At 38.0% G+C, this 72,089-nt stretch overlaps 2 protein-coding genes across 5 annotated transcripts; both read left to right on the forward strand.

Annotated features, from left to right (window-relative positions):
• Window positions 1-1,600: 1,600 nt before the first annotated feature.
• LOC112053268 (uncharacterized) lies at window positions 1,601-17,961 on the forward strand. The gene is made up of 5 exons (XM_024092641.2): window positions 1,601-1,908; window positions 3,158-3,982; window positions 8,065-8,203; window positions 15,914-16,119; window positions 17,045-17,961. Exons 1-5 carry the CDS (start codon window positions 1,789-1,791, stop codon window positions 17,300-17,302), a joined length of 1,548 nt encoding a protein of 515 aa, XP_023948409.2. The 5' UTR covers window positions 1,601-1,788; the 3' UTR covers window positions 17,303-17,961.
• Window positions 17,962-22,715: 4,754 nt separating this feature from the next.
• Window positions 22,716-41,499, forward strand: LOC112053264 (facilitated trehalose transporter Tret1-like). Of its 4 annotated transcripts, none has more exons than XM_052888916.1 (8): window positions 22,716-22,807; window positions 23,467-23,637; window positions 31,896-32,063; window positions 33,263-33,357; window positions 35,261-35,296; window positions 35,955-36,115; window positions 37,065-37,240; window positions 38,880-41,499. In XM_052888916.1, exons 2-8 carry the CDS (start codon window positions 23,571-23,573, stop codon window positions 39,830-39,832), a joined length of 1,656 nt encoding a protein of 551 aa, XP_052744876.1. In that variant the 5' UTR covers window positions 22,716-22,807; window positions 23,467-23,570; the 3' UTR covers window positions 39,833-41,499. The 4 variants fall into 4 exon arrangements, with proteins under 4 accessions (XP_052744876.1, XP_052744874.1, XP_052744875.1 ...); XM_052888914.1 differs by having other exon boundaries at window positions 22,717-22,920; XM_052888915.1 differs by having other exon boundaries at window positions 22,717-23,637.
• The last annotated feature ends 30,590 nt before the right edge of the window (window positions 41,500-72,089 follow it).

A 72,089-nucleotide genomic window follows, 5' to 3' on the forward strand; every position in this document is an offset into this window, starting at 1 on the left:
TAGTATAGACATAAAGTCCATCGGATAAGCAAATCTTATAAATTTAATAGCAATGTCTTGTAAAAATATAAAGATTTCTGTATTTTAATAGGCGTATATTTTTCGCAATTGCATCCTATGTGCTCAATTACTCAAGCAATGTTCATAGTTAACTATATAATACACTAGTGGACGCCCGTGACTTCGTCCGCGTGAAACTCGATGTAAACTTTCAACTACTACTATCCTACCCTACCTCTACCTACCCCTACCCTACCCTACATGTACCTTTCTGGTTGATTTTTTACACCTTTTGTTCGAAAAACCCAAATATCTTACGAAACCCTATTTTTTCCAAAATAAAATTAAGCCTATGTTACTCGTGGTTAATGTAGCTTTCGAATGGTGAAAAAATTTTTAAAATCGGTACAGTAGTTTTTGAGCCTATTAATTACAAAAAAACAAACATACAAACAAAGTTTTCCTCTTTATAATATTAGTATAAGTATAGAATTATAGATATAGATAATTGTAGGTTTATATGCGAGCCAATATAAACAACCGGCTCGGAGTTATTTGGTTTAGTTGTTTGCGCTTCTAAATATAGACATTTTGACATGGACATTGGAGTTAGCAGTCATTGGTAATGTTAGTCCTTAACTTATAATTTTCCATAAAGTATTTTTCATCATTAAAAGTAAATAAAGTTGAAATGTAATCAGTGATGACAAAATAATTGTGTTTTCTCCAGTGCAAGTATTAGTGTAATTTACACGATATTAATCATAGCCTTTTTAAATGTTTGTATGTCTGTCTGTATGTCTGAGCTAATCTTTGGAACGGCTGATCCGATTTTACTGGAAGATATAGGTTATTAAAAAAAAATCCCGGAAAAAATGGAATTTGTGCAAAACTTAATTTTCACGCGAATGAAGTCGCGGACGTCCGCTTGTTACTAAAATGATCACTTAAATAAATAAATTTAAAATTTCGTTTAGTGAGAAGACTTCTAAATAAAAATAAATAACTTAAAAGTGAGTTCGAAGGCGTTGAAAATTAATTTTTTTTGAAAGTTAAGTTCCGTGAAATAATAATTATAGTAAAATTAGAAAAAAAAATATTGATTTTTTTTCTTTTAGACAGTGAAACCAAATATTATAGTAGTTCTATCTGATATATATCACATAAAAATAAATAAATTTAAAAGTGCGTTAAATGAAAAGAGTTCTAAATAAAAATAAGTAACTTAAAAGTTCAAAGGCGTTGAAAATTAATTTTGTTTGAATGTTAAGTTCCGTGAAATAATAATTATAATAAAATTAGAAAAAAATATATTGAATTTTTTTAGACAATGAAACCAAATATAGTTCTAACTAAAATGATCACATAAAAAATAAATAAATTTAAAATTGCGTTTAGTGAGAAGACTTCTATATAAAAATAAGTAACATAAAAGTTCAAAGGCGATGAAAATTAATTTTTTTTGAAAGTTAAGTCCGTGAAATAATAATTATAGTAAAATTAGAAAAAAATATATTGTGTTTTTTTCTTTTAGACAGTGAAACCAAATATAGTAGTTCTATCTGATATATATCACATAAAAATAAATAAATTTAAAAGTGCGTCAAATGAAAAGATTTCTAAATAAAAATAAGTAACTTAAAAGTTCAAAGGCGTTGAAAATTAATTTTGTTTGAATGTTAAGTTCCGTGAAATAATAATTAGAGTAAAATTAGAAAAAAATATATTGAATTTTTTTTAGACAGTGAAATAAAATATTTAAGTAAGTAAAAATATTTTGTGTGCAAAATGACGTTAAAAGTGGAAAATTTGAAAAATAGTGATGTAGTGAAGTTGTTCGAGTTCTGGGAAATGGCAGAGTTTGTTGATTTTGTTAAGGAAAAGGAAATTAATGGCCGAAAATTATTGGTGAGTATTTAAATTTTCACTGCCTCGTGGGTCTAGTGGTTAGACTATGTAGTTTCGGATCGCGAGGTCCATGCTATGAGATGAAGTATGAAGGTAAATTATCATACGATTTTCGTTTTATCAAGTCGAGAAGGGGGAGGGGGGTGGTTAGGCCAATAGTTCACCACGCTGGCCCAATGCGGATTGGCAGACTTCACACACGCAGAGAATTAAGGAAATTCTCTGGTATGCAGGTAACTCACGATGTTTTCCTTCACCGTTTGAGACACGTGATATTTAATTTCTTAAAATGCACACAACTGAAAAGTTGGAGCATGCCCCGGACCGGATTTGGGTCCAAATCTTCCGGAAACAGATATGTCATATCCACTGGGCTATCACGTTCACGGCTCTCCATTACTGAGAGGAGACTCGAGTTCAGCAGTGAGCCGAATATGGGTTGACAACGAAGTATTATTGACCAATATAATTATAAAATAATAATTGTAAATTAAAAAAGATCCCCGAAGGTCATGAAATTATCAATTACACTCTCGATCAAGTAATAAATATTCTCTTTTAGTGCGCTTTCATTTGAGATCCAACTTGAAAATATTTGCAGACATTTGGTTATTCCTCCCCACTTTCAATCCCCACAACTTTAAACGGCTCAACCGATTTTCATCAAACATCAAACAAGAACACTCGCTCTAAGACACATTTAATAAAAAATAAATAATTAAATCGCTTCATCCGTTTGGGAGCTATGGTGCCTCAGACAGACAGACAGACAAATCAAACTTATAACACCCCTCTTATTGCGTCGGGGGTTAAAAATTAAATGAAGCACATAAGAATGTTGATTATTTTATGGACATTTTGTATTTTTTTATTTTTTTTTTGTAATTGTGACATTTGAATATATGTTTTTTGTTACAATGTATTTAAATAGATGTATTTTAATAAATAATGACATTTACACACCAGTTATGATACGAGTTCGACCTACATTTTTGTAAATCTATATAAATTGCTCGTTTCCAAGGCTATCATTCGCAATTCAGGTCTTTCATTTGTATCATTGGTTTCTTGAAAAGATTTTGTTTAATATTTAAATGTCCATTTCAGCTGTTACCGTCCGCCATATATCAGACATTCGTCTTTTGATAAAGCCAAAGTTAAGGCTTTATCAAAATACCCAAAAGTTACCCGAGCGAGTTAATTTTCCAAGTTTCTAAACTAGGTCATTTATCTGCGTTGTAATTTGCAGGAGATCTCTGAAGGGCTTGTGAATATATGGCGACCGAATGCCAACGCTAAGAAACTAGTGCTATTCATACAAGAAGTAAAGCGACATCCACAAAAATACCTGAATTGTATCAATAACAATGATGTGATTACTATAAAAGAAACGAACTTGTGTAGTGAAAGTCAGTATCAAACGATTAGTGTCAGAAAGATAAGTAATCAGGATAATAGTAACAGAGTTGAAGAAATTTTGAAAAAAATTACAGCACCCAAAAGCTTTTTGTATAGACATAATCCAAAAAGACAGCAAAGGTCCGTTACTTCATACGTACCAATGAACGCAAGTAAAGAGAAATCAAGGAGTTTCTTTCGACTAAGCTCATATGACTATCCTATATTCGATATAAGAAAGCATTTTTCAAAAACAGAAAACTTTACTGACAGAGGTTACTATCCTGTTAACAAAACTAAAGAAGTAAAACCTAAATACAAATCTATGAGTTCAACTGAAGAATTTAATGACAAACATTCAGAAGATCACTTATATGAAGACTTGTGCTATACAGATGTTAAAGAGGAAAGCAAACCAAAACCATTTACTCCAAATCAAACTAATCAAGTAAAACCTTGTATGGTAAAAATACAAGAGTTATTTAGTTCTTTCAAATTTCCATTTTTTAAAAAAGAAGAAGAAGTTAAAAATGTTCCAAAGAAATCTGAGTATAGAGTTGTAAAAGATGAAGAAAGTGTTAAAGATAGCAACATCTATGAGAACAGTTCTATGGATATGTATGATTCTGTTCATGTGGCAACTGAGCAAGATTTAAATAGGAAAGAAGATAATCATGTAAGTTTTTTTATAATAATCTAATTAGTGCTTTAAATTACAACTTATTGAATACAATGATCCTTTTTGAGAGGATATTAATTTATAGTTGACCAAGCAAATGATGGCAAGTGATGTGAGTCTGAGATAACATGAGACACACATCACACATCACAAGTCACAACACAAACTCTTCAAGGGTTATGTTAGCATAATGCTAGTAAATTCAATAAAATTAACTGGCATAATGCTAACTTAAAAACAATCACCTTAAAAACTATAGCTAGATATTAAAATAACGGAGTTAACATTATACTTGAAGTCATAGAAAATAGTATATAATAATAAACCTTTTTTGAAAAATATATAAATTGGTGAAAGATGGTATATAACGATTTTAATGAAAAGCATTCTTGTTTCATCACGTTACATGAATTAGTCCAAATGATTTATTTTGGGAACAAAGGGGACGAAAGTTCGGTTAATGTCTTAAGAATTTTAGCTTACCTAACAGTATCTTTGTTAGGCTACATTTGACTTTTAATTGAAACCCTTTTGACTTAAAAGTCTGGTCCAGGTCTCGATTCAAGGAACCCTGACCGTTAGAATGAGACTATTTTCATCAATAAGTAAAAAGTTTGAAGTCAGCAAAACTCTATTCAATAGCTATAACTTTTCATTCCCCTAGTTCTTACCTCAATGAAAAGGATACCAGGAATTCAAATTCCGCTGCGAAATGTTTGCAGCAAAGTTTCAAAGAGTTTAAAACTGACTTCGTACTATCTAGATCTTTCCGGATTTTAAACTAGGTTTTACTTAGGACTTGGTTTAATAGACAGATATTTATGCGTCGAATCGTTCAGTTTAAGTTAACCACGTTTGTGTTTTTCGAGTTTATTTAAACTTTCATAGTTTCTTGCTTTTTTTTCCTTGTGTTCCGTAGGCAACACTCTCTCTCCCCTAAGTTTTGCCGATTTCGCGATGTTCGTCTGTCCGTAGTTTATCTCAAAGTTAGTTTAGCTCGAAGACTATTTTAATAATAAATTCCTGTAATACATATAGATATATAAAAGCGAAACATCACGAACTCTTGGAAACTGCTCGATGTACAAAGTTGAAATCTGGCAGAGAGGTAGTTTATAGTTAAAAGATATCCGCTGAGAACGGATTTGGCGAATGGGCTAGGTGTGAGAGGTCTAAATACGGACAAAGTTGCAGATGTCCGCTTGTTTAGAATAAGTATGTACGAGATGAATTTAAACAATCTTTATTCAATCAATCTTTAATTCGAGAAAGTCGTAAGATTAAAGCAGATGGTCCAAATTTGCATGGAGCCCAGGATTGTACCCTGGCGGAAATAAAAGAAAATATTTATTTTAACTATTTTTGATTATACAAATTTACGAATTTACTTTCATTCTTTCGGAATAATATTCATTCTATCCTAAGAAATGCAACACTATTAAAAATAATAATGGCAGATTGATGACGTTTTCATTGCAGTAATCGATTTGACATTTGCTGTCAATTGTCATGTCATAGTTGTTTTAAGGGCGCCATCTTAATATAACTCAAAAACTTGGGTTTTCATTTTATTTATTTCTTTTTGTTTAGTTATATTTATTCACTTATTTAGATTTGAATAAAATCCTTGTATATTTGAAATTTTAATGATATATATATCATTAAATATACAAGAGTGGACCCGAAATGGACCATCTCCTTTCGAAAAATAATTTAGGTACCTATCTTTTATTGTAGGATATCCTTGGGTTGTTTTTACAGACATTGCACATTGAGTTAACAAGTTTAAGTTATCTAGCTGCTTGAGTGAATAGATAATATAGATATTTAACGCAATCTTTGGTGAGAGATTTCGCGTTCTGATGCTATACGAGTAGGTAGGTACATTTCTCGTTCGTGTAATTGGGTTCACAGGGAATTAAATTACTAGAAGTACTCGTAGGGGTCAGTTAAAGTTGATTCAATTATGTTTCGTGTTGTTGCATAATTGGATCTATCTAATTGATAATTCGCTACTTTTATAATATAATTATTGTACGATGTTTCGTAATTTGTTTGCTGTTTGTTTTATTTTTGGCAGTTTTCATAGTTAGACAGTTTTTATATTCAGGGTTCGTATATTCAGGGGATGCAAAAGATGAATTGCGATAATACGTATGCCATTGTAGACTTATTTTCTAAACCGAATAATATATTTAAATCATCGTTATCATCATTGTCAGCCGATGGCCGTCCACTGCTGGAAATAGGCTTCTTGCATGGACTTCCAAACAAAACGGTCTCGAGCCGCCAGCATCCAGCGGCTCCTTGCAACCCACTTGACGTCTTCGGTCTACTTAGTGGGGGGTCGACCAACACTGCACTTTCCGGTGCGGGGTCCCCATTCCAGCACCTAGGGAGTGTGATAAGTCTTATAAGTCTTCGAACAGTGCGTGTTGCCAGTCATGACCTACGGATACGAGACTTGATCGCTAACTATGGGCCTTATTATAAGGTTCAAAGTCACTCAGTGGGCGCTGGAGCGAGCTATGCTTAGAGTTTCTCTGCGTGATGGAATCAGAAATGAGGAGATCCGGAGACAAACCAAAGTCACTGAAAATAAAAAAAATAATAAACATAATAAGAATTCAAGAATTAGGACACTTTTTTTGTAAATTAATACTTTTAAAAACAATTTAAAAAGTGTTGTTTTTATTTATTTATTTATTTATTAAAAATAAATTACAAAACATAAAAAGGTAAATTAAACAGACAACCACAAAAATCACAAAGATTTGACCTTGGTGTCCATCTGCAACTAAGCTTACAAATAACTTTAACTAAAATAATATTTTCTTAGAAATAACTTTAAAATAATATAGCATTAAGACAATTTTGTTACATTTTAGACTAAATTAAATTAATGACTTAATAAAATTAAAAGTACTTAATGTTTTATGTGAAATTCATAGGTATATAACCTATAAATTTGACATGAAATACTGTTGTAATTTTTTTTTATATAATTTAACTTAATTAATCAAAATTCCTTTATTCCAAGTAGATACTATAATCCGAGTTTGGTTTTTAAAAAACTTAGTATTTGAACCCAGGTCCTCATGATCTGAAACCACATTTACACTAACCACTGTACCAAAGAGGCATTCTAATTCTACATAAATTCCTTGTCTCTTCCAGTTAGCCTCAGTTCCCTGTGATGCAGAGTTTCGAATTGAATCACGATATTTGTCGCTGCAGCGCTGCTAATTAATTGCACTAACTTTGCGCCGTCGCTTAATTGATTTATGAAATTTTAACGATTCTACTTCTTTAAGCTCTTAGGATCTGTTCACATATTAGGTGAAGTACTACCTTCAAGTTGGCTGCACATTGAACGGACTGAGGACATCAAGTGGGTTACAGAGAGCTTTTGTTTGGAACTCCTTAGAAAAATTTTAATAAAAAAATTCAACCGACTTCCAACTCAAAAATTAACCTAAACTAAAAAGCAAAAAATAACATCTTACTTATGTGCTACCTTCTGATCAGTTTGAGGGCGGTGCCAAGCCAGTGATGTTTAAATTCAAGCCGTTTAAATTACGAAATTTGTTCGTGTGTTCTTTGGTTCTTTCAGAAACGGCTTTAATTAAAACACGACACTGGATTGGCACCGCGAATCAAGCATCAAGCGAGTCGCAGGTATTTGCTAGGTGCAGGCGGCTCAGGATCGTGATGTTTAGCCTACAAAAGGCCCATGTCCTAGTTATTTAAATAGCAAATGATTTCTTTGAATATCTTGAAATTTGCTATCCCTGTAACCAATCTATATGTCACCGTTAAATTGTAAAATACGCGATATTGTAATCTGTCGATATATTGTGAACTGAACATACTGTTTATAATTTAACGTGACATTTTTTGGTATACTATAATCTATCGAAGTGACAGATCTTGATCACGTGACTTGTCGATAGCAAATGTCATTCCTATAAATTTTTCTATATAGTTCATTCGAAACGTTTGCGATCGTAAAAAGAGAATCGACGTGCCACTTGGCTACAGAGGCAGATCTATCGGTGTAGCCATATGACTGTTCCCAGGCAAGACTGGCAGTAGAAGACTACCTGGTGCCGGTGGAAGTGGAGAGAGAGTATTGCGACGTGTGTGTGAAGCAGAAGGACGACTCTCTTCTGGGCTACATCATGAACTACTTCGAGAGCCGGTTCGGCATGAGACGAGGTGAGCCATGCTTTTACAGGTACAATACGAGGTTTTGTGACCTCGTACTAAAACTTTCTGTAGTGCGGTCAATTGACCTCGTACAGCAGCGAATGTGTTAAACAGATGAAGGGAAAATGCTTCTCATTTGGTTTTTAAACAATGTTATCAGATTAAACAATGTTAGCAGTGGATCAAGAGCCTGTATAGACGAAAAAAAACTAGATAACTGAAATACGTCTTTGAAGTCGGTGCCATTTTTAATTAAAAAAGATTACACGAATATTGCATAGTGCTTACCCTGGTTAAAAACCTTATGCACACCACTAATGACGATAAATGAATAAGATCAATCACCACTATGTATTACATATTCTATTAGATTAACCTGAGATGCAGTTCAAGTGTCATGTGCCTGTAATTACACCGGCGACAGTACCCTTCACAGCAATGCTGGATAGCATGGGAAGTAAGAACCATGGTAGTACTTCCCCTTGGGGCTTTGTCATAAAAGCCCTACAACACTAATAATGTTTGTTTCTAATAGAAGCAAACTTTCACATTCTCATGCACTTTTATTTTTATTTTTAAACTTGCTGTCATATGGAGAACACGTGGCCTAGTGATGTGACTGAAAAGTATGTTTTATCGATACTTTAATAAATAATTATAGTATTTTTAATCCTGATGGTGTTAAGTTTATTTATGCGATATAATGAAAAATTTCATTTTAATTTCTTATATATTTTATACTTAATAAAATTACTTAGATAATTATAGTCATTTTCATTATGATACTGTTTAGTTTCATTAAGCGATATATTGAAAAGATTTAGTTTTTATTTCTATTCTACTTTCTGTATTTAATATTATCAAGCTGTAGAGTATCTTTGTTTTAGCGTGCTTAAATTCAGAAATAGTTAAAATTGATAAATTGTGGACGACACAAAATATTAATTTCAATGGCGGATTTTGTGTGTAGGTTTGTTATTCCTTCACGTGGCACTAAATCGATTTAGTTAAGATTTTAAATAAAAACAGATTCAACCCTGGGTTATAATAGTATATAGCTACTTTTATCAAGTAAAATCCATGGTTCATTCGGGATTTGTGAAAAACTGAATTACAAATTTAAAAAGAGTCTAGTCAAATAAAATAACTAAACTATATTTATCAATTTTATCGTATTTCAATATCGATAAAATTGACAGCAATTCACGTCACTATTAATTGAAAATCTTTTATTTGTGAAATAAACTAAAGTGCAATGAGAGTAAAAAAAAGACTAGTCCTCGTTACCGTGGCTTGCCTCACTCGATATCAGTATTGATTCAGTTATTCTCGTAGTGACAGTGAAGTGTTTGTTTGTGATACTTTAACTCTTAAAACTTTTGGGCTATGAATGTTTGTTTGCATCTTACGTTTGGACTCTGTGACTTCACAAGTACACTGTCGTTTACTTTATCACCGGGAGATTCGGATTTCTATTTATAACTAGCGGATGTCGCGTGGTTTCACCTGCGTAGTTCTCGTTCCTGTGGGAATATGGGGATAAAATAAAGTCAATGTTATCACACTAATATTATAAACGCGAAAGTTTGCGTGTAAGTGTGAAAGTGTGTAAGTGTGTAAGTTTGTGAGTATGTTTGTTCTCCTTTTACGCTGCGGCTATTGAAGCGATTTGGCTGTAATTTGGAATGGAAATAGATTTTACTTTGGATTAACACATAGGCTACTTTTAATCTCGGAAAAATGCATGGTTCCCGCGGGATTTGTGAAAAACTGAATTCCATGCGGACGAAGTCGCGAGCGTCCGCTAGTTGCTAATATTTTTGCTTTCTATTGGCGGGAATGTGGTTAAAATCAGTTCAGTAGTTTCGTTGCCTATTCCTTACAAACAAACGAAAAAATCGTTCATTATTAGTACTAGGGTGTTTACCGCGACTTTGCTAGCGTAGATATAAGTATCTTTTAGGTATTTTGTGAACACCCCACTGTTGTAGGTGGCTAGTTTCCGTTTCTGTGTGAATATTGGAATAAAATAAAGTCTATATAGCCCAGTGGATATTACCTCTGCCTTCGATTCCAGAGAGTGTTGGTTCGAATCCGGGGTATGCACCTCCAACTTTTCAGTTGTGAGCATTTTTAGATATTTAATATCACGTGTCTCGGTAACGGTGAAGGAAAAACGTAAGAAGACCTGCATACTAGAGAATTTTCTTAATTCTCTGCGTGTGTGAAGTCTGCCGATCCGCATTGTGCCAGCGTGGTGGACTATTGGTTTAACCCCTCTCATTATGAGAGGAGGCTCGAACTCAGCAGTGAACCGAATATGGGCTGATGATGAAGATGATGAGTGTGATGGGCTATATTGTATATTATAGTTCTTTCTATTGGCATATGAGTTTTCAAAATCGGTTCAGTGGATCCAGAGATTTTAAACGACCTCAGTGATATCACTGAGGTCGTTTAAAATCTCTGTGCGCGTTGGATTTACAAGACGGACGTCCTGGGTACGATCCCCGGCTGGATCAAATGAGGTTTTCTTAATTGGTCTGGCTGGTGGGAGGCTTCAGCCGTGGCTGGTTACCACCCTACCGACAGAAGATGTACCACCGAGCGATTTAGTGTTCCGGTACGATGTCGTGTAGAAACCGAACGTGGAGTGGATTTTCAACCTCCTCTTAACAAGTTAATCCGCTTCCATCTTAGATTGCATCATCACTTACCATCAGGTGAGATTATCAAGGGCTAATTTGTAAGAATAATAATAATAATGACGATAATCTGGTTAAAGCCGAAAAGGAAAAAGTATCAAAATACTTGGACCTTGCTCACGAGATTACCGCCATGTGGAATGTTGAGTCAGCTATTATTGTTTCGTTAGTTGTTTCAGTCAATGGTCTTATAGCGAAAAGCTTCGACCAACACCTTAAGAAGCTTTCGCTTAACTGTTGGATCAAGAGTCGGATACAAAAGGCAGTGATTCTTGAGACGGCGCGTATTGTGAGGAGGTTCCTCACTCTGGAGCCCTGACCACCGGTTGCTTGGGCACTCAAATGTCCAGCAGCGGGAGGGTGAATTTTTTTTTATAAATTTTTAATAATGTTTTGTATTTTATACTTATATTGTTAAAAATTAAAAAAAAAGAAGTAATAAATAAATGAGAGACCATAATAATAATAAAAAAAGAATACCCCTACAACGTCCTTAACTTTACATTATAATGGAAGTATAGAATAAGTATCTATTATAACTGTAATATCGCAGTTTTAGTTTACCATTAGTAGAAGTTCCTCGTAGTAGATTGTTGAAATGATAATTTAATGAGACTAGTACTTGGTCGGTATAAAGCCTTATTTGTTGGCAAACTTTTTAATAGCCACTCCACTCTGTTAAATTACAATGAATATAGTGGTTTTTGAAAATTTATAAACTAGTTTCAGACGTACAATACACAATGTTGTTGGGTTTGCAACAATCGCAACTTTGTTGTTGAAAAGTATATTCTTTTTGGGATTCCGTAGTCGACAAGAAACCCTTATAGTTTCCGTCTGTCCGCGGCGAGTATGTCTATTAACAATAAGTCAAGTGTCCCCACTCTCTACTGGCTAAACGTTATGAACCCATGTACGGCTCACTGCTGAGCTCGAGTCTCCTCTCAGAATGAGAAGGGTTAGGCCAATAGTACACCACGCTGGCCCAATGCGGATTGGCAGATTTCACACACGCAGAGAATTAAAAAATTCTCTGGTATGCAGGTTTCCTCACAATGTTTTACTTCACCGTTTGAGGGCCATTCGAGAGGGAGAAACCGTGACCTGAGTGAATCAGTCCGGATCCTCCCAAGATCGTGAGTTAGGAAACCCACGTCCGGGTGACGTTAGATATCGGGGACCTCGTCTTCGCCGGCGAAGACTTAGTAGCTTGTGATTGTGTTGCCTGGGAAGCATTGTCGATCGTCATGTCATCGTCTGGATCGTAAAGGACGTTTTTGGGACGCCTCTGCTTGAAGTTAGCGTTAATGTTGGAAGTTGCAGGCCTCAACTACTAGTTTTTTGGGAAGAATGGCAGCTCTGTCGAAATAGTTTCGAGAGAGCTGTTTCATGTATTTTTTGTAGTCTATCCCATGGTGTAGGGTATCGTTATCGGTATTTTTTGTGCATTACGGAACCAAACACTGCGCGTGGCCCATTTGGCCGGTTTTTTCATTTATTTAGGTAAATGATTTTTTCTAACATTGCGGGGTTTTTTTTGAGTGCCAAAGCAACCCGTGGTCAGGGCTCCAGAGGGAGTAACCTCACAATACGCACCGTTTCAAGTATCACTGCTTATTTTGGCTGGCGGGAGGCTTCGGCCGTGGCTAGTTGCCACCCTACCGACAAAGACGTACCGCCAAGTGATTTAGCGTTCCAGTATGATGTCGTGTAGAAACCGAAAGGGGTGTGGATTTTCATTCTCCTCCTAACAAGTTAGCCCGCTTCCATCTTAGATTAGATTGCATCATCACTTACCATCAGGTGAGATTGTAGTCAAGGACTAACTTGTAAAGAATAAAAAAAAGTCAAAGCTGTTCGTTATAAGACTGTTGACTGAAACGAATATCGGAACAATAATAGTTGACTCAACATTCCACATCACATGCGTTAGTGGGTACTTTAAGCCAACTTTGTAAACATTTTTCACGTCAAAAATATGACACCATTCGTTTGATAGTCTTGTTGAGTTGTAGACGTTGTAAATCTGAAATGAAGTCAGCACTCGATGGTGAGTCATCACTGAGTTGTGACTGAGTCAACGCTTGTGACCTCTTGGCTAATATTAATTAACGTTCGTTTAGATCATTTAGCAACAACTTTGGTGCCCTCTTTGGCGCCATTGTTTACTTGGAGGTCCTGGGTTCGATTCCCAGTTCATATTAAATTCAAATTATGAATTTTAATATTTATAATAGCTTAGTTTATGTGGCGCTCTACAATAATATACTGGTAGGTACTGGAACCGATTCAAAATTAAAACTAAAAATAATTTATTTCAAATAGGTTCATCATCATCATTCGGCTCACTGCTGAGCTCGAGTCTCCTCTCAGAATGAGAGGGGTTAGATCAATAGTCCACCACGCTGGCCCAATGCGGACTGGCAGACTTCACACACGTAGAAAATTAAGAAAATTCTCAAATAAGTAGGTTGGTTTCTTAAATTTTTTGCCTTCACTGTTTGAGACACGTGATATTTAATTTCTTAAAATGCACACAACTGAAAAGTTGGAGGTGCATGCCCCGGACCGGTTTCGAACCCACACCCTCCGCAGAGGCAGAGGTCATATCTACTGGGCTATCACGAACTATTTTTCGATAAGATAATACACTTGATAGATACAGGTATTTGATTTTGCTATAATTTTCAAGCAGGCGTTTCAATAATAATAATTTTGAACTTTGAACAACTTTTTGTTTTTTTTTTATTCTTTACAAGTTAGCCCTTGATTACAATCTCACCTGATGGTAAGTGATGAAGCAATCTTAGATGGAAGCAGGCTAACTTATTAGGAGGAGGATGAAAATCCACACCCCTATCGGTTTCTACACGACATCGTACCGGAACGCTCAATTCGCTTGGCGGTACGTCTTTGTCGGTAGGGTGGTAACTAGCCACGGCCAAAGCCTTCCACCAGTCAGACCTGGTACAATTAAGAAAATCCCAATCGGCCCACCCGGGGATCGAACCCAGGACCTCCGTCTTGTAAATCCACCGCGCATACCACTGCGCCACGGAGGCCTTTAAACAACTACCTAATACAATACGTCCTTCTACGATTACTTAGTTAACTTTACGCACAGTTAACACAATCTAAAGTTCTAAGTTAATTCTAAGTCGGGTTTAAATTTAGCTTCCTTTACCAACTACGGAAACTTTCCATTGTCACAACTTTGGCTAAACTCTTTGTAACTTCGTCACAATACTTGCGTACTTAAACAAGTCGGAAATTAATCAATCAAATTATTAATTTTGTAAATTATAAATATAAATTGAGTATTGTTCGTTTCCTGAAATTTGAATGAATAAAAATTTATAAAGAATGAATTTATAAGAATAGGTTTTCCAGATTAAATTTTTATTGTTTTTTATTGCTGAATTTTTTATTTAGTACAAAGTCATGGTGGACTTAGTACTAAATAAATATTTCAACACGGGTACAAAATTACATAAATAAATTTAGTGCGCTTAAGATATTGTAAAAAACGAATTTAATTTTATATTTATTTTGATTGTACCTAATGTTTTAAGAAATTTGCATACCAGTATATTATGGCGAATTGTATAATTTACCTACTTCAACATTTATTGTATACCAGCTAATGTACCTAACTATACAAATTGTAAATAAATAAATTGAATTGAATTGAAAAAAACGATGGTTAATTTTTTCATGTTTATGAATGTTTGTTACACTTTCTCGCATCGGCTACTGATCCGAATCACCTGAAATTTGAAGTAGAGATAGATTATAGTTTGGATTAACACATAGCCTACTTTTTATCCTAGAAAATTCCTTGGTTCCCGAGAGATTTGTGACAAGCTAGATTCCACGCGGACGAAATCGCGGGCGTCCACTTGTAGGTTATAAAAAGATAGTTCCGCAGGAACAGGATCCACGTAGGTGAAACCACAGGGCATAGCTAGCGAAGAATAAATGGAGAAGAATAATATCTAGATTTTTCGTAGTCATGTAGCACTTTTAAAAATATAATTTGTTAATATATTAGGCGTCTTTTACTTTTCTGCGTTTTGGGTATGTGTAAAAAATAGTATCTAAGTATGTAGTGTGCGTAATGACTAACTAACTGACTCTAAAGTTATGTGCTGGTGGATCAAAGTTAGTGTCCCTCTAGTGCACAACCTAGGCACTAGAGTGAAAGAGGGCGCACTCGATCTATTCTATCGGGTGTTTCACCGCCTTACCGACGTCGTCGCAGGTGAGAATGAAACAACAACTAGTATCTATTGTCTATTGCACCACAACTGACTCCCTCTTGTGTACAACCTAGGCACTAGAGTGAGAGGGCACGCTGTATGTGTTTTATTTATTTTTATTTATTTATTTATACTTTATTGCACAAAATAAAACAAAAACAATAACAAAGGAAAACATAGAAAACAAGTATGTGCAAAGGCGGTCTTATTGCTTATAGCAATATCTACCAGACAACCTTTGGATAAAGGAATTAATGTAATTAAATGCGGGATAGTGCAACAAAAAAAAAATATATATATAATAATTAAAATAGTATATTTATATATAATACATGTATAAATATAAAATATACATAATATATAATAAAATAAATAAATAAATATATAATAAAATAAATATATAAATACTCTTCGTGTTCTTACTCTGTCGGATGTATATAGAAGGTATATTATATATAAGGTTTATTATATAGAAAAATATTATCGATGTTTTTATTAAACATCACCAATATTACCTTTTCCTTTCCAACTAATTGCAAAAAGGTCTGTAAGAGCCGTATCCGTAGTATTGCAGATTCACCAACGTAAGACAGTAGTCTAATGAATGTAGATGGAACCCAATAACTCTGTTATTTGAGTCCAGCCCCACAAATGTAGCCATTGAAGCTTTACAGTTACAAAGAGATTCCGACGTTAATAAGAGTTTCTGACAAAGACGTACCGCCAAAAAAACTCAAAAATGTACCGCATTTCAGAAACGAACGATGCAACCCAGTCAGAGGAATCGGAAACGGAACCAGCGTGCGAGCGGGAATGGGAGCGGAAGGTCAACATGGCGGCGCGTCCACTTCCGGTTCCGGTGGAGAACGAGCCTTACTACATGGACGTGGACCGGACGGAGGCTGAACACTTGCTGACTGATCAGCCTGACGGGACTTATATATTGAGGCCTTCGAGTCAGGTTGGTGGAACAAGCGCTTATTTCGTCATTTTTGTTCGTTTAGATCGAGTTTTACATCTAAGGAAAGGTATGAATTTAATTCACTCAGCAATGAAATTTACAATTATATCATCATCATCATCATCATCATCATCATCATCATCATCATCATCATCATCATAATATTGATGGACATCCACTGCAGGACATAGGCCTTTTATAGGGACTTCCAAACATCACGATACTGTGCCACCTGCATCCAGCGAATCCCTGCGACTCGCTTGTTGTCGTCAGTCCACCTGGTGGGGGTCAGCCAATACTGCGCTAACTAGTGCGGGGTCGCCATTCTAGCACTTTGGGACTCCAACTATGTGCTACGGCTCTTCGAACTATGTGCCCCGCCCATTGCCACTTCAGCTTCGGAACTCGTTGAGCTATGTCGGTGACTTTGGTTCTTCTGCGGATCTCCTAATTTCTGATTCGATCACGCAGAGAAACTACTAACATAACTCGTTTCATCGCCTGCTGTGTGACTCTGAGCCTTCTTACAATAATAATTATTTACATTGACTAAATACAATAATATTGGAATAACTAGTAACTAACCTAACCTAAATTTATTATAAAAATAAAATAAAAGGACATATAAAATTATATTTACAGACTTAGGCGTCGTAAAATATAATTCGTCGTAGGAAAAGAAAAGTATCATTTTTATTAGAAGATTTGTATCATGACGTCTGAAGGCTAATTCGAAACCTCAACGGTAAAGTAGGAAGATTCATACCCACGAGGTCGAGGTTCGAACCCTACCCGCTAATAAAGACCAAGGCATTTGCAACTCCCACAAACTACTATCCTAAGCCACCTTATCTAGCTCCTGTAACTCGCTTGACCATCAGTCCACCTATTGAAGTAAAATATATATTTTTTTTAATTCTTCCAGCCCAACCATGCGTACACACTGAGCGTAGCCTGCTCCGGCGCGGTCCACAACGTGGGCGTCCGGCGCCGGAGTGATGGGCGCCTAGCACTGGGCTACGCGCGACGCGGCGAGCGCAGTTTCACCAGCGTGACGTCACTGTTACGTCACCACAAAAAGCGCCGCTTGCTGCTCGTGGCAGCGGGCGGGCTGCTCGGCGCTACTACGCTCAACGAGACCCCCCAGTATTATCAGACACCTAGCAATATACCCATTCTGTAATTGTTGATCAGTGTGACGTCACCACAAAAAGCGCCGCTTACTGCTCTTGGCAGCTCCACGAGACCCCCCAGTATTATCAGACGCCTAGCAATATACTCATTGTGTAATTGTTGACTAGTGTGACGTCACTGCTACGTCACCACAAAAGCGCCACTCAATCATAACAAACAGTTTGGATAACAGACTTTTTGACCAATAATTTGAACACAAATATTATATGACTTAAATTATTAACATATTTAAAGGATACTTTTTATTTTACTCTATATGTATGTAATATACGTTTATATTTTTATTAAATCCAGAAAGGTATTGAATAAAAACTATAATGAATATTTTGTGTAAATACAAATTCTATTATGCCAATGTACTTTTAAGTAAAAATTATTAAAAAAATATATACCTAAGTAATGATAAGTGTGTTTTTTCTGACAAATATATTTCCAAACAGGAAAAAACTTAATAAACGTAGTTTGAAGCCATTTGTAAATAACGAATTGCTCCGTTTAAAGTATGTACCTTAATTTTACCTAATTTGGAATGGAATATTTGAATATTACAGTAACATCTCACGTGTATGAGCCGTGATAACCCAGTAGAGTGGAGTGGGATAACCCTGTCTTCGATTCCAAAGGGCGTGGGTTCGAATCCGGTCCGGGGCATGCACCTCCAACTTTTCAGTTGTGTGCATTTTAAGAAATTAATCGGTGTCTTAAACGGTGAAGGAAAAACATCGTGAGGAAACCTCCATACCAGAGAATTTTCTTAATTCCCTGCGTATGTAAAGTCTGCCAATCAGCATTGGACCAGCGTGGTAGACTATTGGCCTAACCCTTTTCATTCCGAGAGAAAACTCAAGCTCAGCAGTGAGCTGAATATGGGTTGATAATTATGATCTCACGTGTAAAAAATCAAGATAAATAAAGTTAAGTTGTTTTTAAAAATATTAGGCGTTGACCAGATATAATTTTCCAACTTACCCGTAGATAGTAACGTCACCGGGCGAATGTTTTCCTTTGAGAAAAGCAATTTTCCAAATCCAAATAAGATTTCACAATAGGCGAGAGGTTAATCTTATTATATTTATGGAAGAAAAATTTCATCCGCCATTTTTGTTGTGTATACAAAGGGTGTTGTTTATTTAGGACCGCGATCTCCTTCAGCGTAGGAACACAAGGCTGTGCCTATAAATAACTTACAGAGGCCTGTAGGAGTCAGATTTTCCTCATTTTTTAAAAGCTTCAAAGCAGAGGAAGTTTGACGGAGCTGAGCTGAGCTGAGTGGATATGACCTCTGCTTTCTATGCAGAAGACGTAGGTTTCAATTTAGGTTTTTTTATTTATTATTTACAAGATAGCCCTTGACTACAATCTCACCTGATGGTAAGTAATGATGCAGTCTAAGATGGAAGCGGACTAACTTGTTAGGAGGAGGACGAAAATCCACACCCCTTTTCGGTTTCTACGCGACATCGTCAACATCGTACCGGAACGCTAAATCGCTTGGCGGTACGTCTTAGCAGAAGGCTTCAAAAATAGATTAAAAAAAATAAGAAAACCAATGTTGAACAAAGGTTTCACAATATTTGTCAGGACAACTTAATTAACAAATCAAACTGTAACCAAAATAAGACCTCAGAATGGCAGAGAATGCCTTGAGTGAAGTCACGCACTTGTGAACGCTGTGTGTAGGGTTAAAGACGTCTTTGACTGCTAGCTAACACTCCCCTTTCCACTCAAGTCATATTCAAAAGATATGGTAAATATTCTTTTTGAAATAAAAAAAAAATGTAACTTGTACATGTATTCGAATGTATTTGAATGGAAAAGCTTAAATAATATGTTTAAATGGAAAACGAAAACTATTTAGAAATGTATTTCACTCCATTGGACTTGATTGTGAGATTAGATAATTTTATATAAAAAAATGTCCGCCTAACATAATATAGTGTTTATCGGAACATGTTGAATAACCATGTTATATTGTTATGTTATCGTATCACCGGAATGGATGTGAAACAATGCAGCGATACATCACACAGAGTAGCGATACATCACACAGAGTAGCTACAAACCGCGTTATCGCATCCGCGCTATCATTCGATCGTCAATCACCTAAAAGCATTGCACGCATCCTACCCACACCTACCCTTACCTACTTAAACACCTATCTAAATTACAACAATCATTGTCAGCCTATTTAAATGGCTTTACACAGAGACTTACAACCTTGTGCGAAATCAAGCGAGTAGCAGGGATTCGCTGGATGCAGGCGGCTCAGTATCGTGATGTTTGGAAGTCCCTACAAAAGGCCTATGTCCTGCAGTGTACGTCCATTGGCTGATATGATGATGATGGTTATTTAGATGTTAATGAGAACTGACCAATGGCTGAGAGATCACTGAGAAGTCTCCGGTTACTTGGACACTCATATGTCCCGAGGTTGATATATTTTTTTTAATTTTTTAATAATGTATATGTGTATGTATTTGTTGTATTATTAACATTGTTACAATTAAAAATAAAATGACAAATAAATAAATAGATAGATAAATATATAGCTATACTTTATTTGCACGCCATAAAGACAAATACAAGTGAAATAAAAACATATTAAGAAGAGATCAGCATACAAAAGACGGCCCTATCGCTAAGTAGCGATTTCTTCTAGACAGCCTTCGGTTTAAGAAAACTTAAATGAGAGGAATTAAATCTTAGAAATGGGCCGATGGCTTAAATCAGCTAAATTCTGTTCATTTCCCAACAACTTTCCACTCCGGGCTGGGAGTTTTAGTGACTATTTCTTAGAAAAAGAAAAGCTTAGTATTTATTTACATATTTCAAACTATTATAGGTACATATAATGAATATTATTTGTTATTTTTGCCTAAAGACAGAAAATTAAGGTAATTACCGGTTAAAATCATTTTCAAATTTGAAAAGGTTTAACGGCGGATTTCATAGTTATTCATGAACCCATTGTCTTTCATAATTCGATCTTTTGAGATCATTGGACGCGATTGTTCAAATCTCGCTAATTATCCCTAATTTGGAGCTTTTAGCGTTTGCCGTTAGATGTTAAGAAGTGCCTAATTGTTAAGAAGTAGTTAATCTTAGTTAAAAGTCATTATTTTTAACCGTTCATCTATTTATCAGCAATATAATATTTATAGATTAAAAATGAAAATTTTGTTTGTTACATATCAGTTTTGAAAATATAGTATTTTTAATACTATATAACCTAACGTACCCAGATCCGACAGTTGTTATGAATTATCGCTTTTTCGCGGTTAATAGGAAATAAATAAATTAGTCACTATTTAGAAAGAAAAAGTCACTCTCCAACTGTAAAAGCCTACGTGTTACAAATAACATAGCTTACATAACCCTGTTGACACAGCCCAGCGCAAACATCGGAAATGCGTTGGAGATAGCGTGTTGTTCAGTCTCGGGTCAAGGCCCGCTGGCAGACTAAACATTGACTAATAGTCTCCAATTAATTCCTAATTATCGTTCATTATCTGTTCTATGATTGCATGTAAGCCATTCATTCAATATGGTCCGATTTGTGATAACGAGGGGCTATGCCAGAACTTTATCATTTTATACCTCAGACCAACTATTGTATAGGACCTGCCTTGCTATACGTTATTTTTTTTTTATTCTTTACAAGTTATCCCTTGACTACAATCTCACCTGATGGTAAGTGATGATGCAGTCTATGAAAATCCACACCCCTTTCGGTTTCTACACGGCATCGTACCCGAACGCTAAATCGCTTGGCGGTATGTCTTTGCTGGTAGGGTGGTAACTAGCCACGGCCGAAGCCTCCCACCAGCCAGACCTGGACAAATTAAGAAAATCTCAATCTGCCCAGCCGGGGATCGAACCCAGGACCTTCGTCTTGTAAATCTACCGCGCATACCACTGCGCCACGGAGGCCGTCAAATTAATTTTCTTTAATTCGTCACGTTAATTTTCTGTCAAAGTATATGATCAACGATCTAATGCGATTATAAAAACTGTCTCTATAGCAGCAATGTTTCATAGTTGTAATCGTGTTCGTCGGTTAAAGAGCTCCATAAAAATACCTTTTTGTGCAGTTGAATAATGTATAAAACGGGCAAAAACTTATAGTTTAGTAAAAGATATATACCAAATCTAAGCTCGTTTTCCTTAGGAAATGACAGAAAATTTCGTTTGTGAATATGGGTGCGATACTGGTCCTTCTTTAATTGGTCTGAGTTTTATACATATAAGCTGAAAGATTTTCAGCTCATGATTTTACCATAGGTAAGTGGTACGATACCCCGTAGAAACCGTGAGAGGTATGTATGCGTAGAATAGACCCCTTCCTAGTACGACCGCTTCTCATGTTATGCCGAGGGAAATGTATCGAAGATACCGCAGACAGGAAGGAAAATAGGCTGACAAAAGTCTAGCTATCATAGGTTCTCAGTCCTCAGCAGATTTGGATATGGAACTTAGACCCACATCGCTGGTACAATGCGGTTGGCTGGTTGGTGGGCTTAGGGTAATATTTCTCCTTACCCTTATCCCACTTAAGTGGGGTCGGAAAAATATGTCAATCTTTTCCATTCGTCTCTATTACTCGTCAACTCATCATCCACTCCTTTTACACACATGTCCTCTTTCACACAATCCAACCATCTCTTCTTTGGCCTCCCTCTCCTCTTATGACCTTCCACTTGCACATTCGACATTTTTCTAGTATATTGACATATGATTTTCCTCTCTACGCATTACATTTCATCCATCCCGCATTCATTCGACTTTTTACGTCTCGGTCCACATTACCATCGTTTTGAAAAAGCGACCCGAGGTACCGAAAATCGGAGCAAGCTGGTAGGGTTACACCATTTAAGGCAATTTTGGAAGATTGAGGTGTACCGCCAAAGTCCAAAACGTAATGTTTGACTCTAATAGCGATATATAATGTTAGTGATAACACCGGTATAGACGATTTAAAGAGCTCTCAGAAATCTGGATCTCGTTATTCGTTGGTGGGAGGCTTTGACCGTGGCTAATGGCTAGGCATCTTACCGTCAAGCGATTTAGCGTTCCGGTACGATGCCGTGTAACCGAAAGGAGTGTGGATTTTCATCCTCCTCCTAACAAGTTAGCCCACTTCCATCTTAGATTGCATCATCACTTACCATCAGGTGAGATTGTAGTCAAGGGCTAACTTGTAAAGAATAAAAAAAAAACCTTTATAAGGGTGCCTGAGGACATTCAAACGACAATAAATTAGGAGGTTCCAGTGTACTCCAGTGTTGGTATATTATTAGCCCTTTATCTTTTACAACCCTCGGTACAGCATCCCTTTCAATATCACAGGAAGGAAGCGAGATAATTGGAACCCTTTAGGGTAACTGGCCAGTTTTGTTTTGATTCCCAAAGGGACTGTCACGACTCTTAAAAAATGTCCTTGTTTTAATTTATCTCAATAAAATGTGCTTACAAGTTGTTGTGATTGTTCCAATTGGTAGCTAAATCTAAGTGGATAAAAATCCTATTTATTTATCTTATTGGTTGCTAAATCTAATTTCATTAGTATCTAAAATCAATTAATGTAATAGTGACTTATATTATAAAGAGGTAAAGTGTGTTTGTAAGGTTGTACGGGGTAATCTCTGGATTTGCTGAACCGATTTAGAAAACTTTACCCATAGAAAGCCATGTTCTTTGTGAGTGTCATATGCTATATATAAATATATATATTTTTTTTTTGTTAAAGATATTTGCCATATTTTTTAATAATATATTTATTTATTATATAACTAGCTGACGCCGCGCGGTTTCACCCGTGTGGTTCCCGTCCTCGTACGAATACGGGGAATAATATATAGCCTATAAGCCTTCCTCAAAAAATGGGCTATATAACACTAAAACAATTTTTCAAATCGGACCAGTAGTTCCTGAGATTACCGCGTTCAATCAAACAAACAAACAAACTCTTCAGCTGTATAATATTAGTATAGATATGACCAATATTACCATTCCCCTCCAACTAGTCGGGAAAGACTGTAGGAGTGGGTACGACAATAGGCCGGGAATCGAACCACCACCCCTCGGTAATGAGTCCGACCGCTCTTACCGTTGAGCTATTGAGGCTTGAGCTGTTTTATCCCTGTATTACTATAGGAACGGGAACTACACGGGTGATCTGCTAGTCTTTAAGTAAAGTTCCTATAACTATTTGATCATAGTCTATAGTATATTGAATTTTTAAATACTGAAAGTGTGAAATGAGGTTGTTGTTGGTTAACTTTGTACCGCACGTGTTTGCTTCAGGAGACAGCGAACAGGAAAAACGTAAGTACCCACTTTTTATATGAGTTAAGAGCGCGCAGCGCGTCGGTACGATATGGATAAAATTCGAAGCGCAAACGAGACGCCGAATTATGACTTTCACGTGAGTGAAAAGCACGGTGCGATTGATGTGCGACGCAAATTTTATGACGTGAGCGCCAAAACCATTTTTACCTAATTGCAAGTAAATTAAAAAACATATCGAAAAACAAAATGGCCATGTTCAAGATATATACCTAATTTTCTATACAAAACAAAAATTTAAGAGAATAAGTTTGCTTTTCCTGAGATTGAAAGCAAAATGTGAGCAAAACATGTATTTTTCAAAAAAATTAACTATCGAGAAAAGTTTTACAAATTGTGTATTTTGTATAGTCATAACGAAGCTAACACTTTGAAATATCATTTAACCCAAATATCACGCTCCTAACTTTTCCAGAATTTGAGATCCAGAACCATTTGTAACCACCAAATTACATAATAATAATAATAATAATTTATTTATTCATCAGAAAGCAGGTTTACAAAGATTACTTAAATATAATAAGACCCTGATACTCTCTACCATAATAATTTGGTGTATGAAAAATTTTAATAGACTATGTATAATCCTAATTTAAAAGCAAACAAAAAAAAAAGAAAACATATGTAATAGCTTATACAATTTAACATTTTAAGATTCAATGATTATGACAAATGTAACTCAAAACTACTGTGACAGATAAAATAAAATAATAGTCATAATATATACTGTCAAAATTATTAAACCTTGTTAAATTTAGTGCAAAGTCAAGTAATTATTACCAGTGAAATGTTAAAATGTCAATTAAAATTATGTCAAACACACATGTCAATTAAAATTGTGTCAAAATATTTATCATACGTCAAAAAAAAAAAAAAGAATATCATTAAAATTTGTAATTTAAATACTCATTTAAGTTATAGAAACATTTATCCATAAGCATTTTAGAAACCTTACTCTTGAAACTATTTACATTGTCAATCTTATAGATATCTGGTAGTTTGTTATATATTGAAATTGCACTACAATGTACACTCTTAGCGAACATGTCAAGCCTTTTTGGTGGCATTATTAGCTTATCTTTTCTTCTTCGCCTGACATCACTTAACTCATTGTAACTTTTAAAATATTTAGGATATCTTTTAACTAGTAATAATATTTCTAATGTATACAAACAAGGCAGAGGGAGAACATTGAACCTTTTAAACAAAGGTCTACATGAGTCAAGCGTGTGCAAGCCACATAAGGCCCTCAAACAAGCCTTTTGCTTAACGAACACAGTGTTTATAAGTACGGAGTTTCCCCATAAGATGATTCCCTACCTTAGCAGTGAAGAAACATATCCATTATATGCCAACAAAGCTGTTTTGTAACTGTTGGTTTGATATAATCTTCTAAGAACAAATACAAATCTATCCAACTTGGCGCATAATTGTTCGATGTGGGATTTCCAATTGCAATATTTATCAGTTATTATCCCCAAGAAAGTTAAGTCCCCATATTGCACACTCTTAAATATAATATGGTGTTTTAGAATTTAAACCATCGTGAGTGTTATTCATATTAATTGATTATGAAACACGGCTAAAACTCACGTGATATTAGGTCGGAGTATGCCCGACTAGTTTCAAACCCATACGGGGCCCTTAGTCATGAGCTGGTTCTTGGAACGAGGCACGATCCAAACTGCGAAGTGGCGGCGCGACGCGCAGCTGCTCGCATCGCGCGATGGGAGAGGGGTTGAGTGGTGGGGAATGAAGGTTCCGTTACATTCTCCGACGATTCATTAATGTCTGTGATTTGAACCTACTACCTCTCTGCTTATTGTAATGAGCTTTAGGGTGGTGTGATATTGGATCGACTCAATCGCCTGTAGGGTTCATAACTCGTCGTAGCCAGTAAGTAACAAGAAGCAGCGATTCGCCCATTCCGTTATCAGCGACGGGCACCTCGTAAATCGGCTGTAGGCAGGGTTGATACATCAATACATATTTATTTTTTTACTAAAGGACGCCCGCGACTTCGTCTGCGTGAAGTTTAGTTTTCCTTATGAACCATGGATTTTTCCTATTTCCATTTCTACTATATAACTATTTCCATTCCAAATTTCAGCTAAATCGGTTCAGTAGTAGCGGCGTTAAAGAGTAACAAACATCCAAACATCCATACAAACTTTCGCGTTTATAATATTAGTAGGTTAAGATATATACATATAGGATAGGAAAAAGTGATAGCTCAGAGGATATGACCTCTGCCTCCGATTCCTGTACCTCCGTTTGCAGTTATGTGCATTTTAAAATTCAACATCACGTGTCTCAAACGGTGAAGGAAAATATAGTGAGGAAACCTGCATACCAGAGAATAATTGTACCAAGTTTCGTTAAAATCCGTCGAGTAGTTTTTGTTTCTATAACGAACATACAGACAGACGGACAAAAATTTTACTGATTGCATCATTACATTTTTGGCATCAGTATCGATCACATTATAGTTATTTTGGAAATAAATTTCATGTACAGAATTGACATCTCTACAAATTTATTATATAGATAAGTCAGATGACTATATGAAAGTGACAACCCTAGCAACACGTCATCTTTTTTTTATCACTCGCTCCAACGTTTTTATGATTGCAGATAAGGAATGTTGGAAAAATTATGATCCGGACGAGGGCGGCTCTGAGGGGATTGTTTTGTGGAAACATTTCGTTGCCTATTCCGAGATTACTATAAAAAACAAACTATTATTGGCCTATTTTAACGGCCTAACTACACGCTTAGTTATTTTTTTATATCTTTGACAAGTTATTCGTTGACAATCATACTTGAAACTAAGTGATGATGCCGTGATGAAAGCGTGCTAACTTGGAAGTAGCAACAAGTTTATTCCACCGATGGTTTGGCATATACCATCCTACTGGCAAAGGCGTACCGCCAAGCGATTTAGCGTTCCAGTACGATGTCGTGTAGAAATCGAAAGGTGTGGATTTTTCGTTCTTCTCCTAACAAGTTAGCCCGCTTCCACCTTAGATTGCTCATCATTTACCATTAACCATTAGGTTAGATTGTAGCTTAGGGCTAACTTGCAAAAAGATAGTGAAAAAGTCTCGTCGTCATCAACCCATGTACACTGCTGAGCTCGAGTCTCCTCTCAGCATGAGAGGGGTAAGGCCAATAGTCCACCACGCTGGCCCTATGCGTATTGGTAGACTTTACACACGCAGAGAATTAAGAAAATTCTCTGATATGCAGGTTTCCTCACGTTTTCCTTCACCGATTGAGACACGTGATATTTAGTTTCTTAAAATGCACACAACTGAAAAGTTGGAGGTGCATGCCCCGGACCGGATTCGACCCCACACCCTCCGGAATCGGAGGCAGAGGTCATATCCACGGCTATCACGGCTCTTGAATAAGTCTGCAGGTTAGCAATTCAGTTGACATCGCAAAACCTCATAAATGTAACTGAAGCCATCGCCGCTGTAAAAATGTGTACCGTAAAAAGGCGTATCATCAAGTATATTAGCTGTAAAGTTTTTACTGGCCACGCCGCGGTTAAAAAATCGGGATTTTACGCGTAAAATTACTTCTTTTATAGACATTGTGTTATATTACAGACTTTGTGTTTGTTTAATCGACTATATAAAGGAAAGAGGTCAATTCAACACCTCTTTTTCGTTACATTTAAAAAGTTTGTTAGTGTCAAAGCTCGCCTGGGCTTAATTTTCAAGAAATGAACGAAAATTGATATCCGAAACTACAGAACCTAAAGTTTTGAAAATATCCTACTAATATTATATAAATAGAGTCGTGATAGCCCAGTGGATATGACCTCTGCCTCCGATTCCGAAGGGTGTGGGTTCCAATCCGGTCCGAGGTATGCACCTCCAACTTTTCATTTTAAGAAATTAAATATCACGTGTCTCAAACGGTGAAGGAAAACATCGTGAGGAAACCTGCACAGCAGAGAATTTTCTAATTCTCTGCGTGTGTGAAGTCTGCCAATCCGCATTGGGTCAGAGTGGTAGACTATTGGCCTAACCCCTCTCATTCTGAGAGGAGACTCGAGCTCACTGCTGAGCTCGAGTCAGTCGAGTGAGAGGGTTGATAATGATGAATATTATAAACGCGAAAGTTTGTATGGATGTTTGTTTGTTACTCTTTCACGCCGCTACTATTTAAATGATTTGGCTGAAATTTGGAATGGAACTAGATTTTACTCTGGATCAACACATAGGCTACTTTTCATCCCGGAAAAATCCATGGTGTCCGCGGGATTTGTGTAAAACTAAATTCCACGCGGACGAAGTCGCGGGCGTCCGCTAGTACTTTATATTTTGTTTTAAAAGAAGATTATTTATCTGTTATTTAGTAATTAAATTGTGAAATTACTACTAGTTGGAAAAGAAGCTTTCGTTAACTAAAACGTGTATAAAATTCAAGTTACAAGCAAACCCGGGAATCCTACTTGAGTTATTGATTATAAAACTAAAGGCTTATCATTGCCATAGACAGAAAAATATAACTTTATCATCATCTATACAATTCGCTGCGCAAGTTTTTATAAATCATTAATTCTTTTCATACAATAACCTACATTATGGTTATAGTAATAAGTTTTATTATTGTGTGAATGTAATTGCTTATAGGACTAACATTGATTGTCAGGCGATCAGACTAGGGTTGTGTCAAAGTTTGAAAGGCTATCAGTCAGGTTTGCTCAAGCTTATATTATATTATTAGTTTTAATACATGTTTAATTTTAACTTGAAAAGTCTATACTAATATTATAAAAAGTAAATATTTCATTTTATGTTTGTTTGTTTGTTATGATTTAACTGAAAAAATACTCGGCCGATTTTAATGAACGACATACGGCAACTGTCACCGGCACCGAGCTATAGCGCACGAATCATAAAAAGCTAAATCTTTACACATAGGCCATATTTCTTTCCTAAGAGAATCCAACACTGCGCTTACTAGTGCGGGTTCGCCATTCCAGCACTTTGGGACCCCAACGTCCATCGGCTCTTCGAACTATGTGCCCCACTTCAGCTTCGCAACTCGTTGAGCTATGTCGGTGACTTTGGTTCTTCTGCGGATCTCCTCTTTTCTGATTCGATCACGCAGAGATACTCCTAACGTAGCTCGTTCCATCGCTCGCTGTGTGACCCTGAGCCTTCTTATGAGGCCCATAGTTAGCGACCAAGTCTCGGAACCATAGGTCATCACTGGCAACACGTACTGTTCGAAGACTTTTGTCTTCAGGCACTGAAGAATTTCGGACGATTACCTTTTACGTTCAACAAAACACACAAATAAACTCTACAGGTTTATAATCTTACTATAGATGACCTTAAATTGGATTATGTTTTATGCTAAACGTATCGTTTTAGCATAAGCATTAGCATTGGTTGTTTGTAGCAATGCAAAGCAACCCGTATTAATGCCAGTTAGTTCAAATACAATTTAGTAAACAAATGTTCATATATAACATACCTAGTTACATATTGTTGGTTTTGGGTAAACCGGTACGCTATATCAATAAAATTAATATAATTGTTTACAACGATATTTTATAGTATAAATGATCGTTCATTTGTTAATGTCATTATCATGAACCCATATTCGGCTCACTGTTGAGCACGATGTTAAATTAAAGGTCCTTCACGCTGGCCCAATGCGGATTGGCAGACTTCACACATGCAGAGAATTAAGAAAATTCTCTGGTATGCAGGTTTCCTTACGATGTTTTTCTTTCACTGTTTGAGATATGATAATTAATTTCTTAAAATTCACACAACTAAAAAGTTGGAGGTGCATGCCCCGGACCAGATTCGAACCTATATCTTCTGGAATCGGAGGCAGAGGTCATATCCACTGGATCGTTATAGTGGGATTTTGTTTATTTTTTAGTCTCTCATTATTCCTGCAATCAGTCGTGAGCCATTCAGCGGAAATTTAAGTATTTGTATTACGGCGTGTTTGGTGCGAAATCCAGTGATTTGCCCATATATAATAATGTAGTGTCTATTTCATGACATCTTGTGGTGCTCGGTCTCTTGAGCCTTTTGAAAGTTGTACCAGGTTTCTTCATCATTAGGTTCCTTGCAAGATGATTTGGATGTTTACGAATACGCTTTTGGCATGTTTTCATTGAGTGTGCAACTTCTGTCTTTATAGTTTTAATTTTTAGTTCACGATGTTATAGTGGGTGGCAATGAAAATTAGCATAATATCATTAAATATTATCAAGTATCTCTCTTAAACTAATGCAGGCCGCAGTTGACCAGCCCTGTCCCATCTCAAACAAGCCACTATCAAGATTATGTTCTTCGTCGCGCCAGTCAATTACATAGCGCTGAGATTTGCGCCTAACTCCTATATCTAGCACTTTCTATATATAGAAAAAATATTTGTATATGTATATATAGGACAAGTTTAGTTGTGTGTTCAGCATAGTGTTACAAGTATGTATACTTTTTTTTTTTTTATATAAATAGTGGGAGCAAGGTCAGTTATTATCAAAATATTTGGGTGACTGCCTCGTGTATTGTAATCATGGTATTTTAAGTGGATTGCTAAATTGCAAAAGATTGTGGACTTTTTTTCTAAACTTTGTTTGGAACTAGCGGATTCCCGCGACACCGTTCATGTGAACTAATCTGCGGATTTCTGCGGATCTCCTCATTTTTTATTCGATCACACAGATAACTCCAAGCATAGCTCGCTCCATCGCCCGCTGAGTGGCTTTGAGCCTTTTTATGAGGGCTACAGTAAGCGACCAGTTCTCGGATCCGCAAGTAACACTGGCATCACGAACTGTTCGAAGACTTTCGTCTTCAGGCACTGAGGAATTTTGGTCGAAAAGTAGTCGCGGAGTTTCCCGAACGCTGCCCACCGAGTTGGATTCGGTGGTATACCTTTTTCTGAAAATTGAGCCTACGGCCTACCTAACTGAATCGTGTGTCCTAGGTACATACATACGCGTCAACAATTTTGAGCGCAGAATCCTCAACAATAATGGGTCGAGCGGTACGGTATAAGCGTTCCACGTCACTTTTTTTTTTAAGAATATTTATCATATTTTTTATATAACCAATATGACCAATATTCCCGTTTATCTCTAACTAGTCAGGAAAGACTGTGCTAGGGGTGGGTACGACAATAGACCAACGGGGCGGGGATCGAACCACCAGCCCTTGGTGATGAGTCCAACCGTTCAAAGTCGGAGAGGAAATATGTAGCGTATAACTACCACGCAGCACTCATGCGGATGGGCGGGATGAAACGCAAGTGTTTCAACTATTTCTAACCAAATTAAAATAAATAATAATTATTATTGTTCTCAGATAAAAAAGGCTTAAGTACTTAATACAATAAAAGAAATTGTATATTTTCCTGAATGCTTTTATCCATAAATAGATGAATATTCAATGTTCCAAAACGCACACTTGATGTTTTTACTTACTTACCTATTTGTGAAAAGTAAACAAGAGAATTCAATTAGCCTATCACCAGCTATCCGTGGAATATAGATACTAATATGACTAAGGTCAAAAGACCAGGTCTTATCTAACCTTGCAACCACCTACAATATATTGAAATATAGGTATAAAGTTAAATAAACAAACTTTATGGACACCTTCACCACCCTCATGACTTATTTTTGGATGGATTCCATAGATTTTTCAGGGATGAAAAATTGTCTACGTGTTAATCCAGAGTTAAATCTATTTTCTTTCTAAATTTCAGTCAAATCGCTTTAGTAGCCGAAGTGCAAAGTAGGAAAAAACATACACATATATACACAGACTTTCGACTTCATAATATTAGTGTGATAAAAAGGAGGCATTCGTATAAAAAGTCATTATTACAGCGATAGTATGAATAAGAGGGAGGTTGGTGGCTTGGTTCATATCCTAACGTCATCGGCTCTTTGAACTATGTACCCTGCCGATTGCCATTTCAGCATTGCGATTTGCTGAGCTAAGTCAGAAAATAGAGTATAGCTTGGCAACTTCGTTCGTAACACTCTCGATGTTACGCGTGGGGCGGTAGCGATGAATGAAAAACCCACGACTGATGCACGTCACTTCCACGTGCGCACGATTTCACACCCGCAGTCTTTCCGCCCGTCGCCCGCATATCATTGGAGAGTTATCAACAAACTTGCCAGATATAAACAGTTACTCGTAGAATTTTAAGGGTGTTTACATAAAGGTTGTTCTCACTTCCAGTGGATGACACAACGACCCTGGATGCAGAAGCAGGCGTTTCCCACGCCGAGCCTGACACCAAGAACGGACACTCGCTGCACTCCAAGGCGCTGAAGCGGCTGGAGACGGTGCCTGACATCAAGAGGGACACTTCGGGGATCACCACTCAGTACATCGCCACTGGCATAGGTAATATAACCACTGGCATAACTAATACCACTTACCAAGTCATTGCCACTGGCATAGCTAATACCACTTACCAAGTCTTTGCCACTGACACAGCTAGTACCACTTACCAAGTCATTGCCACTGGCATAGCTAATACCACTTACCAAGTCATTGCCATTGGTATAGCTAATACCACTTACCAAGTCATTCCCACTGGCACAGCTAATACTACTTACCAAGCAATTGCCACTGGCATAGCTAATACCACTTACCAAGTCATTGCCATTGGTATAGCTAATACCACTTACCAAGTCATTCCCACTGGCACAGCTAATACTACTTACCAAGCAATTGCCACTGGCATAGCTAATACCACTTACCAAGTCATTGCCACTGGCAAAGCTAACACCACTTACCAAATCATTGCCACTGGCATAGCTAATACCACTTACCAAGTCATTGCCACTGGCATAGCTAACACCACTTACCAAGTCATTGCCACTGTCATAGCTAACACCAATTACCAAGTCATTGCCACTGGCATAGCTAACACCACTTACCAAATCATTGCCACTGGCATAGCTAATATCACTTACCAAGTCATTGCCACAGGCATAGCTAATACCACTTACCAAGTCATTGCCACTGGCATAGCTAACACCACTTACCAAGTCATTGCCACTGGCATAGCTAACACCACTTACCAAGTCATTGCCACTGGCATAGCTAACACCACTTACCAAGTCATTGCCACTGGCATAGCTAACACCACTTACCAAGTCATTGCCACTGGCATAGCTAACACCACTTACCAAGTCATTGCCACTGCCATAGCTAACACCACTTACCAAGTCAGTGCCACTGGCATAGCTAACACCACTTACCAAGTCATTGCATATATGCAAATATAATATTAAAATGTTCTTTGGCCAATTGCATCCTTTTTATTAAAGACTAGCGAACGCCCCTGACTTTGTCCGCGTTAAGCTCAGTTTTTCACAAATGCCGCGGGCAATGCAAGATAAAAAAAACATAGTCGAATATAAAATAGCATATCAAATGCTTAATAATCTCCTCTTCTATCTTCCAGTGAAAGTCCCATCAAAATTAGCTCAGTCGTTTTAAATAGCCCGGACAAACAGACAGACAAACATACTTTTGTATCGTGCAACTATAAGTCACAGACGGACGCTTAATTTTTTTTTATATGTATGTTTCAGTCAATTTGGGCGCATTTGCCACGGGCGCCTGCGTGGCCTGGTCGTCCACAGCACTGCCTTTGCTGCTGGAGGCAACTCCTGGGGAGCATGCAGATGTTAGTTCACATTCACACTATCAATATTTATCATTATCAACCCATATTCGGCTTACTGCTGAACTCAAGTCTCCTCTCAGAATAAGAGGGGTTAGGCCAATAGTCCACCACGCTGGCCAAATGCGGATTGGCAGACTTCACACACGCAAAGAATTAAGAAAATTCTCTGGTATGCAGGTTTCCTCATGATGATTTTACTTCACCGTTTGAGACAGGTGATATTTAATTTATTAAATTGTTTGATATTTAATTGCACACAACTGAAAAGTTGGAGGTGCATGCCCCAGACCGGATTCGTACCCACATACTCCGGAATCGGAAGTATCCATTGGGCTACCACGTATCAGGTAACCAGGATTGTATCTAGTGGGGGGGGGGGGGCAGCTATACCTACTTAAGGCAGGGGGCAGCCCCCCAAGTATCTCGCCACCACATCTACACTTACAATGAGATGGGAGAGACAAACGCATGTATATTTCATGGAAGATAAAAAGCTCTACATCTAAATAGCTAAATAGCGGTCTTAAGAGCGCGCAGCGCGTCGGTACGATATGGATACAATTTGAAGCGCAAACGAGACGCCGAATTATGACTTTCACGTGAGTGAAAAGCACGGAGCGATTGACGCGCGACGCAAATTTTATGACGTGAGCGTCAAAACCATTTTTACCTAATTGCAAGTAAATTAAAAAACTTAACGAAAAACAAAATGCCCATGTTCAAGATATATACCTAATTGTCTATACAAAACAAAAATTTAAGAAAATAAGTTTGTTTTTCCTGAGATTGAAAGCAAAATGTGAGCAAAACATGTATTTTTCAAAAAAAAAAACAAACTATCGAGAAAAGTTTTACAAATTGTGTATTTTGTATAGTCATAACGAAGCTAACACTTTAAAATATCATTTACCCAAATATCAGGCTCCTAAATTTACCAGAATCTGAGATCCAGAACCATTTGTAACCACCAAATTACATATTGCACACTCTTAAAGAATCCGTGGTCTATGTAAAATAAAATATATTATATAAAGAAATAAAAATAAAAGCCGAGAATATTATGTAAAGCTCATATTTATACTTAATACATCCATTAATAATATTGAGAATGAGAAACACGAAAATAGAATTTTCTGGAAAACAGAGAATCCATTCAAGAGTTTCGATTACCGATGTGAAATATTCAAAGTTTAAAACAATCTGCAACCCGACACGGCCGGCGAAGCTTCACAAATTATGTTTTGCACAACAAACTCAATTAATAAAGACACAGCCCGGACTGTTTGTTTATTTTGTCCAATTTGTAATATATCTGTTGGTATAGACGCCAAAAAGCGGATTCGAATTGTTAAGCGGCAAATCAACATAAGGGATGATACTTCCTGGCATTTTGTTTAGTATTTCCACCAATTTATTTTTGACGTGACGTCTTATAATTTGATAGAGCCGGCTGCACACTCGAAAAAAGATGACGTCATGCGTCGTTTCCTTGCTTTAGGATTGCCAACTTTAAAATAAATAAAGTATATTCTAAAAAAAAAGAAAATTAAATATCACGTGTCTTAATCGGTGAAGGAAAACATAGTGAGGCAAACCTGCATACCAGTGAATTTTCTTAATTCTCTGCGTGTGAGAAGTCTGCCAATCCGCATTGGGCCAGCGTGGTGGACTATTTGCCTAACCCCTCTCATTCTGAGAGGAAACTTGAGCTCAGCAGTGAGCCGAATATGGGTTGATAACGTAAAGTATATTATGGTCTATGAAGATTATTAAACAGTATTTTAGAAAAACGAACATTTTCTTTTGAAAAATGCAACCATTCCATCAGTATTTTCTTATGACGTTGTCACGTTTAACTCGTCAGTAAACCGACTTTACAGACAACCGATTTTTTTTGTTTCAGTTTCAACCTCTAAACGGCACACATCCTAAGGTTTCGGTGAGTTGTAAAATAATTTGTCCAGAGTCCATTCGTGAAGTTAACTTAAATTTTAAGTAAAAACACGCTATTCTTTGTTTTGTGGGTTAAAATGAATTGTTGGTCAATTGATGATGCTTATTGTTATAACATCATCATCATATGATGCTATGTTAGGAGTACCTCTGCGTGATCGAATCAGAAATGAGGAGATCCGCAGAAGAACCAAAGTCACCGACATAGCTCAACGAGTTGCGAAGCTGAAGTGGCAATGGGCGGGGCACATAATTCGAAAAGCCGATGGATGTTGGGGTCCCAAAGTGCTGGAATGGCGACCCCGCACTAGTAAGCGCAGTGTTGGATTCTCTTAGGAAAGAAATATGGCCTATGTGTAAAGATTTAGCTTTTGAACTGATGACATCAAGCGAGTCGCAGGGATTCGCTGGATGCAGGTGGCTCAGTATCGTGATGTTTGGAAGTCCCTGCAAAAGGCCTATGTCCTGCAGTGGACGTTCATCGGCTGATATGATGATGATGAACCCCTAAAGTGGTGAAATAGGGGTTGAAAGTTTACATTGATTTCCAAGTGGATGAAGTCGCGGGCGCTAGTGTTGAAATAAACGTATTATTCTTTCTTTGAAAAAAGAATTATAAGTTTTAAAAATGTTGGTGTTCCCAGTTGACCAGAGCCCAGGGATCTTGGGTGGCGTCTCTGCTGTGTCTAGGGGCGCTGTTTGGGGCTGTGCCTGCTGGGTTGATCTCGGAGTACTTTGGACGGAAGAAGACCTTGCTGTACCTCGCCTTGCCACTGCTGGTGTCCTGGATATTGGTTGCTTCAAGGTGAGTCGCGTAAACTAATATTATGTATATTATTAGGATAGAATTTTCCCAATTATCTGCGTGTGTGAAGTCTGCCAATTCGCATTGGGCTTGCGTGGTGGACTATTGGTCTAACCCCTTTCAATTTTTTTTTTATTCTTTACAAGTTAGCCCTTGACTACAATCTTACCTGATGGTAAGTGATGATGCAATCTAAGACGGAAGCGGGCTAACTTGTTAGGAGGAGGATGAAAATCCACACTCCTTTCGGTTTCTACACGTACCAGTAGGTACACTAAATCGATGGCGGTACGTCTTTGACGGTAGGGTGGTAACTTGCCACGGCCGAAGCCTCCCACCAGCCAGACCTGGACCAATTAAGAAAACCTCAATCAACCCAGCCGGGGATCGAACCCAAGACCGCCGTCTTGTAAATTGACCGCGCATACCACTGCGCCACGGAGGCCGTCAAAACGTCATATATCTAGGAGGAGAGGAGATTCGAGCTCAGCTGTGAGCCGAATATTATAAAATAAAAATATACTTAAACAAATACACATCACTATCTAGCCACAAAGTAAGCATACAGAGTAGCTTGTGTTATGGGTGCTAAGATAGTTGATATTATAATATTAATATACAATTATATACTACATATAAATACTTATATAATGTATAAATACACACAGACACTGGAAAACACTCATGCTTATCACACAAATATTTTCCAGTTGTGGGAATCGAACCCACGGCCGTGGATGCAGAAAGCATGGTCACTACCCACTGCGCCACGCGGCCGTCAAATGATGGAACTATGCAGAAAAAACAGCGGGGCATCTGCTAGTCATCATAAATATAATGTAACATCCCGAATTGAGCTTTTAATATCATTTATTCAGTTAATGGGAACTGTAGCGAGTGTAACGCAAAATAAACATATAATTGTTATTTTAAACTACCCACGTTCCAGCCCGAACGTATACGGGTTGTTCGTGGGCCGCTTCGTGGGCGGCGTGGCCGTGGGCGCCTTCAGCGTGGGCGTGCCGCCCTACGTGGAAGACATCGCCGAGAAGCATCTGCTGCCGGCGCTCGCTAACTTCTACCACGTGCTGTTCGCTTGTGGACTGCTTTTTGGATACATCATTGGTAATATTAACTTTGACAGTTTTTGAACTATCCTGTATCGAGATTTGTTTTAAATAAATTCCAAACAATTCTCAGAGTTGACTTTTATCAAAATTAATATAATCAATATTTATTTCGGATAGAATACCTGTCTGAAATATACCAATTTTTTTTTTTTTTTGGAGGACGATGAAAAAAAGATGTTTCTACACGACATCGCACCGGAACGCTAAATCGCTTGGCGGTACGTCTTTGCCGATAGGGTGGTTATTAGCCACAGAAGCCTCCCACCATCCACACCCGGACCAATTAAGCAAATCTCAATCGGCCCAGCCGGTGATCGAACTCAGAACCTCCGTTTTGTAAATACACCGTGCAAACCACTGCGCCACGGAGGCCATCAAAATTAAAAATATTAAGAGATTACTCTAAAAACTCAAATTAGAAATTGCGTATCTGATGTATTTTTTAAATTTTAAAATTATAATCTGGGAGTATGTAAGTGTCAGAATCTATGATACAGTTTTTATACAATCTAATCTAATAAAAGGACAATAATGAACAATTCAAAACTGTTTTAACAAAAATGGCATGCCCCGAACCCACACCCTCCGGCATTGTAGGCAGAGGTCATATCCACTGGGCTATAACGGCTCTCTAAAAACGAATAAGACGAGGTAAAGACGAACCCCAGCTCTCAGACTTTCATGTACAGATAATATTTAATTTTTCCAAACACACCCAACACGTCGCACAAAATAAAATTAAATATTAGCCGCATCCCACAGCGTCGGTACGTGGGAACTGAACTGATGTGGGAATGCTCAGTATTCTGCCGCGAGGGCTCGTAATAATTTATATTTATTTTGTAGCCACTTCTACCCTCATAATAATTTCGCGCACGTCCCTTCGCCTTACGTCCTGACTCCTGTAGGATTGCCCGCGATACATGCTTTGATGTGAAAACTAATTCTGATGTAAAAAGCGAAATTTGTCGCAGAATGGCGCATGAGACGCGAATGACTAATGGGTACATGTAAACTATAATATTGTAGAAAGGAAATATTTTTGTTTGTTCGTTTGTAGCGAAACATTTGGACCGATTTAAAAAAATATCACAAATAGAAAGCTTCATTATCAGTGCTACATTATCAACTATTTTTTTAAATTCTTAATAGACTTGCGATTGACTACAATCATGGCTGGTGGAAAGCAATGATGAGGTCTAGGTTGGAGCGTGCTTGCCCAGAAAGTGCCTATTGACTCTTGTTTTAAAGGTGCACAAATTATAAGTGTTAGGAAACACATAAGCCAGAAGGGCATTCCACATCTTCGCTGTTGTTATTAGGAACGTCGATGCGAAACGTTTTGTGCGAGTCGACTAGACATCGACAACAAAAGGATGCCAATTCGCACGGTGTCTCGCTGTTATGTGGTAGAATGGGGATGGAGGGACTAGACTAATTAGTTCACATTCTCGGGGGAAAAGCCTATGCTCACAAAACAACATGATTTTCTATTGGTAAAAGAATTTTCTAAATGGGTTCCAGATATTAACCCCTACAACCTCACAAACTTTCTTATTTATCGTTTAGAGTAAAATTATTAGTCATAGATAAAATAAAACTTATTTTCTAAAATAATATATTTAATTTTTCAGGTATGGTTCAGATAATATCCTGGCTGTCAGTCCTCTGTGCGAGCGTTCCCATCGCGTTCTTCATAGCCTTCATATTTCTACCAGAGTCCCCTGCCTACCTAATGTCCCAGGGCAAGTTCAGTGAAGCCAAAGCAGCACTGAGGTACTTCAGAGGGATCGACAATGACGTCGACGAAGAACTGAAAACGATCAAGGAATCTCTAAGAAACTATGCAAAACATAGAATGACGTTCAAGCAATTGTTCACCACGCGAGCGACTGTCAAAGCACTGGTCGTTTCTTTCGGTCTCATGATCTTCCAGCAGATGAGCGGCATATATCCCGTTCTTTTCTACTCAGAGATCATCTTCAGCACTTTTGCCAATCCGTTGTACGCTCCAGAAGCGACGTACATACCGAGTATTATCCTCGGCTTCTGTTTAGTCTCTTCTACGTACTTCTCGACGATGTTCTTCAAGAGGATAAGAAGGCGTGTGCTGCTTCTGACCTCGTTTTCCGCAATGGCGTCTAGTTTGGGAGGTTTGGCGATTTACTACCAATTGATTGCGTCAAATTTATCATCGAACAAGACTTGGGTCCCTGTGTTTGCTTTGTGCATATTTGTATCAGTGTACGCCGCTGGTGCCGGACCAATACCCTGGCTGATGCTGAGAGAAATCTTCCCTCCTAACGTGAGAAGAAAAGCCACTGCTATAACGGCTGGTTTCCACTGGTTCCTCGCATTCGGCGTCACGAAACTCTATCAGAATTTGGAAGAGCTGGTAAAGCCTGGATGGGCGTTATGGAATTTTGCTTTCACTTGCATTATTGGGACGATTTTTGTCTATTTCTTCGTGCCGGAAACTAAGGGACGGACGTTGGAGGAGATCCAGAATGAATTGGAAGGGATCCACAAAAGGAGGGCTCACAGGCATGTGATTCAAGTTGAGACAGTTGCTGTATCATCTTCATAATTCTGGTTTATTATTTCTTCCCCTGATTTCTACGTGGTAATGTAGTAAAAAGCGTTTTAGCTTCAATAATTTTGTTGTTGAGTTGTCGGACTCAGTAAAAAAGGAGGTTCAAGAGCCGCCCGTTTGACTAATGTCACAACTAATCCCAAAACAATTTGTAATCAGTTTGGATCCAAACTGATCAGTTTGGATCGTGCCGCGTTGCAAGAACCAGCTTATGGCTAAGGGCCCCGTATGGGTTCGAAATTAGTCTGGCATACTCCGACCTTATATCACGTGAGTTTTAGCCGTGTTTCATAATCAAATAATATGAACTCACGATCACTTATTACATCACTTATTACGATCACTTAAACAGTTTATTTTTTCTTAATTATATAGTTTTGTACTCATTTAATTAGATTGTTGTTAGTAGCGTGTTACTTAATTAAATTTGTGAAATTTGATAACTTCAGTTTGAGTTTTGGTTACAATTTTGATTTGGAACCCAGCATCAGTATTTATGAGATATGAATTTGCCTTTCAAATTATTATTCAAATTCCAAAGTTTTCAAATTACAATGCTGAAGTTATAAGGTTGCATTGCAAGCTTTGTTATTTATTATGTCTTGTCATTTTAGATTTGTCGTACGACAAAATGTTTCTATACGTTGTTTTGTACGTAAACTTATGCTCTTGATATATTTTAACACAAAAGTAAGAATAAGATTAAGTAGATCCTCTAAATAAGGCTATTGTACTGGGTAGACTTAAAAGATATTTCTATTTATTAATCATATATATATGTATTTTTTTGCAATATAATATAATTATATATCGTTTCGGTTTAGTATACGTGATTGATATTTAAATGATTTTTACCTTCGGTACGAGTAGAAATCACTTAGGACAGCAAATTGACTTAAAATTACATCTTGACTAAATTCATAGACAATCAGTGTCTTCTGCATCCTATACTCTGTGGCTTAGACTGCACAATTAGTGTGTTGGATTGTTTATGGTTTGCTACAATCATGCTTGATAGAAACTAATGTTAAGGTCTAAGATTGGATATTTTTGTATTCTTATTCAACTGCCTATTCACTCTTGAGTTGAAGGTGCATAAATTGCTGGTGCCAGGTAAAATTGATTTAGATATAATAATAACTCATTTATTAATTTGAAAATGCAAGGTTTACAGTTTGTTCTTTTAGATACATGCCCTTATACTTTCTACCTTAATAGGTGTATGAATACATTTATAGATCATCATAATATTATAAATAAAGATATTGAAATATCTTTATTTCTAGGTAATTAAGATTCTGTAAATATTTATTTTATATCAATGTGTTATTATAATTGACAAATCACTCATATCACTATTTGTCAATGTCAAAAGTTTTAAATGTCAATTGTCACACAGCAAAGAGTCTAGAAAAGCGTATATACTGCAGTACGCCATCTATAGGCCTAGTGAACTGTCTAAGACAAAAAGTCTTGTTACAAAAAGTCGCTAGTGTCGTTGTACAAGTTACATAAGTCTTATTATTGGTATATAATATTATATTGTTAACTTAGTAGTTCTGCGAACTTAAGTTTTCAATCAAGGAGTAATTTATTGAACTGAGACTTAATTTAATAATAGTTTTAGTTGAGTTACAATAAAGTGGAGTATATTGTATTTATTTTATAACTTTTATCTTAATATGTGGGGTGTAAGGGGGAGGCTAGTACCAGTCAGTCTCCCCAACTGCCAACCTCACCTGCTCGTGGTGCACCCTGCAGATAGACCGACGAGGCTCTGGCGACCGACGAATGGCGGTATATCCATTCCCACAGGCTAGATTACGAAATGCCTCAGGCCGGTGTCGGGCAGCAGCGACACCGGCGCGAGTGATCTAGCACTGCGCTGACCAACCCGCATGCCCAGCGTGGTCAGTACTGGGCAAAACTTTGTATGGACGGCAAAAACAAAACACAGCCCCTAGTCCCCGGCAGCCCCGCTATTCCTGGCTCTGGCAGCGGTTATGGTAACGGCGGGGCAAGGGGTGTTAAGAATCTCCGGCAGAGATTCCGCTGCCAACCCCGACGACTAGACCTGGCAACATACAACGCACGCACTTTGAGGTCCGACGAAAAGGTCATCGAGCTGGAAGAAGTTATGAGCAAGTTGCACTGGGATATCATAGGATTGTCTGAAGTCCGAAGAGAGGGGGAGGGCTCGATAATCCTTGAATCCGGCAACATGCTCTACTACCGGGAGGGCGACCAACAGTCCCAGGGTGGTGTCGGATTTATCGTTCACAAGTCCCTCGTGAACAATGTTGTAAAAGTCGAGAGTGTGTCGAGCAGGGTAGCATTCCTGGTCCTCCGAATTACCAAACGGTATTCGTTGAAGGTTATACAGGTTTACGCACCGACCTCGACACATCCCGACGAGGAGGTAGAGGTATTGTATGAGGATATTTCTAAAGCCATACATGCCTCAAACTCTTATTACAATGTTGTGATGGGGGATTTTAACGCAAAGCTGGGCGAACGTAGCGGTTCAGAGTTGAAAGTGGGACGATTTGGATATGGGCAACGGAACGATAGGGGCCAAATGTTGGCTGACTTCATGGAGAAGGAGGGCCTCTTTATGATGAACTCCTTCTTCAAGAAGCCACCACACAGGAAATGGACCTGGATGAGCCCCGATGGTTCCACGAAAAACGAGATCGACTTCATCTTGTCTACCAGACGGCAAATATTCAACGATGTTTCTGTGATCCATAGGGTGAAAACCGGTAGCGATCACCGAATGGTTAGAGGCACGTTGAATATCAACATTCAGCTGGAACGGTATCGACTGGTGAAGTCTACGCTCCGACCTACTCGTGCCCATATTCAAAACCCCGAGTCCTTTCAACTAGAACTGCAGAACCGCTTTGATTGCCTAGCAAATTGCGAAACTGTGGACGATCTGAACAACAGGTTCGTGGAAACTGTCCATTCCGTTGGGTCTAAGTTCTATAAGACCCACCGTGCGAAAAGAACCAAAAAGTTCTCGGACCAAACACTTAAACTCATGGAAGAGAGGCAAGAAATGAGATTACAGTCTTCAGCAGATGCGTCAAAATACCGACAAATCAGTAGACAGATCTCTAAGTCGCAAACCAGCGACTTGCGAAATTTCAATACCGAGCGTATTAAAAATGAGATTGAAAATAATCGAGGCTCGAAAGTTTTCGCCAGAGATCTGTCTATTGGACAGAGGCAGCTGACGCGTTTGAAGACCGAACACGGTAATCTAATTTCTTCCAAGCCCGAGTTATTAAGTGAGGTCGAGAAGTTCTATGGACAGCTATACACGACTACTCAGCAGCCTGTTGCCAATTTGGCTAAAGACCCCAGAGCCAAGTTGACCCGACACTATACCGAAGATATCCCGGACGTCAGCCTATACGAGATTAGTGTGGCTCTCAAACACCTGAAGAACAATAAGGCGCCAGGTGAGGACGGAATCACAGCAGAACTCCTGAAAGCGGGTGGAAAACCGATACTTAAAGTCCTTCAGCGATTGTTCAATTCCGTCATTAACGAGGGCACGACGCCTGAGGCGTGGCATAGGAGCGTGGTGGTTCTGTTCTTCAAAAAAGGTGACAACACCTTGCTGAAGAATTACAGACCCATCTCGCTGCTAAGCCATGTTTACAAATTGTTCTCGAGAGTCATCACGAATCGTCTCGCTAATAGGTTTGACGACTTCCAGCCTCCCGAACAAGCCGGTTTCCGAAAAGGCTTTAGTACCATAGACCACATCCATACGCTGCGGCAGGTTATACAGAAGTCTCACGAGTATAACCAGCCACTTTGCTTAGCGTTTGTGGACTATGAGAAAGCCTTCGATTCGGTGGAAACTTGGGCTGTGCTAAGGTCATTGCAGAGATGCCGAATTGATTACAGGTATATCCAAGCGTTGCAGTGCTTGTACGAAAACGCCACTATGTCAGTCCGTATTCAGGATCAGACTACGAGGCCAATCCAGTTGCAGCGAGGAGTGCGTCAGGGAGATGTGATCTCTCCGAAGCTATTTACCGCCGCACTGGAAGACGTCTTTAAGCTTCTGGACTGGAGCGGACTTGGCATCAACATCAATGGCGAGTACATCACTCAACTGCGGTTCGCGGATGATGTAGTCATCATGGCACAGACTCTGGATGACCTTAGTACCATGCTCAATGACCTCAGCAGCGTTTCTCAACAGGTGGGCCTGAAAATGAACATGGGCAAAACAAAAATAATGTGTAATGCTCATGTATCGCTCCACCCAGTTATAGTTGAGAACGCTGCACTCGAAATTGTAGACGAATACATATACCTAGGACATATGATCCAGTTAGGTAGGTCCAATTTCGAGAAAGAGGTGAACCGTCGAATCCAACTCGGCTGGGCTGCATTCGGGAAGCTTCGCGACATCTTTTCGTCCGAAATTCCTCAGTGCCTGAAGACAAAAGTCTTCGAACAGTGCGTGTTGCCAGTGATGACCTATGGTTCCGAGACTTGGTCGCTAACTATGGGCCTCATAAGAAGGCTTAGAGTCACACAGCGGGCGATGGAACGAGCTATGTTAGGAGTATCTCTGCGTGATCGAATCAGAAATGAGGAGATCCGCAGAAGAACCAAAGTCACCGACATAGCTCAACGAGTTGCGAAGCTGAAGTGGCAATGGGCGGGGCACATAGTTCGAAGAGCCGATGGACGTTGGGGTCCCAAAGTGCTGGAATGGCGACCCCGCACTAGTAAGCGCAGTGTTGGCCGACCCCCCACCAGGTGGACTGACGACATCAAGCGAGTCGCAGGGATTCGCTGGATGCAGGCGGCTCAGTATCGTGATGTTTGGAAGTCCCTACAAAAGGCCTATGTCCTGCAGTGGACGTCCATCGGCTGATATGATGATGATGATGATGATGATCTTAATATGTAAATGCGAAAGGTTACGTATATTTAGAAAATCGCTTGACGTATAAAGATGAAATTTGGCAGGGAGGTAATCTATACTTAATTTAGGTGTCCACTAAGAACGGATTTTGCGATAGGGCCGGATTAAAGAAGTCTAAGGGCGGACGAAGTCGCGGGCGTCCGCTAGTTATAAATAAAGTAATTAACATGTCTGTTTTTCATTTATTAAATACGAGAGAGAAAATGTCTGACACTTTATTTATTTTTAGTCTGTTTCTAAAAATGAATGAATTAATATAAAATGTATCTTATTTATTGCTAGCCGACTCCCCGCGGTTTCACCCGCGTAGTTCCCGTACCCGTGAGAATACGGGAATGAATGTCACTCACAAATAACGTGGCTTTATAGGTAAGAGAATTTTCAAAATCGGTTCAGTAGATTCACAGATTATCCCCTACAATACCACTAACATTATTTCTTTATAATATACCTATAGATTTCAGATTATAATCTAACGGTGAACCAAAGATTGGTCAAAATTTGAATTTTGAGGAGGTATGTTTTAAATCTAAGCGAATATTTTAAAGAGAATGAGAATTTAATATTAAACTTTTTAAACAGCTGTCTCTCTGGCTCTCCGCAGATTAATAAAGTATAAAAGTTATTATTATTTGGGGAATCGAATCCTGATCTTTTTGCACAGCTGGGCCTAAGGGGCATGGAGTGGGTGGTTCCCAGTGATATAAATCCTCATGTCAACTTCAGTTATTCGCGTAAAGGAGAACGTGAGTAACATATTTCGCGCTGCGACATTTTGGCAAGGAAATACGACCTAGTCTAAGAGCAAGTATATAAAATATGTTAAATATTTCTACTTCACTACCGAGTATCATAGGCTTATCTAATGAGCCACAGGACATTGAGATATCCTCTCACAAGTGACGCAGAATAGACCCATCAACATCATCATAATTATCACCTGATAGACGTCCACTGCTGGACATAGGCCTCTTGCATGGACTTCCTAACAAAACGGTCTCGAGCCGCCAGCATCCAGCGGCTCCCTGCAACCCACTTGATGTTTTCGGTTCGCCTAGTGGGGGGTTGACTAACCCCAACTCGTGTGTACGACGTGCAATTGCAAAGTTGTAGAGTCGTTGTAGAGTCAACATCTCCTGAGGATGCTCCGGTTTCGGGGTGAAACATATAGAGTATTTCGTCGGACCTGGGTGACGTTGTCGCGTGGGTTCGTCGGCTTTTCGCGGATAATAGCAAAATAAATTATTATATATTCATTATTCATGTTAACCACAGTCTCTCGGACTAATATTTTTTCTCCAGCAATCTTTTTACGCAAATGGTGAGTATAAAAGGTAAAGATGGCCGTTACCTCAGGCGTTACCTGAAAAAAATGCCTTCAGGTAATCAGAGCCATAACATTCGGGCCCGTTTGGTACGTGGCCGGAATTTTTGAATGGCTAATTTGGGATTCCATCGGCGTAAAGCCTTCGTTACCTGATTGGGCACGGAGGTAAAGTACAGAACTAGAGACTGCAAAAGCCTGACTTACCTCTGTTTATATGAGCTGAAGGTTTGTCAGTTTATACTTCTACTATAGCTACAATCGCCAATGGAGAATGATCACTATTTTCAAATGTTAGCTTTGCTTATTCTCCGTTGAAAATAAAAAATAATCTCGTGAAAGAATTATTTCGATACGTTAATTAGTTCTCAAGATATGGAATTTTAAATTGTGCGCGGCAGCCAGCGTTTAATGTGTATGACGTCACCGTACAACACTTGCACGGCCCGTTCAGGCAATTTCGTACTTTTGCCTTAGCTACTGACGAACTAATGGTTAGCCATTAGTCAAAGAGTAAATTAATATAAAGGTCATTAGTTCGTAAATACGAAATGCCTGAACGGGCCGGGAAAGTGTTGTACGATGACGTCACGTACAATATCGCGACTGTTAGCGGAAGTCGATTTTTATGTGAACTTTGAATGCATGTAAAATCATAACTATTTGGTATTTTAAAACAAAACAAAAACTAGTAAGTATAAAATCTCTAATGTAACAAAGTTTTAAGTGATTTTGCACACCTAGTAACATTCTCCAAAGGTTTCAAGGGTACGAATTCTGCTTTGTCCAAGTTCAGTGTGGAGGTGTGAATATCCACACCCCTTTCAGTTTCTACACGACATCGTATCGGAATGCTAAATCACTTGGCGGTACGTCTTTGCCGGGTGGTAACTAGCCACGGCCGAAGACTCCTTCCTTCTGTGGTACGTCCGGCATGAGGTATGTCTGGCTGTCGCAGGCAGTCCAGTACAGAGAAAGGTACGCTTCATTCTTATTTTAAGGGATTTTCAAATTTCTTTTCAATTCTTACTCTTTTGACGGTAATTTGACGGTTGTTTGAATTTCGGTTCGCTTTCCTCCAAGGGTGTAAAATTTTTCGGACAAGAAATTGGGTTTTTACTAATTTGTAATCGACTTTGTTATGTAATCGTTCGGTTTCTAAAAGGAAGGAATATATTCGTATTTTTTTCAAGACAAATTAGCCCTTGATTTATTTACAATATTTATTTATATACTCGTACTAGCTGACTCTGCGTGGTATCACCCGCGTGGTTCTCGTTCCCGTAAGAATACGGGGATAATATATAGCCTATAGCCTTCATCGATAAATGGGCTATCTAACACTGAAAGAATTTTTCAAATCGGACCAGTAGTTCCTGAGATTAGCGCGTTCAATCATACAAACAAACAAACAGTTTTATATATTAGTATAGAGTATAGATATAGATTTACTAATTTGGTCAATATCAAATCAACGGGCAAATGTCATTTACCTACTGTATGATTGGCAGTACACATCAGGTGACGTTTATAGAATCTTAATTTTGTATAATGTCAATTAACATACCTACGTCAAAAGTATGTGCATTTTAAGAAATTAAATATCACGTGTCTCAAACGGTGAAGGAAAACATCGTGAGGAAACCTGCATACCAGAGAATTTTCTTACTCGTAATTCTCTAGGTGTGTGTAGTCTGCCAGTCATTGGGAGAGCGTGGTGGACTATTGGCTTAACCCCTCCCATTCTGAGAGGAGACTCGTGCTCAACAGTGAGCCGTATATGGGTTTTTAATGATGATGAAAGTTAGTTAAATAGCCTGCTGTTCGTTTTCATTAACATGTGATAGTGTAAATGAATTTAACAACATCGTACCTAAGCCCGCCAACCTGCACTGATGCAGCGAGGTGGGTCTAAACACCATATAAGGAAGGAGGCTCTATAGTATAGCATTTAAATAGGCTGATAATGAGGATGATAGCAAATTGAATTCTTCGGTAATTGAAAAACTACTGAACTTACCAGAGTTTAGCTGGTTATAATGGTTTTTATAAAGCCTTCGGCTGCTCGTTATACGGCGGATATTACGCATCACTCAACCCCCCTCCCCCTGCCCCCTCCCTGGTAGAGCCTACACGCGTTTGCCTATCATAACTATACGTTTAATAATAGTATATTTCCATTTTCCGAGGTCAATTATTTGTCATACAGTCCCTCTGGCTGAAATAGAGGGAAATAAATTTAATATTATTATGAGGTTAGTGATTTTGTGAGGTTGTAGGGGATAATCTCAGAATCTACTGTGTCGATTTTGAAAATTCTTTTACCAATAGAAAGCTACGTTATTTGGGAGTGTCATATACTATTTCATCTCCGTATTTACAGTGCGTTTGCTAGTAAAAAAAAAATGTCAATATCTTTACGGTCTAATTCAATAATTCAACAATTGGTTATAGGTTAGATCCCTGACCGTTGGACTATTGTCTTACCCTCTCCAAATACTAAATTTGCGTGATAGCCCGGTGGATATGACCTCTGCCTCCGAATGAGGGTGTGGGTTCGAATCCGATCCGGGACATGCACCTCCAACTTTTCAGTTGTGTGCATTTTAAGAAATTAAATATCACGTGTCTCAAACGGTGAAGGAAAAACATTGTGAGGAAACCTGCTTACTAGAGAATTTTCTCAATTTTCTTCGTGTGTGAAATCTGCCAAGCCGCATTGGGCCAGCGTGGTGGCCTAACCCCTCTCATTGTGAGAGGAGACTCGAGCTTAGCAGTGAGCTGAATATGAAGTCTGTCTGTCTGTCACCTTTCTACGACTAAACGGCTGAAGCGATCAAGATGAATTTTGGTATAATAGTAAATAGGACTTTGAAGCAAAATATATATTACATTTCGACTGTAAAATAAAAATAGAAGCGATGAAATAGGGGTTGAAAGTTTGTATGGAAATTCCTTCATTTATAAAGTTACTGTTTTACAAATTCGTTTACAATTCATAAATAAAAAAATACGAGGAACTATTACATTTCAAATTTCAGCTAAATCGCTTCAGTAGTAACGGCGTTAAAGAGTAACATACATCCAAACATCCAGACAAACATTCGCGTTTATAATATTAGTAGGATGATACCGTTTCTGTTCTGATACGTCACGACACGACACGTCAGACAAATGTAATTCGACAATATGTTGCGAATTGATAGTGCGGCCTTAACCTTAGATTTACAGAGACAAATGAATTTCCTCTCTATCTGTAAATATTTGTTTCATGTAATACTAATCTATATTCGCTATAACAAATCTGTATAAAGGAGAAATTAAATATTCACAGACACTCCGCTGCAAAAATTCAAAATAGTCGTTTTTCTTCTCACCTTTTGTTAAATAAATAAATAAACAAATAAATATACTTAAACAATACACATCACTATCTAGCCCCAAAGTAAGCATACAGAGTAGTTTGTATTATGGGTGCTAAGACAGTTGATATTATAATATTAATATACAATTATATACTACATATAAATACTTATATAATGTATAAATACACACAGTATACACTGGAAAACACTCATGCTCATCACACAAATATTTTCCAGTTGTGGGAATCGAACCCACGGCCGTGGATGCAGAAAGCAGGGTCACTACCCACTGCGCCACGCAGCCGTCAAATTTTGTTATCCTGCAATTATTAAAAAGAGATCCTGCAGTCAGAATCAGATTGTGTAGATTCCCATAATTTACACGGCTTAACGCTGTCATTCGTTCATCGAATTTTACTGCCCATATTTTTTTCATACCGGAGGCTATATATGAAAAAAAGTCTTAAGGAATAAACTCCAAAAATGTGAAATTCTAAATTACCCTGGGAATCGTACACTGGAGGTCGTCAAACTGACTATAAAACAAAGTAACGAAACCACATAACTAGTTCGAAGAAGGTATTCAAATGGTACAAGAAGGTGAAACACTCAAGACAAGTAATATAACGCTTAGAACAACACGCGTTACGTTTCTTCGGTAATTAAGCTCACCAAAATACTTAAGCAGAGGATCTGCGTACATTCGGATTAAGGGTTAAGACCAACGTTAAGGCTCTTAGAATTATCATTTCTTAATCTGTTGCAAAGTTGTTGTACCTTACCTTATAAACCGATAGACGTCCACTGCTGGACATAGGCCTCTTGCATGGACCTCCAAGCACAACGGTCTCGAGCCGCCAGCATCCAGCGGCTCCCTGCATCCCGCTTGATATCCACGGTCCACGTAATGGGCGGTCGACCAGCACTGCGCTTTCCGTTGCTGGGTCGCCATTTCAGCACCTTGGGACACGTCCATCGGCTCTTCGAACTATGTGGCCTGCTCACTGCCACTTCAGCTTCGCGACTCGCTGAGCTATGTCAGTGACTTTGTTTCGTCTGCGGATCTCCTCATTCCTGATTCGATGACGCAGAGAAACGTACACTTCTACATAATTATATTATTTTTGTCTTGTAAAGTACCAATTTGGTACTTCATAAGATTACGATCTAGCCTACTTATGTGATTATTTAGTAATTTGATATTAACCTAAACTTATTATATATTATTATTATACTAAATTAACATCCAATAAATTACTCTTTCTCTAACTATTATTTTCATTATCATCATCATTTATATGCCGATGGACGTCCATTGCAGGACTCAAGCCTTTTGTAGGAACTTCCAAACATTACGATCCTAAGTCGCCTGCATCCAACGAATCCCTGCGATTCCCTTGATTTCATTAGTGCAGAATTACGTTAAGTCACATTTTTTTTAACAAAATATAAATTAATTTAGTTTTAAAAATTACTAGACCAACGAGGCGATAGTACCGGCTTTGACTTATTACAACTGTTTCCAGCTCTCCAACGTTTGTACATAGCGTTGGTTGGTAGTATTCGCCTTAACAGATATCCTAATTGTGTGGCTTTCCTTCGTACGCGAGCTTTGTTGAAACATTCCATATAATTACTTTAATGCTAAATAAATTATGCCGATCCTCCAGTATATAGTAAAAGTATTCAAAGTAATTTTGAAAAGTAAAGTCTGTCGCAACTGGTCCGTATACATCTACAGACACAGTGCGTCACAGACAAGTAGCGTGGCAGACACCCACAGACACCGTCTATTCACACTGCACAGCAGGTAGCTAGAGACACTTAAGGTTCTTTTCATGAAAGAAGCCCTCAGACGCGGCGCTATGTCTTAATGGCGCTCATTTTCAATTGGTAATGGCGGTGTTATTGTTATTTGTATAAGGCGCTGTTAATTTTATATCAGGTTCATAAAAAGGTCTCTACAGACATGGCTGGTGGGTTTCTTCGGCCGTGGCTAGTACCACCCTACCGGCAAAGACGTACCGCCAAGCAATCTTCCTAACAAGTTAGCCCGCTTCCATCTTAGACTGCATCATCACTTACCATCAGGTGAGATTGTAGTCCAGGGCTAACTTGTAAAGAATAAAAAAAAAACATGAACCGCACAGACAAAATATTCTTTCCGCGAATACTGTGCGAGGCCCGTGTCTGTCAACGTCAGCGCTGCCGCGTTACGATAGATATAAATATATTTGTTAATTCATTCAATTCCTTACCGGAAATGATGGTGCAATAACTAAGATCTATGTTATTGTGCTCAGAGGGAAGGACATCCAACCGTTCACTCAGCGGAGAGTAAGGAGAGTGAAATAATTCAGCGAGGCTCGCCCTGTAATGGAATAAACAGGAAGGCGGTAACAAAAGATTAATATTCCTTCACTACGGCGCGCCTTCTAGGTTAAAACGTGGGGTCGGACTTTATAAACGATTTTATTAAAATATTGACCGTAACTGGAAGCTTTATATTGAGAGTAGCATTTCAGTTTCCGTCGATTTTATACCAGTTTTCGTACTTTTATTGACGTCACGTCTGGCTATGTGGCGCCACCTGGCGGTGTCGGGCTCAGGAAGTTTCGTAAATCGCTGAGCGCGACTTTAGCTCATTGGCGTTTTGTTTACCGTCGAAGCAACATCTTGCAATCAGTTGGTACCCGACATTGCAAGATAAAGTGTAATAAGTGATGTGAATTCGCTGTAAGTACTTTATATTTTATTACGTTGTAATTATTACGTTGTTACATACAACGTTAATTAACTAACGTAATTAACGTTAAATTATGTAAAATTTCAAATTTCATTTGAAAATAGTACGTGATCATTATTTTAACGGTTTTTCCGTTCGGATCACTACTTCATGTGTTTGAAAGTCTTGCTTTTTTGCAAATGTTTTCGTACTTGCATGTATATAATAATATTTTCTTTGTAGTGATTTTTCAACAGTTAAAATAGTATTAAAAGTGGCGGGACCCAGCGGGCTTCCTAAAAATGTGAACTCAGAAACCAAAGTGAACGTTCTAGCAATAGACTGTTGTCTAACATAATATTATATATACTGCAAAACGAACGCGTGGCCAGTGGCTTTCGTTTCAAAGGAGTACATAAATTACGAATACTCGAAGACAAGGTAGACAAAGAGTTTTTGGAAGTTACTCAAACATATTGTTACTTCAATTCAAACCGGCATTGAAAAAAGGTTCACAAATCCCGCCAGAATTTAGCACAGGAATTTTGATTGGATGTAAATTACTGGGCTTATAAATCGCCACCCCACGCAGGGGCAAGGCGTAGACACTGTTAACGTCGCTGGACACATTTGCAGTCAAATATAGGTCTAATAGATTACCGCCCCTCGCGGGGGCAAGGTATACACAGTTTTTTAACGTTCCTGGACGTATTTCCAAAACCAACTAACTGAGTAAGGTATAGAAAGTTTAAATATTCGTAGACGTATTTGCACAGTCAAATACCGGACTAATAGATTACCGCCCCTCATGGGGACGAGGTTATAGAAAGTGTTAACATTCCTAGACGTATTTCCAGTCAAATACTGAGGATCGCCGCCCCTCGCAAGGGCAAGGCACGAATAGTGTTGAAATTTCATCACGTAGAACACACAACACGGAATATACATACAATGCGCAAACGCTCATGCACAGCCATGCTTGCATGATAATTACAACCCACCCTCGCGGGGTGTTTATTTCTTTATATAAATTATTCAAATACCGGTGTCCTTGATCGCCACCGTCGCGGGCGTATGCATGAAGAGTAATGTTCCATCGCGTGGAACATACAACACGGAATATACATATCTGTAATGCGCACACGTTCATGCACAGCCTTGCTTGCATGATCAATACAATCCACCCTCGCGGGGTGTTTATCAAACATGTATGGATACGAATATCTTATCTATCTATATAAATTATTCAAATACCCGTGTCGATGTCGTGTGTGTGATCGCCACCCCTCGCGAGGGGAATGCATGAAAAATGGTAAGATTCCATCGCTTGGAAGGCTTGCGCAGCCTTGCTTGTATGACCATTATAATCCACTCTCGCAGGGTGTTTATCAGCAATGTACAAGAGACTAATGTCCTAAAGCCCTTGCAGGCTGACTCACTATCTTTTACGTTTGCTAGTTGACATATACAAAATTGAGTTTCTATGTAAAAATGTCATTTATTGCTTACTCGTGAATATCCCACAGTAGGTAAATGACATTTTTCCAATTGATATAGGTTGATAATAAAGACCAAAATAGTGAATAGGTCAACTAGATTTGTAACCAATGGGTGAATTACTTTGTAACAATGGCGTAAAAATCTGATGAACGAAAGCGTCAGATTAAAACATCATGTACATTTTGGTATAGAGGTTAAAGGCAGGAAACTTATTTTTCCGAATACATCAAAGTTTTCTAAAGGTATTACTGGATGTATACAGTTTATTATTTGCAAAATTTATAACCATACTCCAGGTTTCATAAAACTTAGAAACAAACGAAAAGGTAAAACATATTATGATACCCTCCGTCACCTAGCAAATGTAGAAAAACGCATAAGCGGTAACATACAAATTTCTATTAAAACAAAGGATTCTAAATGAATCCTTTTTCAGGGGCTCGAGGCCCATTAAGAGTATTATGTATGCTTTAAAGTTTAATGCATCCAGAAAACCTAAAGTATTTTGAGATAGACTTCATTTCAAGCGGTCTTTTTAGCCACCTTTTTCACCATCTTTTTCAATGGGAGAAAATGGTGGCACCAGAAACGTACAGAGGTTAATCTGAGGTTATCTCCTACCGTTCTCTCGAATAACCTCGTGTTTTTCTTAATCTATATGAAACATCGTTCCACACTCTTGTTTTGGAAGAAATATCAACAATTGTCTACTTAATGAAATACAAAGGATCATAAAAGCACCATGCTCTGTTGCTAATACTGAAGCCGGACCAATATTTAACCTCATTTCCACTTGCAAAATACGCACAGCATCAAAAACTCAGTTTGAAGAATAGACACAAGCCTACTTGCATGTGTATGTAATAAAATCCCAAAGGTGCTTCCTACGTTTTGTATACAGGGAATTGTTGGACATTACTTCCTTGTCATTTGAACTATGCATGTCTCTTTCTCAATGCTATCGAATTCGCAGCATGTTTTGTAAGAGATATGTAGAATTAAGAATGGACAATTTTATCATTTACTAAGAAAATAATACGAAGCGTAGATGTAGACTATATCGAAAACTTGCCCGTTACCATTGAATGAATGAATGACCTTGTTTAATATAATCAGACTGCTAGCTACCTACTTCACTGACACCCTCAGCCAGTGTTTTTGTTAGTAGCAGATGCCTTTGACCACGCTTGGGCAGCGTTACTAAACATTCACCCTCTGAGGTATTCATGGTCACGAGAGGAATAGGTACTGCATTCCAATAAAAAGGAAATGGATGTCATACTACTCGTATATGTCCCTAGAATCAAGCTCACCTCCTAAGCAACATTCAATTGGACAAAATGACTGCCGATACATATTACGGAGGAAAAGAGAAATGAGTTTAAATATAGAATATAACAGTTAAAATTGCAAGATCTTTATGTCTAGCAACCTTAATTAGACTATCACTAAGTTCACAACAGTACACAATAGTATACGCGGCAGGAACAACAAGCATGCAATTCACTTGTTATACAACATCGCCATCTTCCATACTTGGCGCTTTCATTACTGTAGCATAGAAAAAGTGATTGTGAAATAGGGTATGTCGGTGACTGATCTATTCTGATCTGACTCATTAAATAAGGTACACGTAGTCCATGATTACTTGTACGTATCCCGAGATGTAACTTACGCTCGTTGTTTTATACGATGTGTACAGTGTGTATAGGGAATTTCCCACTTGCTTTATGGTATCGCCACCACTTACACTGATTCTCAGAGAATCATCAGAATCGGTTGACAGGAATATATTTAATAGCCTTGATAAGAGCAAGTCTTATGTCATTTGGATCTCAGATTCCGAGTGCTAGCAGTACCGATAATTCTATAGAATGAAGACAAATTTATTATAATCACGACAACGGACTTAGCAGTTACAAAACTGTTAGAGGTAGTCTTCAAGAAATATGGGAAAACCTGAAATTATTTTTAATTTCCTGTCAAAACTTAAAAATCGGCTTGTGTAGTGTTTGTCTAAAAGTAAAAGTTTTAGTACATTATATGACCTAATGTCTAAGAACTGACTCAGTTTAAGTTTCTTGAATCTTCAAGTAACCTACTTAAGAGATCAATAACTTTGTAAAGCATATCCTTAAATTCATGCCAAATTGTTAAGAAAGCCTAAAAATTCCATGCCACCAGTTTGGAATGTCAGTAACTTCTTAATAAGTTATTTTTTCAATAGTTATATTTTTGTAGGTACACTCTGAAAGGCGTGTACATGACCTAAAATTACTGATTATAGGGATAACATAGTATAAAATCTGATGATTTTATTTAATTTTGGCCGCAATTTGGCTCAAAAACCGATAGAAGTATTTACTCTGGCTGGAAAATATTTGTAAATAAAATAATCACTATCATAATTTTTCTTTAGGAAATAACAAGTCTATTTCATTATTAAATAAAATAATTATCCACTACGACTAAATGCAGCAAGAATTAATATTAATTTCTTTGTAATAAATTAAAAAAAAAAGAAAAAAAAAAAAAAAAAAAAAAAAAAAAAAAAAAAAAAAAAAAAAAAACCGCCTTGCATATGGTTATAGCAGAATGAGTAAAGACGTCACGTAAGAAATCTTCATAACGACTATATCGGTCAGCAGTGTTTTTTCTAAATAATTTAGTGTGAATATCAATTATATGATGAAATCCCTAAAATTAAAAGTATTGAACTCCAATCCAAAAAATGTATGGTATGTTTTTAGTTCATTGATTTATTTTTGAATGTGTTGAGAGTTGGAGTCGCGAGATGAACGAAAACACGTTAAGCACTGCTAACTGTTCTATTTATTAATATTTGTAAAATATAGTAAATAGCTGATGGCATATTATGACACTTGAATGTCCAAGAGTTGACAGTTGGAATAAATAATATCCACAGACAATAGATACTTATTACTGGCTACCATTGTACCGTAGACATGTATTTTTGCTACATTCCAACAAAATGGAATATTGTATTATGCACAGACACAGTAAGTCAAACTTCGTTACTAGCTTGTTCTCTAAATAAAGCCTAATCGAATTAGAGATAATATTGTTATAAAAAGTTTTATTTTAATAATCACATTGGCGAAATAATACCATAATGTGGCGTCACCAGGCGAAAACAAACAGGCTCTCAATATAAAGCTTCCAGTTACGGTCAATATTTTAATAGCAGCGTTTTACCTGAAATAAAACGCATATTAAAATACTTACCTCACTGGAAGCTTTAAGTAATTCCTGCCTGGTGATATATTGAGCCAATGAGCTAAAGTCGCGCTCAGCGATTTACGAAACTTCCTGAGCCCGACACCGCCAGGTGGCGCCACATAGCCAGACGTGACGTCAATAAAAGTACGAAAACTGGTATAAAATCGACGGAAACTGAAATGCTACTCTCAATATAAAGCTTCCAGTGAGGTAAGTATTTTAATATGCGTTTTATTTCAGGTAAAACGCTGCTATTAAACAGTAACAGTTTCTAATGATTTTAAACTTATTTCGTGGTTGTTCATTATGAATGTTATTTAAACGGGTACATTGTACGGGTATTTCGTGGTATGTACCCGTTTAAATAACATTACCCGATAAAACGACGAGATTTTTAATGTCGATATTTCGCCCCAGTTGCATGGATCGTGGTCACGACGGAACTCAAGTCAGTCAAGTGGTCAGTTTCGTCGTGCCCACGATCCATGCAACTGGGTAGAAATATCGACATTAAAAATCTCGTCGTTCTATCGTGGTATGCACCCGTTTAAATAACATTCATAAGTAACAGTTTCATTCGGTTATTACAGGCTATTTTATGGTCATTTATTTATCAGCCTATTTTAATGGTCAACTACTGTGTTATTTCTTTTTAATTCTGTACAATTTAGCCCTTGACCTCAATCTCACAATCTCACCTGAGTGTATGCAATCTTGGATGGAAGCGGGCAAGCGGTTAGAAGTAGGATGAAAATCCACACCCCTTTCGGTTTCTACACGGTATCGTACCGGAACGCTGAACAGCGTCTTTGCTGGCCAGATTTGGACCAATTAAGAAAATCCCAATTGGTTCAGCCGAGGATAGAACCCAGGACATCCGTCTTATGAATTATCACATCACAGCGCATACCAATAATAAATATAACAAAGCGCATACCAAGCTATGTTAGGAGTATCTCTGCGTGATCGAATTAGAAATGAGGAGATCCGCAGAAGAATCCGTTGGGGTCCCAAACTGGAATGGCGACCCCGCACTAGTAAGCGCAGTGTAGGTCGACCTCCCACCAGTGGACTGACGACATCAAGGGAGTCGCAGGGATTCGCTGGATGCAGGTGGCTCAGTATCGTGATGTTTGGAAGTCCCTACAAAAGGCCTATGTCCTCCGTCGGCTAATATGATGATGAAAGGTTATAACCCCAAAGTTATGGGAAATACTCCTCAGCACCCTGTATTAGTCATCTGGAACCTTGAAGCACTGAAATGACTATAAACGGTCCTTTAACGGGTCTCCATTTTTTTTTTACTGAACCCTAAAAGAAATCTGAAAGTGCACATTTTCGGAATTCCTGCAATTATAAGTTTAGGGCAAAACTAGCCTGAGTAGGGGCAATCGTAGGGCAATCCCGTTTGAAGGGAATTTACTTTAGTTTCGTATTCCATTAGGGCGGCGCGCGGAGTGTCGAAGCGATGAATTATTGATACCCACTCGACGCTCCATCGAACTTATTTGCTTAAAACGATTCGGGGCACTTTTCATGGAATCATTTCACCTACCTGTTTGATTTTACTGTCTAAAGAACTAAGCTATACAATCAAAGTCTATCTAAACACTTTAGAACGAAGCCGTGATAGCTCAGTGAAAATGACCTCTGCCTTTCATTCCGGAGGGCGTGGGTTCGAATCCGGTGCGAGTATGCACCTCCAACTTTTCAGTTGTGTTCATTTTAAGAAATTAAATATCACGTGTCTCAAACGGTGAAGGAAAACATCGTGAGGAAACCAGAGAATTTTCTTAATTCTCTTCGTGTGTGAAGTCTGCCAATCCGTATTGGGTCAGCGTGGTGGACTATTGGCCTAACCCTTCTCATTCTGAGAAGAGACTCGAGCTCAGCTCAGGAGAGAAGGAAATAACTTTTCTTTTTTTTTACAAGTTAAAACCCTTGACTAAAATCTCACCTGATTTAGTGATGATGCAATCTAAGATGGAAGCGGGCTAACTTGTTAGGAGCAGGATGGAAATCTGCACTCCTTTCGGTTTCTACACGGCATCGTACCGGAACACTTAATCGCTTGCCGGTACGTCTTTGTCGGTAGGGTGGTAACTAACGAAGCCTTCCACCAGCCAGACCTGGACTAATTAAGAGAACCTCAATCGGCCCAGCCGGCGATCGAACCCGCCACGGAGGCCGTCTAAATCTATAGAGAGGTCAATTCTGTACATGAAATATATTTCCAAAATAACTATCAGGGTGTGATTAGTGATCGATACTGATGCCAAAAATGCAATCAGTAAAATTTTTGTCTGTCTGTCTGTATGTTTGTTATAGACACAAAAACTACTTGACGTATTTTAACGAAACTTGGTATAGTTATTCTTCATACTCCTAGGCAGGTTATAGTATACTTTTCATCACGCTATGATCAATGCTCTTAGCAGAGCAGTGAAGAAAAATGTTGGGACAACGGGAAAAGTTACTACATTTTTACAGCGATACTACAATAAAGGCTGGATTAATAAAATAAAATAAGTTTTATTATTTATTTTTATTAAATAAAAGCTTTATAACAGTGATGATGAGTCTAAAATGACAAAAAATGTCATTGATCGTTGTCATTCACTAATATCAGCTCAGTGGTTTAGGCGATACATAAATATCTAACATACAGATATACATGAAAATATCTACCTTGATTGGATTTCGACCTGGCCGAATATAAAGCCATAACCTTTATTGTAACTCACAGAAAAGTGTTCACTCCGGTTTTGTTTCTAGTAAGCGTTTTCCCCATTTTCCCAACAAGCGGGGGAAAAAAGGAAAATTACCTTCGTGAGACTACAGCCTATCAGATTAATTAGTGTTATAATTCGATCGCCCCCCCACTACGTGAGCAGGTGAGCCCCCCCATTACGGTGTGATCCGATAATACGCCCGAAGGGTATTGGGACAGATTCCCCATGAAGTTTACGGAGTACATGAATCGCTGAACGATTGTGAAGATCTACTTACTGCGCGGTCTTTTTAGGGTTCCCTAAAAGTGGAACCCTAATGAGATTATTTTCTTGCCTGTCCTTTAATTCATTATCACTAAGGTCTACCGAGAAACGTGATAGCCCAATGGATATGACCTCTGCCCCCGATTCCGAAGGACGTAGGTACGAATTCGGTCCGGGGCATGCACCTCCAAATTTTTAGTTGTGTGCATTTTAAGAAATTAAATATCACGTGTCTCAAACGGTGAAGGAAAACATCGTGAAGAAATCTGCACACCAGAGGATTTCTTAATTCTCAGCCTGTGGGAAGTCTGCCAATCCGCATTGGGCCAGTGTTGTGGACTATTGGCCTAACCCCTCTCATTCTGAGAGGAGACTCGAGCTCAGCAGTGAGCCGAATATGGGTTGATAATGATGATGATGATGATGATGAAGGTTTACCGTCCCTTGAAGCTGATAAAATGTCTCAATTAACTTTAAAAAAAGCCGCGACTATTTACCCTATGTTTATCAGGTAGCAATAAAAAAATAATTTTACCAAGAGTGACAAGAATACAAAGAATAGGTATATATATAACACCTTTGATAACGCAGACAAAAGTTAGTACTCATATCAAATTAAATAAACATTTTTATAACACATTTGCTCGTAAAGTATCTGTTATTTCAACAATTTCAATATTGTAACGCACATGTGCCGTAATGAAAAGTAAAATGCACATGTGCCGTAATGTAATATAAAACCTTTAACATCCGTTTAAAAATGAACGATACTTTTCTATATCTTCGCAAAGAGTTTTTTGTTTTTTTGTTTGTTTGATTGAACACGCTAATCTCAGGAACTACTGGTCCGATTTGAAAAATTATTTCAATGTTAGATAGCCCATTTATCCCGAGGAAGGCTATAGGTTATATATTATTCCCGGATTCCTACGGGAACGGGAACCACGCGGGTGAAACCGCACGACGTAAGACATACGCGCGCTTTGATAATTACAGTCTCTGCTTCCTTACTATAGCTCTCGCCTGTGGCTCGAGCTGCAATATCGCCTCGGCTGTAATTTTCAACTAACCGCACTTATATCATAATGTACTATTATTAACACCTATTAAACATTTTAAAAAACATACGTACCTATGTTTCCCATACAATGGGGATGATGACTAGGTTTGAAAATATTGATTTTTATGATACATTCGGGTAAATAAGGTCAGTGTTAACTAATTTATTCATAAAAAGCGAGGTTTGTCTGGATATTTGCAAAATTAATAAGATTATAAAATTTCAAAATCTATAAATTTTTTTTTATCGTAATTAGATGAAAATTCGTACAGTTTTAGCTTCCTTACATTAAATGTAACATTTTTTAATAAATGAACTATAAACATAAACGCACATATAACAAAGATATTAGTGATTTTGTTTGAACGCCCATACAAACCTAACGATCGGCGAGCCAACGACGTCACTAAATCGTGCCATTTTGTATGGAGCGTTTTTCAGGGATCCGCGGCAGCGCCGCAAATCTGACCCTTTAAATCCCTGTAGCTCCGAAAGTAATGATCGCAGATACCCTGTTACTTTTACAAAATTGCTTTGCTATTAGTATACTCTTAATTTACATATCTAATTTAAAAAACTGTCATCATCCCTATTTTACTACAACAATCAAGGCAAAACGGTCTTGGACTTACTGGAATAACTGACTATCTACTAAAAGTCTATATTTACTGAATATTTTTTATTTTACGTAACGTGGATTTTTATAGGATGCTATGCTATGCAGCTTCAGTAGTAGCGGTGTTAAAGAGTAACAAACATCCAAACAAACATACATCCATACATACTTTTGCGTTTATAATATTAGTGGGATTAGTAGGATACTAGGATTATTGCAAATGACACGCGGATTGTTCTGTTTTCAACTTGCCCTCGAGCATAAGCCTCCTCCAGACACTTCCAGCATGGAAGCTATCTATCTCAATATCTCTGAGATGTAAACAAACCGCGAAGTGCTAATGTCTGTTCTGTTGTTCCGCTCGTTACGCGTAATGGCGTATGAAAATGGCGGTCATCAGCGCGATAACTTACGGGAAACATCCATTGACCCAACACCCGCAAACAAAACTGAACAGGGTTCTACAAATTACCATCCTTTACGTACATTTGAGCCGTGATAACCCAGTGGATATGACCTCTGCCTCCGATTCCGGATGGGGTGGGTTCGAATCCGGTCCGGGGCATGCACCACCAACTTTTCAGTTGTGTGCATTTTTAAGTAATTAAGTAAATATCACGTGTCTCAAACGGTGAAGGGAAGACATCGTGAGGAAACCTGCACACCGGAGATATTTTTTAATTCTCTGCGTGTGTGAAGTCTGTCAATCCGCATTGGGCCAGCGTGGTAGACTGTGCCTAACCCCTCTCATTCTGCGAGAAGACTTGAGCTTAGCAGTATGATGATGATGATGATGATGACGATGATGATGATGATGATGATGATGATGATGATGATGATGATGATGATGATGATGATGATGATGATGATGATGATGATGATGATGACGTACATTTAGATGTGTTAGTCCCCCCACCAGGTGGACTGACGACATCAAGCGAGTCGCAAGGATTCGCTGGATGCAGGCGGCTCAGTATTGTGATGTTTGGAAGTCCCTACAAAGGCCTATGTCCTGCAGTGGATGTCCATCGGCTTTTATGATGATGATGATGTTATTTGCTAACCCTGAGTTGTGATGCGTGATTGCCCAGTGGATAAAGATCGTTGATATTTTCAAGATTGGATTATTGGATCCTCATCGACAACAGTTTAATAGCGAATAGAACTTTTGAACTTTGGAATAAGAGCCCGAATTATTAACCATTACACTATTGAAGCTTATTTTTTGGTTCAACACTTAACAGGTCAGTCACCTGTTAATAGACTACAAGCCCTTGAGCAAAAATTACCAGTGAAATGAACCAACGTGAATAACGCTTAGAATGCAGTGTGCCTAGTGGGATCTTTCAATATTTTCATACTGTTACTGTCACGTAACGTAAACGCAAAATTTGTATGAAATTAAACAGTTGTGCAGTAGTGCCACTAGATGACGCTGTTTCAATTCCTTAGAAATTTGCGTTTACTTTACGTGACAGTAACAGTATCAAACTGCCACTAGGCCCTCTGTTACTATATTAGAAAATAACTCTGAACACTATGCCGTCTTTTCTGAGCGGTACAGGTGAGTACGCGAGTGAATGGAATTGTACAAATGATGAATTACGACTACTTATTAATGTACGGCTTTGTTATAGTGTTAAAGATGATTAACACGTTCGCTGCGGCACTGATTTTTCTGTACTTTCCTCTGGTGCGTTACGAGGTTTTTTGACCTCATACTAAAATGTATACGAGGCCATCGACCTCGTAACTCTTGAAGACGCTACACTTACGAGGTCAATTGACCTCGTACCGCAGCAAACGTTTTAAAAATAAATGTCGAAAAACCTAGTGCTTTACGAAAGTGGTACCAGAAGTAACAGCCTTCTAAACGTTATTCACGTTAGTTCATTTCACAGGTAATTTTTCTTCAAGGGCTTGCAGTCTATAAGTGTTAAACCAAAAAATAAGCTTCAATATCAAAATGTCAAAATAAACGTTGTATTTATACTCTAAAGCTAAAGTTATTCATATTTCAAAGTGCAAACAGCGCATGTGTCTGGAATTTAGTAGACAAAGCGACGCTTCGTTAGCGCGTCACCTGCCAGTGCAGGCAGCCCTTCAGGATGTGTGTAGACTACCCCACACACAGACGCCACGGTATAATTTATTAATTTTAGCGGACTCAAAAGTGATTACAAAAATAACAAACTAATGTCGAACAAAGGTTATGATTCACAACATTTGTGAGGACATAATTAACAAATCAAACTGTAATCAAAATAAGACCCTAGAATCGTAGAGAATGATCTAGAGTGAAGTCACATACTTGTGACCGATGTGTGTAGGGTTAAAGGCCTTTCACAGATTTCTAACTCTCCCCTTTTCCACTCAAGTCACTCTCCCCGAATATCCCAAGTAACCCTTATAGAATTACACATCAAGAGATGTGGACGGCTCGAACGCCACGAGCACACTGAAGCCAACACGAGGTCGAGCGACGTCATTTCCGTCACAGACTACTATTTCCTTCACTATTTATTAAAAACATGTATATTTAGAAGCGGCCAACGCGGCGATAACATTGATAAGTTTTTTTTCACAAATCCCTCGGGAACCATGGATTTTCTGGGATGAAAAGTAGCCTATGTATTAATCCAGAGTAAAATATATTTTCATTCCAAATTTCAGCCAAATCGCTTCAGTAATTGCGGCGTTAAAGAGTAACAAACATCCAAACAAACATCCATGTACTTTCGCGTTTATAATAATAGTAGGATATGTCGGATCGAAGATTCTCGTATTTCCATCGCAACGAATTAAATATCGCTTTCACTTTTATTATATTATAATAAATATTATTATTTCTTTTTTATTTTACTAGCAGACGCCTGAGATTCACTTGAAAGTCTTTTTTTACCAATCCCCGGGAACTACCTATGGATTTTTGCGGGATGTATAGTATAGTAGCAATTATGAAATGAAATGAAATGATGAAATGAATATTTATTATTAATAGTTCTACAGTCACTGATGTGGCTGAGACCTTCTTTTAAGTAAAAACCTGTGTCAGAAAATCGTACCAATTTGTATAGGGTGTATTTCAGGGATCCGCAGCAGCGCCGCAAATCTGACCTTTAAATCCCTGTAGCTCCGAAAGTAATGATCGCAGATACCCTGTTACTTTTGCAAAATTGCTTTACTATTAGCATACTATTAAACACAATTTAAAAAAATGTCATCATCCCTGATATGAGACGAATATCTTAGAATTCCATGGATTCACCGTGCGGGTGCCGGGTCCATCGCGTGGTAGAGAGATATACACCAAGCAAAGTCCAGGACTTGTGAATACTGGATGTAGGGTTAAGGAATTCCTTGACGATCGATCAACACTCCCCTTCTCTGCTCGTGTTGTTCTCCCTACCAATCCAATATAGTTATAGTATAGCCAGTTATAGTTATAGCAAGCACTCGTAAGTTAAGTTAAGTTTACATTAAAAAAAAATATTTTTTTATTGATATCTCTGCATTCTGTGTCTACTCTGTGCAGTGAAAATTGTGCAGCATCTACACCGGCAGTATAACGCACCCGTTGTTTTTATTAAAGCCCCAACTCCACTGTTTCACAAATAACTTTAACTCCCACCTTACTGAGATTCTGTTATTGCGAGCATAAACCAAGTGTAGGAGAGAAACTGAAACTACACATGTATTAGCGGATGTATGTTGCCCCGTAGCATACACTATGTACGTTTATACTAACGAATGAAAGGTGAAAGGTGCGCAGAATAGGTTGCGCACAAAAAACGTAACGCTGTCATTCGTTGATCGAATTTTGCTGCCCATTTTTTTTTTCATACCAGGGGCTATATATGAAAAATCGATTCATAAAGAGTAAACTCCAATAAACTCCAAAAAACCGATTGAGAAGAAAGATAGGTAGGTTAGCTTGGTTAAACATTAAAAAACATTAAGTACTCTAAATGGGAAAAGATTTACTATAATATCATCATCATCATATCAGCCGCTGCAGGACATAGGCCTTTTGTAAGGACTTCCAAACATCACGATACTGAGCCGCCTGCACCCAGCGAATCCCTGCGACTCGCTTAATGTCGTCAGTCCACCTGGTGGGGGTCGACCAACACTGCGCTTATTAGTGCGGGGTCGCCATTCCAGCACTTTGGGACTCCAAAGTCTATCGGCTCTTCGAACTATGTGCCCCGCCCATTACCAATTCAGCTTCGCAACTCGTTGAGCTATGTCGGTGACTTTGGTTCTTCTGCGGATCTCCTCATTTCTGATTCGATCACCCAGAGATACTCCGAGCATAGCTCGTTCCATCACCCGCTGTGTGAGTCTGAGCCTTCTTATGAGGCCCATTTACTATAATATAATTCTATCTATTATATACATAGCAGTGTTCTTGACATACAGTAATGTACATCCACGCGTTCAGTCGCTCAATATCCGGCTTACGACGCGAACTGATGAATCCCTACGTTATATCCTCTGATACTTATATTATATAGTCAGGGATCCGTAGAACAACTATCAAGTTAATTTTACAAAGAAGTATATGTTTCGTGAATAGCTTCATCTCGATGAGACGATCAATTTCTTATTTACGAAATTTCTTGATTCTGGTAGGTAGCTGAGTTACCAGGAAATGAAAATTTCTGAGCGTCGGAACGATTTGTAGGACATTGTGGCTGTTAAGTTGTATAACTATTAATTAGACAACAGTAAAAAATAAAACAGCTAATAAGTACTTTTAATAACCTCGTTATTGATACAAGTTGGGAGGAGGGTAGTTTACTAAAAAGTTGTTGCTAACCAGATGTTTTATTACTGTTGATTAATTTGTGGTTATCTAGTGTACGCCTACGACATCGTTTGAGTAAAATTCGGTTTTTTACACATTTCGCAATACCCATGGATTTATTCGTTGTTTTTCATTTAATCATTAAGTTTTTAATTTGTCTGTATGGACTAATACCGTACAAATTACTTAAAACTTGAAAAAAAAAACATATTAAAAATATGATACACTCCTCCTAACAAGTTAGCCAGCTTCCATCTTATATTGCATCAACACTTACCATCAAGTGAGAATGTAGTCAAGGGCTAACTTGTAAAGAATAAAAAAAAATACACAAAAATCTCTGATAGATTTGATGGCGAAAAAAAAAATTGCAAAAATCTTACCGTATCGCTTAAATTAGTTACGAAATTTGAGGTGGAAAGCCATCCTTACCGCCTTACCGTGAGCTCATCTGCCAAGTTTATTTGCCATCTAATCGCAATGCGAGCCAAGTCTTACAATCACAAGCTATGTGACGAGAGCCTGCAATAGTCACATGCCTTACTTTCGGATGGCTACAAATTTGTCAGTCCGTGCTCTCATAATAGCTAAGTACAGTTTTAGGGATTTTTTAAAAGAGTAATTGTGGAGTTTCTTGCTGGATCTTCTCAGCAGTACCTGCCTTCAGAACCAGTGGTAGTCTTTACAAATAGTATTACTTGAAGTTATAAAGTGCTTGTAAACGAAGCCTACTTCTATCCAACGAATCATGGAGTTTGGGTTTTGGCCAAGTATAAACGTATTAATTAAAATATATATTTTTTTTAATTATTATAAGGTTCCATTTCTCCAGTCTCCAAACCCAGAACTCCTTGGCAACCATTCGTTAGAAACCTTAAAAAATCTTATCGGTGTTCTTCGATGGATTGCCGCAAAGCTAAGTGTCTAGTGATTGGAGACACATCACATATTTTGCAGCAAAATTAAAAAAAAATCATATTTAGACGGCTTAAGATATATCTGCAAAACCTTCCAAGGCCACCACAATCAGAAAGCTCAATAATTGCCTACCGTACTATGGTAGGAGCATGAGCTAACAAATTTTCAATCTTCCTAAAATGAGGTCTGGTTACCACAGGTTTTCGGTCTAAGGAGCTCGGTACCTTAGTGTCGCCGCACACGGGCCATACGCTACAGCAACAAATGCCGCTATAAGAAGCAAGAAAGGGCCACAAAAGTAGCTGAAGCGCGCGACAGCCACTTGTGGCCTGTGGTCGACACTTGCGGTCATTGGCGTATCTAGGATTACTTCCTTGGGTGGGCCTGAGGTGGGCCTGGATTACTGAACATAGTCGACATTCAATACAAAAATTTCGTTAACAAAATTTTGGACGCAGAACTCTGATATGACTCGACTTATTTTATTATTTTTTCTTTGTATATACGGTAGGTATCCGAAAAGGTCAAAATATATTTTTCAAAATCTTTATTTTAGGTTTTTCTTTATTATACGTTGTAATGGTTATTATTTGATATTTTAAATGTTATTTTGTGTAAAATTATTAGTATCATAGAATTTCAAATCGGTAGCCCAGTATCCTAGGGTGGGCACTGGGCCATTCTTGGGTGGGCCCGGCCCACCCGGCCCACTCGCTGTATACGCCTCAGACTCTTACAGGTTTACTGAGATAAGGGAGAGAGGGATGCGGAATCGCGCGAGTGGCGTGTGGCGGCGTTTAGTGGCCAGTGCGGGCCACAAGAAGCGAGCTGCGATTATAGTATGTGGCAGCCACAGGCGTCAACCGTGTGCGGCGAGTTCATATAAAAAGTATGAAAACTACAGGAAATATGCCGGTAGCGGTGTTTTGTGGTTGTGGCCGGTGGCTCGTGTGGGGAAGCCCTTAGAGTCTACCAACTTTGTATGCGCGATACAACCTTAAATTTCTGCCGCACGAATTTTCCCAGAAGCTGAATCTCTATTTTGCCTATCGCATCTAATTCTGATATTGCAGGTTCGAACGAAATTGGATCCTTGGAATTTAATTTTGAAAACGTCTTTGATGATGTTTACGGTTGCTAGACACTGTAATCGAATTTTGAATTGTTTATTAGAAACTATAATTGTGTACGAGATTTAAGAGGAAAATCAATTTTGAATAACCAGCCTCCCTAGCTTAGTGGCACGTCGATTCTCTTTCTACTATCGCTAACGCTGCGAAAACTAGAAAGATGTATGGGGATGATATTTACTATCGACAGGTCACGTGATCAAGATCTGTCATTCCCATAAATTTTTCCTAGTTTTCGAAGCGTTAGCGATTGTAGAAAGAGAATCGACATGCCACTTGGCTAGGGGGGCAGTTATTACTTTTTATGAATAGGCTAGTTGACACTTTTTAAAAATGGTTTTAAGTAGTTAGTTCTAATAGACTGAATTTTTTTTTTATAATTTTTTTGAGACGTGATTACATGAAAAATTTAGTTTTTAAATAATATTTAAAAACTAAATTTTCAAACTTTTTTTCAAACTTTTACTTTTTTTCAAACTTAATTTTTTTCAAACTTTTAATGTCAAAAACATATTATGTTCTTGACAGTACGAGCCAAAACGCCTGTCGGCCATGACAGTCTACATTTTTACTGTTTAATGACGTCTACTATAATAAATCCCGTACAAATGGAGCGACAAAAAAATTAGTTAACAATTAGTTCGAAATTTAGTCCATCAAGTGTGTTAATGACGTGACGTCACAAAATGGACGACAGCGCTTCCATCTTTGACGGCATCGTCACTTAACATCAGGTGAGATCGCAGTTAAGATCTTGTCATTTAATAAAAAAAAATAACCAAAGGCTGGGTGTAAAATAAATGCCAAACCCTTAAAACGTTGTGGTCGCCACACAAAACATTAAATGGATATTCGACGCAATTTATGGTTTGTATCAAAAATATTTTCATTCAGTGTTCACATACCTCATGCAGAGGTGGCATTTTTATATTATACGATTTTGAAAAAAAATGGTTGTTTGTAAAGTCGGTTTACTGACGATAGTGTGTGACAACGTCATAAGAAAATACTGATGGAATGGTTGCATTTTACAAGAGAAAATGTTCGTTTTTCTAAAATACTGTTTAATAATCTTCATAGACCAGAATATTTATTTCTTGTAAAAAAGTTGGCAACCCTAGAGCGAGGGAACGACACATGACGTCATCTTTTTTCGATTTGATGATTGATTGATTGAGCGTGCAGCTGGCTTCATCGAAATAAAAGACGTTGTCAAGTCAAATGTCTCCTGCTCATGGACAAAGACTTCACTATCACATAAACATCGAGGCAATCCAGCTACTCGACGTTACGAATACAGTGAGAAGACTTTAACGGATCAAACTATTTGAGTTAGTGTTTCGTGACTAGTGATAGTGTAGTGTTAAGTGCTACATGGAATATCATGTGAACAAAGTGACCTAAAGACGTAATAGTTAGTGAAAGACTAAGATTGAGTTATTGGACATTATCTTAGTATAATAATAATATATTATAAGTTTAGGTTAAAGTTAAATTACTAATTAGTCACATAAGTAGGCTAGATCGTAATTTTATGAAGTAACCAAAATGGTACTTTACAACAGGAAAAAAAAAGGAATAGCCTCCCAGATGCATGATTATTATAAGGCTGTTAGTTGTGTGCTACGCCGTAGCTCCTACCTATAATGCGTAGGCCGTAGGGGCTCTACGCAAGTTGTAGACTATTGTGTCTTAATGCTCAGGCGTTTCGTTTAGTTAGGGGAAAATTAGGCCATAATAGATCGATGTGCTTTTTTGAAAATATAGTAAAATGCCTTTTTTAAAAACCTCTCTGGTGAATTTGGTAATGCTGTACTATTCAGAGAGGTCCTAGTTTCCATTCACAGCTTCGTTAAATTTAGCCATATTAAGCATTTTATAATGTTATCTAAATTGGATCAAGTCTGGTCTAGTGGTAGAAGCACAGACTGACATTAAATCAAATCAAATCAAAAATCATTTATTTCAAGTAGGCTCAGTTTACAAGCACTTTTGACACGTCAGTTGACTATTTGTAAAGATTCTACCACCGGTTCGGAAGGCAGGTTCTGCTGAGAAGATACCGGCAAGAAACTCAACAGTTGCTCTTTTGAAAAAGTCATACAGTATTATAATTTACAATTGATAACAATTACAATTTCTTATAGTTTTATTTCCTGTGTGAAGGTGGAAGCTGATCCAATGGCCTCCAAGCGCTTTTATCTTTAAGGAACTCATCAATGTTGTAGTAACCTCGACTAAGTAAATGTTTTTTAACACATTGCTTAAAGCTATGCATTGGCAGGTCCATCACAGTCTTGGGGATCTTGTTATAGAAGAGTACACCCAAACCTACAAACTCATATAGCCTTAACAAACTCATATAGCCTTCATGAAATGAGGTAAGTCTAGCTATCGTAGGCTCAATACAAATCAAAAAAAAGTATGTGTCATCTCCGACGTATACGTATGGAGACGTATGGAGTTTACTCTTTCAGATCGACTGCCTAAATAGGTGTATTATTCGATAAAAATCATTTCTTAAGCAGTAATTTTGATGGCCTACGTGGCGCAGTGGTATGCGCGGTTGGTTTACAAGACGGAGGTCCTGGGTTCGATCCCCGGCTGGGCAGATTGATATTTTCTTAATTGGTCCAGGTCCGGCTGGTGGGAGCCTTTAGCCGTAGCTAGTTACCACCTACCGGCAAAGACGGCCAAGTGATTAAGCGATCCGGTACGATGTCGTGTAGAAACCGAAAGGGTGTGGATTTTCATCCTCCTCCTAACAAGTTAGCCCGCTTCCGTCTAAGACTGCATCATTACTTACCATCAGGGGTGATTGTAATCAAGGGGTAACTTGTAAAGAATTAAAAAAAAAACTCCAAAAGAAACATTTACAAGTTGTCATCAAAAACATATATAACAGTATCGTAAAGTGTAAAAAGTTTTGTATATTCGTGCAGAGCCGGACTGTCGGTGAAATATGGCGCCGAATTCTCCATTTTAAGCGCTCGTAAAAGTTTTTTTTTATACTTGAGGCTTATTTATGTCCGCTTTGGAGTATTGTTTTCATTTTTACTACAATCATTTCACGGAACTGTTTTTAAAATAACGTATGAAACGGGTTCATTAGTTATTCCTTGAACTTCATGATGTATGTATTTAGGTATTCTTTGAACTATAAAGAAAAGTCTTAGAAATAAATTAATAGTAGCCTAGTTTTGCATAATACGAGTTAACATTGTAATTTTAGCAAAATTCAGCGTGTTGTAAAGACATATATTGTTTAATTTAGTTATTCTCATCTTCATTCCCGCCGCGAGCTGTCAACGCGATAGACGTGTACCCGCTTAGATATGTTTATACTGTAGTTTGGATCGATTAAATTCACAGATAAACTGCACGTAAATACATAATAGTGTTGTGTAAATAAAATCAATATGTAGTGATTGTGAATAAAGTGTACAACAACTTGCTATATTCTTACCAATAGCATATTCAAGCAAAATTCTATCATACTTAACTAATATAAAGTGCTGTTAACTTTTTGTAAATAACTATATCAAAAACATCCTTCGCAATGCCTAGAGGACAAGCAAAGACGCTTCTTCCTTCGGAATCGGAAGCAACT

Source organism: Bicyclus anynana, chromosome 24, assembly GCF_947172395.1.
Source record: "Bicyclus anynana chromosome 24, ilBicAnyn1.1, whole genome shotgun sequence".
Lineage (NCBI taxonomy): Eukaryota > Metazoa > Arthropoda > Insecta > Lepidoptera > Nymphalidae > Bicyclus > Bicyclus anynana.

What these genes read in the sequence shown, in the direction of transcription:
- LOC112053268 (XM_024092641.2), top strand. Translation starts at nt 1,789, where the DNA reads ATGACGTTAAAAGTGGAAAATTTGAAAAATAGTGATGTAGTGAAGTTG. An exon ending in TTAATGGCCGAAAATTATTG is followed by an intron (nt 1,909 to 3,157) that starts GTGAGTATTTAA and finishes TGTAATTTGCAG; the next exon opens with GAGATCTCTGAAGGGCTTGT. An exon ending in TATTGAGGCCTTCGAGTCAG is followed by an intron (nt 16,120 to 17,044) that starts GTTGGTGGAACA and finishes TAATTCTTCCAG; the next exon opens with CCCAACCATGCGTACACACT.
- LOC112053264 (XM_052888916.1), top strand. Translation starts at nt 23,571, where the DNA reads ATGAGGTTGTTGTTGGTTAACTTTGTACCGCACGTGTTTGCTTCAGGA. An exon ending in AGACAGCGAACAGGAAAAAC is followed by an intron (nt 23,638 to 31,895) that starts GTAAGTACCCAC and finishes TCTCACTTCCAG; the next exon opens with TGGATGACACAACGACCCTG. An exon ending in GCTTTTTGGATACATCATTG is followed by an intron (nt 37,241 to 38,879) that starts GTAATATTAACT and finishes TTAATTTTTCAG; the next exon opens with GTATGGTTCAGATAATATCC.